Source organism: Lutjanus erythropterus, chromosome 20, assembly GCF_056507025.1.
Source record: "Lutjanus erythropterus isolate fLutEry1 chromosome 20, fLutEry1.hap2, whole genome shotgun sequence".
NCBI classification, from domain to species: Eukaryota; Metazoa; Chordata; class Actinopteri; order Lutjaniformes; family Lutjanidae; genus Lutjanus; species Lutjanus erythropterus.
Window position 1 is genome coordinate 29,383,849 of NC_139336.1, and position 66,152 is coordinate 29,450,000.

The 66,152-nt window shown below is 41.0% G+C and overlaps 1 protein-coding gene across 1 annotated transcript; it reads left to right on the plus strand.

Moving 5' to 3' along the window:
* The first annotated feature begins 31,932 nt into the window (after positions 1-31,932).
* prag1 (PEAK1 related, kinase-activating pseudokinase 1) lies at positions 31,933-59,953 on the plus strand. The gene is made up of 6 exons (XM_084745632.1): positions 31,933-32,228; positions 38,334-38,678; positions 38,766-40,483; positions 51,759-51,904; positions 54,584-55,350; positions 57,907-59,953. Exons 2-6 carry the CDS (start codon positions 38,394-38,396, stop codon positions 59,062-59,064), a joined length of 4,074 nt encoding a protein of 1,357 aa, XP_084601758.1. The 5' UTR covers positions 31,933-32,228; positions 38,334-38,393; the 3' UTR covers positions 59,065-59,953.
* The last annotated feature ends 6,199 nt before the right edge of the window (positions 59,954-66,152 follow it).

Below are 66,152 nucleotides of genomic sequence, written 5' to 3' on the forward strand. Positions count from 1 at the left end.
CTTCCTCACAAGGATGCTTTTCAGCTTGCTGATAATGTTCTGTGTGCTTGTATAAAGTGCACATGACTGTTAGTCCATTTTTTGCTCCTTATCGACCTTTAGTCTCTTTTGCATTTTAGCCACTGCAGCGTCTCTTTCCTCTCTTCAAAAAACCCCACCAAAATACAAACAAACAAAAAAAAACCCAAAGCATTCGAATACCAAACTAGACTTTTAGGCCTTTTCCACCAGCACTTTTGGCCACACCGAGCCAAACTGCACCGCCCCAAATTGCATTTCTATTATCACTTTCAGTGCACTGAGCCACGTCCAAGTTGAACCTACTCAGGAGAGGAGCCAAAGCCAGCCCTCCAAGCGGAAGTGTCTTGATACTTAGCTCATGTGTGTGCAGGAGAGCAGAGAGAAAGAAATTTTCGTGTTAAGCTACTGCTTGATTACCAAGGCAATGCTAGAAGCTTTGGAGCGTTTGAGTCAGCCTTAGCATTGTAAGTCAGCATAAAATCAGCGTAAATAAACATTTAATCTAAATAAAGAAACACATAAAGTTGTTTACTTCTTTGGCATTTCAATCTTAGATGCGTTTTTATGCTCTGTGCGATAATCACACACTTAACGTTTATTTGCAATCGATGGTTTATAGATTTTTCTTTCTCTCAACACACACAGAAACATAAAAAACATTGAGTGCATTTTTCATGTAGTGGTAACACACTGATTCTCTTGGTCTCAGTGTGCAAACTCAAAATACATCTTAATATTATTACCAGACCAAGATGTGTATTCACCACTGGTACACAACCAGAGAAACATACATGATGACACATGTTCCATTTTCATATGTGGAATAATAAAAAAAAATATTTATAAATCCTTTTTATTTGTGTGACATTAACAGTGGGATGTTCCCTTTGTGGCCATCACACATTTTTTGAGTTCCTTTCGCGTTCAGAGAGAATAAAAAAAAGAGGAAAGGGTTGTAACCTCGAGGACTGTCGGTTTCGTTCTCTGTCTCTTCTTTGATGGTGACATCGTCAGTGAGGAATGCACATCTAATCACCACCGTCGGGAGAAATTGTTCACGACAAAGTAGTCATTACACTTTCCACTTTCCCTTGCTGGAGATACTTTCCACTCAGAGACAGAGACGCAGTGAGAAAGTGAGAGTGTGTGTGTGTGTGTGTGTGTTTCTTTGTGTGCAGCAGGTGTTTTGTTCTCTCCTGAACTGAGGAACTGAACAAGACCGAGTCCACGGGGCTGAGACTCTGGATCAAGCAAGGCAGAGTCGAGTTTTCTACCTCTCAGTCTGGTTCTACACTTAGAGGCTTTTCCTTTTAATAATTCACCGATTAGTAAGGTGCTGCTCTTCCAGATTGGCTCAAAGGTCTTTCAGTTTATGGACTCACACATGTATTGGTAAAAAAAATTGCCAACAGCGACTCCTTCAGTCATTTCACAAACAAGGTACATATCAGTAAATGGTACATTTTCTTCTTTGTTTGTACCGTACTTGGATGATGATTACATCCAACTTGCATCAGTCTGGGTTCATTTTCTTTTCAGTTTACTGAAATGGGACTGTTTCTATCAAAGGAAACAAATCTGTATGAGCTGTTCTCACATTACAGACATACATTTGGGTGGATTTCTTATAGGGCATTTTTAGCTTGGTATGTTGCTGTGGTCTTGCTTTCATTTCATAATTATAATTTTACTCGCAGATATAAATTAGCCTTGTATAATACTGGTGAGAAAGACATGAAATATAAAAGTTTTCATCATTTCAAACACCGTTTGTTCTTATCTTACTTAGCTTTGCATTTGCATCTATACAAGTACACAAAAACAATGCTAGAGAATACAGATGGTTGCCTGTATACTGAATTATTTGCAGATATAAACTCTTCATGAGTTCTTCTTTAATGTTGCAGTAAGGTAATAAAATATCCAAATGTATTTTCTGGGAGCAGAGTTTCCTCTGCTGCTTCACTCTGGAAGACGAATAAAAACCCTGCATGAATTCATATGAAATTCATGAGAATTCAAATTCGCTGTTCACTGGGGTGGACACAAAAATATTCATCCCACACACAAACACACTCAGTCACTCTCTTGCTGTCTATTTTTCTCACCTGATAGTGATAACTGTGTAATCCTAACTAAAAAAAGAGCATCACACACACAAGTTAAGCTGTCAGCATCTGAATGCAAATGTCCAACATGTTAATCAACCATTAGGTTGCTCATACCTGCATCATCCACCACTGAACTCCTCTAAAGACAAGTGATTGTGCAATCACAGCTCAGCATGGCAGGCCTGTCTGGCTTTGAGCATCTAGATTTATTCATGGGGCTGTAATAAGAGCAATCCAGTAGGTGGTTTCTTTTGTTTTACCCTGCTCAAAACCAAAAATGCAAGCGGAACATTTACATGTTTGAGAACACATTTAACAGTCTGCTCTGAAGCTACAAACATTAGCCTTAGTTAGTTAGTGTGAGGCCAGGGGCATTTCTTTTGGTGGGGTTACAAATTACACTTAAAAATGCCCACAACTGTTTGCCTGCTTCATATCATATAACCATAAAGACTTTTAATACTGCTCATGTTATACAGCTGATAATATCTGCTATAGCAACAGTCGTCACCAGTAAGAAATCATGAATGTATTATTATGAACAGGATACCAGACTCAAAGATGGCGCCCAATTGTTCGCCTGGTTCATACGCTAAAGCTTTTTCTGGTTTATTTCTTAATATGTTAATTTATGAATATATGTTATAATGCACACTTTAGTACAGCTGAAAATTCTACTCATAAAAGTAGAAGTACACCCCAAAAATGACTTAATTACAGTAATTTGAGTGTTTGTAATTAGTTACTTCCACCCCTGCCCATTTTTTCCGCAAGGTTCATAGCTTTAGAAAATATATACACATATAAAATCTGGATGGATCAAAAATGCATTATAGAAAGAGTCATAATTGACCTTGTTTGCAGTTTGAGGTGTCCTGTTATGATGGTGTCCTCAGGGGAAAATGCTGCTGCAATACCACGAGTAGCCACTGAACAAAATTGTCAAGGCTGAGCAGCAATGCTCTGTCTGTAGTCACCAGCTGGAAATGAAAAGTCTCGTCTACTTCTGTCTGAAATTAAGGAGCCATTGTTTTGCATCACTGTAAAATGCATTTGCACAGGGGCCACAACGAAAAGCTTCATAGCGGGACAGCAGCAGCTGAGGACAGTCAATTCTGCAGCTCTCGAGTTCACAGACAAGGTTTCTGAGCTGAGCATTAATCAGCTTTATTACTTTGTAATACAGCAAAATGTTTATGACAGCTTATAAAGCAGCTCTAAGACTGAATATAGAGGCAATAAAAACACACTCAGCCGCATATGCATTAGATGCTGTATTTGGCTGTACTGTAAAAGGTCTACTGATGTCTGCAAAATGTAACCAAGAGAAGCCACACTTCATCCGGCAGCCCATTAAATTACAAATCTGCAAAATGAGGACAAGACTGTCAAATACAGCTTATAGATAACAGCAGAACGGCCCCAGAGGGTCAGAAATAATAACCTCTGCTTCAGATACACATCAGCGCTCCTGCTTACACTGTTTACAGCAGTTAATTATGAATAAAAGGTAATTGGCCAGTGGTGGCTTTCCAAAAGTTTTATGAACAGTAAGGTCATATTTTTCAGCTGAAGGTTCGCTGAGACTAAAACGCTGAGATTTATTGACATTAATTAACATAAGTTTGTTTTTGTTTTGCTATCAGGGCTGAGCATATTGGAGTTTGTAAATTAGGGATGCAAGTCACAGCATTTTCAGGACAGCTTCCACAACCAAAAAAGTTGGGACACCAGGTAAAACAAAAGACAGTGCAAATTCTTTACAACTTTTATTCAGTTGAATACAGAAGAAAGACAAGATATTTAATGCTCAAACTGATACTTTACTGTTGGTATGGCTCATTGACACTGGAGCAGATGACGTCTTTTTAAGGGACGTCTCTGCTTAGTTCAGTAAGACAGTTCCAGGACAAATTCTGCTCATGTTCCAACGGTATGACTTTGTTGTTGAAGCCTTCAGGTAGACTCTCCTGCATGTAGTCCAGACCTGTGGTGTGTAATGAAGCCGAATTTTCAACAACATAGAACAACTGAAGTTATATATTGAGAATGAGAAATAATTTTGCTTTCAAAAGTTCAAATATTAGTGTCGTCACTTCCCAAATGCTTACTGAGTGTTGTTAAAGGGAGAGTTCACCCAGAAATGAAAATTCAGTCAATATCTACTCTCCCTCATGCCGACTGAGGGTCACGTTTACTTTGTTAGCCCGCACAACACCGCTGGAGTTTCACAGGAAAACAGAGTTGCAGAATCTCCCAAACAATGTAAGTGAAAGGGGAACCGTTAAAACGTAAAAAACAACTTGGAAAAAAAAAGTCCTAAAGTCCCAACACGCCTTTTGCACACTGTCACACACAGTTCAAACAGTGTGCGTGTGCACGAGAACGTGGCTTCAAGCTAAGGATCTTCAGTTAAGATTCAGGCTAAAAATGGGTGTAAATAAAAACTTTGGGGGGCAGTTTGGCATGTTGGGGCTTTAGGAGACTTGGATTACACCAGACGAGCAGTATAGAGGCACTTTATGTTTTTATTGTCTTGTTTTTGTTTTTACATTTGAAAACTGGCCACCATTCACTTCCATTGTTTCGGAGATTCTGTAACTGTTTCCCAGAATTTTCATTTTTGGGCAAACTATTCCTTTTAAAATGAAAGGCGGTGTATCACAGTAGTCCCAACTATTTTGATATGTATATTTACAAAAAAAACAAAGTTTAGAAGCTTAAACATTAAATAAGTACTGTATTTAATTGAATATAGGTTGAATTCTGTTTTAATTATGTTTTACACAGCCTCCCGTCGTTTTTGGAATGAGGGTTGTAACTGAATTTATCTTTCAGCCTTGCTAAAAAATAAATAATAGAAACGTCAATATGTTTCCTCATCCATGACTTGTTAAAACAATTAAGGAGAGACTTTTTCCTCCCCTTCCAAACAACAGAGTCAGTCCCTTTGTCTCTGTATCATCTATTATTGCTGGAGGCCAGTGTAATTGCACAGAGCCCCATTTTCTGATTCAGCACTTCCACCGTGTTAGAAAAGCAATCAGGATTGTCCCACGGCGATCCGGTTTATTGCTCCGCTCGCTCCGTCTTATTTCAGTTGACATGAAGTGAAACACAGAACAACGTTCGGTTATGCTCTAAGGCCAAATCAGGGCGAAGTTTTTCTCCATCTTGTCGAGTCATTATGTTTGTGTGTGTGTGTGTGTGTGTGTGTGTGTGTGTGTGTGTGTGTGTGTGTGTGTGTGTGATTGAACTCTATCTGCAGGAGACATGCATAACAGGAAGATCTTGTCCGTTGTCTCCACATTTTTTTCTTCTTTTCTCCGCCTCTCAACTCTGTCCTCGCTCTCTCTCTTTTCCTCTGTGCTCTGCATTTTTCTTCTCTCATTTATTTGCTTCTTTATTTGCGTTGTCAACTTAAAATAACTTGGAAAGACGGAGTGTAGATGAAACAGCTCCACCCTGATCCCGTAGTTCAGTGTTTGGCTAAACAGAATTAATATGTTATAGTGTAAAAATATCAATACTGCATTCATTAAATAGCCATTAGAAATGTATTCAATCACATTTGTGAGATTTATTGGGCATGTCTGACACAGTTGGCTCATTTTATTGATTATGTCTGGAGCACTAAAGCAAACCAAGCTCCACAAATACAAATCTGACCTATTTGTATATGTTAACTCGAAACTAAAGCACAGATTGATTAACAAGGTTTCTATTAATACCTGACCCAAGTATACAGAAGGCCTGCAGGCAGATCAGCATAAAGACCAGAAAGTGAAAAGACAGAGAAAAGACAGAGCTGTCTGTCCATATGCTGCAGTCACTTTGTCCATACAGGCGGACATTTCCTGATAGCTTACGGATACAGATGAAACGGAGCAGTACCGCTGATAGTCCTGGGGGGGCAGTGTAGCCATTAGCCACAACCACAGGACGCAAAGTTCACATATCGTGATGTATTTCTTGGCTGCTCAGACCACCGCCGTCCACAACACTGCCTCTTTCTCACTAGCTGCATCATTACAACCTCCCCCAGCGTTGCCATGTTTGTTGTTGCCGGGAACTCTGTTTCTTTTGGGTAAACTCTACTACAGTGTTTCTCAGACGTTTTACACTGCGTACCACCTCGGAAAATATTGAGCTCTCCAAGTACCACATTACAGTTTTGCGCTGTTTGGTGTTAGCGGGTTTGAGTGAATGCTTCGCTAGCATTTTTAGCGGCTACTACCACTAGTGCTCTGTTCACTGTCGTCCATTTCATTTTCACAAAGTAATGTATTAGAGTTTTATTCATGTGACTTTTTGTCATGTTTGCTGGTTTTCTCCTTCACTCTCTGACATATCTGGCATATAACATGTTCTCAGTACACTATTACCTTTAATAAATTACAGATTTCTCTGGGTTTGACCATGGTCAGAAACATTTGGGATAATGTAAGTACATAACTCAACAAAATATATAACATGTGTCTAATGTTTTTAGACATTTTATTGTGAAAATGTTACATATTATAGCTTTAAAACCAGAGTCTTGTGTAATTCAATCTTTGTATCTTAAGACTCAACCCATGATACCTCTGTAGTTCACATTATCACATTCAAACAAGTATCACCATGTCTGTAAATTTCTGGTATTTATCTAAATTGCCCAACTTATGACTTCATCGTGTTTTGGCATCCTCAACACAGCAAATGAAAAGATTTTTGTCTCCCTGTAGTCAAGCCAAATTACACTGCCTCCAACTTAAACTGCCATTTGTTCCCGTGTCTAATTTTTGAATAACTCCCCAACCGAGTGTGAGGAGAGGAGAGGAACGAGAAAGACTGAAGACACCGAGAGGGGAGGGACACAAAGACTCGACTGTAGCCAGACATTTGCCTCTGAATGGACCACGGCCGAAACTCCGAACTGAGCACGCTCCGAAAAGAGTAACAGAGCAGGAAAAACCTGCACCTGTGGCTGTTCTGTCAACAATTGACAAGCGATCAGTGATCTTCGTTGTGATGGGGCTTACCAGGCACACACACACACACACACACACACAAACCAGACAGGAATTTCTGGTCTCCCCCCAGACAGGTGCTTATTAAGACAGCAAAGCCCTTCTTTTCTTCCTCTTCTTGTGCCCTACTTGGCCGAGGTCAGGAGGCTGAATTTGAGAGAAAAAAGCAAGACAGAGAAAGAGTTAGATGAAATTTTCTTCCAGACCACCCACCACCATCTTCAGGAGCTCCTTTTCCTCTTTTTTTTTTCCTCACATAACACATCAGAAAAGTTTGACAACTCGCCAAATTCTGCTTCATTTAACCCGTTTGCCAACAGTTTGTATTGTAAACGATGCACGGCTCTGTTGCGACAAATAAGCAATGAATGTAGTTTTCTGTTTAGTGGCTAAAAACAGATAAATGCGAGGCTTTGCAGAGTCCCAAAGTTTCCTGGGAAGCTGTTTTGGAATTCCCAAACAGATGGAAGGAAATCCATATAATTCATGAAGGCTTTCAAACCGGCTTAGAGGAGCTAAAAATGTTTTGTTTTGTTTCTTTCTGTCCTCTGTTCTCCTCTAGATGAAGCAGCTGCATTTTGCATCATGAATCCTTTTAAACTTTGTTTCTCACTATTACATTTCATGACCGCACTCTTAAAAACAAATGTTTTGTATCAACAAAACAAAAATGAACACGCCAGTTTGCATCAATCTCTCTGAGTTATGACAACTGACATTGTCATGAGCTGAAAATTAAAATGTCATGGTGAATGTTATCACCTCATCATTTTAGCCTGTTAGACACTCGTGTGTAATTTTGTCATAATTAGTGTATGGATTCTTGAGTTATGACCAAAACTGTGTTCAGTGAGGTCACCTTGATCTTTGACCTTTGACCACCAAAATTTAATCTTTGAGTTCAAGTGAACATTTGTGCCAAGTGTGAAGAAACTCCTTTGAGGCGATCTTGAGATGTCATGTTCACAAGACTGAGATGACCTGAAAACCTTTTCGTATATTAAAAAAAAAAAAGTTTTTCAAGGTTTTTCCAAAATTCTGAATCAAAGGCATCTTTTAACGTGCAAATATGAATGTGTTCAAGAGAATTTTAGCATAATTGGTCCAGCAGTATGTGAGATTAGCTGCGGACAATCAATTCATGCACTCACCTCTCAAAATTGATTGCATAATCTCCTCCCGGTTTACACCTGTTGTCAGCATATATATACTTTAATTAGACGATTACTCCTAAAATTAAGTTGTTCCAACTAGTTTTTCTCACATTCTTGAAAGGCATTTTAAAGTATGATGAATGTAATTACCAAAATTATGAACACAAGTTTTTTAGTTGACAACATTTTAGAGAATTCGTTATGTCAACACAACTCATCAAGATCATGTTTGCAACTTAAAAGGTTTGTCTAAACCAGTGAATGTTTTATATTGCAACCATGAATTTAATTAAGTGGTGGTAATAGAATTACTTTTTAGAGTGCAGGGCCCCGTTCTCAGTGATGATAATAACAACAATAACCGTTCTGCTGGACGCAGCAGTCTGAAGCCAACTCTGCTTTTAATATTCCTGCTATTGTTGTGGCTTTCCTCGCCCCCGTTGTTAGTCTGGAAGTTGTTTGATATGTGAGGCCAAAGCGCTCTGGGGTTTCTTGTGGCGGTTATTGATGGAGAATGGTATGTTCTTTATGAATCAAGGATCAGTGAGATTGTGTGGGAGCGAGGACGGCACTTCCTCTGTGGGGAGATGGGATGTTTCTGCTCGTTATTTATTCTGCTGGGGTTTGTGCAGTGATTGATCTGACATGACAGCGGCCAAAAAAACAAAACTATGTCAGATTTTACATATGTGTTACATTACATTGTGTGTGTGCGAGCCCTCCATGACTTGCATGCTTCAGAGGACGGTTTGTGTGTGTTTGTTACTCGATGCTGCTGCACTTACAGCACTCATTAAGCTCGGTTGGATGGTTACTGTAACTCATTAAATCTTAGTTTGGCATGGCCCAGTGCATGTGTATGCACCCAGAAAACCAAGGCATACGATTGGTGCCAACTGAGGAGATGAACAGGAGGTAGATCATACAATGCACTGAACTTTTCTTAGCTATGGGAATCTGTTTTTATTCCCGGACGTCACATACTGACATATTTGTTGTTTCAGCAATACTGATGCACAAGATACCCTTCAGTGTCTGTACTGGGGCTTTTCCTCTGAGTCGTATGGCGCTAATTTGCATTTCCATTGCAAATTTTAACAGGCAAAACTGTGCCTCTGGAGTGGAGCCAAAGCACGGGCTGTGGTGACGTCTCAGCCCGTGACAACCCCCCTTTCTCCCCTTCAAACGAGCCTCTACCCATGTCTATCAGCTCGTGTCTCTGGAGAGCAGAGAGGCAGAGATTTTCAAAATGTACTTTTGTAGCTTCTAACTGAATCTCTCTCAGCTGTATAGGAGTCGTGTCAAGTTACTGCTAATAAAAACGGAAAATTTCCTAATTTGGTTCTCCATAATTAAAGATTTTAGATAGTAAAATATTGGGAGAACTTTCATTGTGAAGAATCTGTATGAAATGAAGGGTTTATTATGCATTTTACAGCTGTTAAATACAGTTAAATACACATCTTCAAGTGCCACTGTGAAACAATCGCAGTTTGGTTAAGACCTAAGTAGTTTTGGTGCTTAACCATTTAGGAACAAAAACTACTTTCTTGGGTTCAGGAAAAGATCGTGGTTTGGGTTTAAAAGTATGTAATATGTTGCATATGTCATGTTACATAAGTAAAGTAAGTCACTTAATGTTATGCAACTTAAAACTTAAGATAACTCTGACTTTTGGTTTCTCATGGGAAACAAACCCCAGTTGTCTTGGTGAAAGTCCTGTGTTTGTTTGACTCATCCATCCACCCCACCTCCTTCATTTGCAGACTTTCTTGCTCTTTATTCTACATCACCTGGCACGAATGGAGTGAAGTTAATTGAAAGCCTGTTGCCAAAGTGAGTCTGTGTGAGATGCCGAGTGGTGCGACAAAGCATCTGTGTTTGACGACCTGGGAACGGGCAGGATATGGCACTGCACTTGAAGACATAGTTTGACATTTTTGAAGTTAGACTTACTCGCTTTTGTGTCAATAGTGAGATGAGAAAATCAATACCACTTTTATGTGTGTGTGCTAAATATGAATTTACAGAGAGCAGCCAATTAGCTAGCCTTACTTTGCACAAAGTTAACAAAATCTGCTTATCAGCATGACTAAACCTATCAGATTAACAGGTTATAGCTTGTTTGTTTGATTCATACTTAATTTAGGAATGACAAGTTGTGGGTTGTGATTTATGGGATTAGACTCCTGACTAGGTTATTCCCCCTGCTTCCAGTCTTCATGCTGAGTCAAGTTAGCTGGCTGTAGCATCTGTTGGTAGCGGGGGTTGGTGTCGGGGTGGGTCCGCGTCTGAGAACTTTCCAAAACTCAAAATCCGACTAAACACCCGCTTAATGCTGTGATTAACCAGCTGTGTGAAGGTCAAAAAGCAAGCCGGGGTTTAAACTTACCTCTCAGGCTCTCTGTTTTTGTAACTCTGGTGATAAAACTATGTCCAGCAAGTTTGCAGTCACATGCCATACCATGAATGTCTTCCAGGAGAGATTGTGCACCTTTATCCACATATTTAAACATTTATCACATCTGGCTCCGCTCTGTGGCAGCTGCATTTTCACCCCTGCTTTGACCTGACCCAAGATTTCCCAAAATGTCAAACTATTCCTTTATAGACAGTATGTTTTTTCCTCGTAGGCTATCGTCCAGGTGAAAAACTATATCCAGCGAGACAAAATACTTTATACCATTGTCTTCATACCACAGATTTGTTACTATTATTAATCATAATTATGATTAATAGTGGCAGTGGTGCTTGTGGTTGTTGTCATTATTCACAGTATATGAAACTGTAATTATTTTTATGCCCCATTCCAGTCTGGGTATCCTCCTACTGGAATTTAATCTCACTCATCATCTCAACACACGTAATTATTAATCACCGCATTTTAATTTAGCACCATAAACTCTGGCCTCCTTTCTGTGTCTGATAATAACTATGAGAGAGAGCAGGTGCTTTCATCATCCTAATGCACTGGCTGGTAATGCGATCTCCTGGGTGGACGGCTTGTAAGCGAGCGGGTTCCCCTGTCGTCTCTTCAAATCCCACAGGGCAGAAATTATGCTCATCTGAATTATTTAAAATGGACAGAAGTCTGAAGGATTTATCATCATTTTTTTTTTTTACCTTGGATTACCTGCTGGTCACATGTCTCTTTTTTTCCTCTCTCTCATTTTTCCTGCATCTCTGCAAAGAAACTTTCCTCCCAGAATTCATCTTCCCCATGCCAAACATGACTAAGATGCTGCATAAAACCACAAAACCGCTGTCAGCCACTCCACCTCCTGCTCTCTGCTGAAACACAACACAGCAGAGGTGAAAAGAATGCCTCTTATCTGCTGGAGGGATAAAAAACAAGTCGTGTCCAAGTGTGCGAGATTATCCGTGCATGTGTGTGGTCAACCATCAGCAGTATAATGGTGCTGAGTGCCAGATGTGCCCCTGTTACATTATAGATGATAGTGGCAAACATTAGGGCTGCATGGGGTTTCCACATCAATGTCCCCTTCTTTGTCCGTCTCTAAGATCTGCTGCTTCATAGTGACCGTTTTAATGTATTTTATATGTTAATTTATTGATGCTTTGTAATTTCTGTATGAAGTCTGGCTTACAACTTTCAGGAAGTTACTGCTAGGCGGCATGGTGTTCATTTGAGTCATCATCATTCATTTTTAGATTTCTTTTGCAAGCATATCTTACCCCTATTGAGTCAACTGACCTTTGTCATTTTTCTCCTCTTCTCTGCAGGGGATTTATTTAAGAATTTGATTCTTTCTTGCAGTTTAAGATGGAGGCAGTGCATTTAGCTTGTCCAGAGGGAGGCTAAAATGTTGTTTGCAGTCTGAAACACAATGTAGAAAATCCCAAAACATGATAGAGTCTTATGTGGTTTGAATATATGTGGATGTGCAACAAAATTGTTAGTCTTAAAAGTCTTAAAAAGTCACGTTGACGTCCCAAGTAAATAAAACATTTGTTTTTGCAGTTGAAAAATAATGTCATTGTAAATGTCAAATAATGTTTAGAATGTATTGTTTAGTGTTCTTAATCATTAAAAAGAAGGAAAAAAGGTTTTGGGGCAGACAGAAATAATCTTTTTTGTCTCTAGGCTTGCAGGCTGAGCCTCAGCAGGGAACAGTAATCTAACTTTCTCTGTTGCTTACAAGCCAGATCTAGACAGAAGCCCCTTTTTGTTCAAGGCAGGAATGCCATTATTCTGCCTCATCATTCTGTCAAAAATACAAACGCATAATGGGTTAGCATAGATGTTCCACCTATGAGCCAAATCGATGTCTGTATAAAAGGGTGAGATGACAGAATAGGACACAAGGTGATGGTCCTTTTTACGTCATTGTTGCAGAGAAGCAACAAATCCAGGAACACTTCAAAATCTTTCCTGTAAATTCATGAGATTGTTGGCTGTACCTGTGATTAGAAAAGAGCAAAAGTCAAAAATCTCACACCGGGGTGGCAATATAACAACAAAGTCAGTGTAATGAAGAGCCTTCTTTAAGGTAGGGTTGCTCGGTTTAGAAAGAGCTTTTGATTGACAGCAGCTTGCGGGCTGAGCCTCAGCAGGAAACAGTAAATAACATCCACTGTAGCTTACATGAACAGACAGACAGGGTGTTGCTAGGAATTAAAGAATGAAGCGTAAGAACCACACCAGGATCTAAACACACTTAAGTGATGTGCTGTTCAGCTAATCAGCTCACTTGCCTGCAAACTGATACTAGCAGTGCACTTTTGCCAAGTGAATGTTTTTTTTCTGGTTTGCTCAGCAAGCTAAGGTGCAAGACAAGACATGTGCTCATGTTTCTAAGCGAGAAAAGAAGGAGACAGCAGGACAGCTGATGTGTGTTGTTGTTCAGAGTCTGTGGCTCTTGTGTTGTGTGGCAGGCGGCTGTCTGACTGTGAGTCAGGGTGACTAACATGGGTTACAGTACTGTTTTATCCAAATATGGTTTAAAATTACGCAATATGATTGACTGTATGAAGGCAGCTACGTAGAAAGAGAAGTAACAGTGTTCAGGTATCTGATTTTTCCTCAAAGGGGAACACATGACAGGTGATTTACAGAGCCGATATGTGTTCTGCACCAGGCTGGATTAAAAAGACTAGATTAAAAAGATTCTCTCCTCTCCTATCCTCTCTTTTCCTAAATTGGTGGGGCAGGTGTTTGGGTGCAGCGGAGGTTAATGCATCATTCTTCCAGCTCCTCTGAGACCCGTGTCCACAGCCCTGTTTCATGCCATTAAAAAGTAATTGTGATTAATGCACTCTCTCACACACACCCTCTCTCTCAGACACACGCGCACACCGGTACCTTATCATGTCCATTTAATTAAACTATAGAGGAATATTTCTTTATAATACAGAATATGATCTCTGTCACTGATGACATATTTTACTGTGTGATAAATCATGTTTGTTTTTTTAATCAATTGTATTTCAAATGAGATTTTAAAAGATCCTCACATTATTCCTCACATTTTGCTCCGATTGTGTTAAGTTTTCCCTCCAGTTGATCAAAGACATTCAATCACTTCTCATAAGCATTTAAAATAGAACAAAGCTGCACCTTTGGGAAGTATAAACACCTGACAGAAGGATGATTACTTCCTGCATGTTGTCGGTCTGCAGCGCCTGGAGTATTTGTTTGTGTGGCTGAAAGCTTCCCACAACTGCCTCAGGTTGTTTTATGAAAAACACTGATTATATTTGATATCTCTGACTCATTGTTTGAATATAGAGAAGAGGACCAGATGCATCTTCAATGGAAATGTGCAGTTTTTGGAGACTGTAGTATATAATGCATGTATTTAGTTTAAAAAATATATTTAGAGCAGTGCATATACCATGTTGATGATGGTTATTATAATAATCATGGTAATTATCAAAATAATGATGATCATTACAGCAGTCCTGATATTACTGCCACAGCTGCACAGATGCGAGAAGATGCGATGGCTGATTTGAATGCAGATGAGACGGCTGACTGAGCGGGGAGGCTCGCAGACGCTCCTCTCTGTGTGAAACTTGGAAAATATAAAACAGGTTTACCGATCATGACAGGATTGCCAGAAGGAAACACAACTACTCTGCCGATTCTTTTCCACCGCTGCTTCATTAACAGTCTGTTCTGGTTTACGCTTTGAACATATTTGTTTTGATTTCAGCCCGGTCAAAAAATATTTTATGGCGCCACGCTCCTGCACTGTAATAACCCTCACATATTGATTTCCTGTGAATTTAGTTGATATTGATGCCACTGGGGTTGTGTTTCTGTCTCACAGGCTTTATTTTAAGATGCAGGAACTTTGATGTTATAGACCATTTTCTTTCAGCTAATGTTGCAAATATTCAGCTTTATTTTTATGCATACTGTATGTTTGTGTGTATATTTGAAAAGGCATTGCATTCTTTATTCTATTTCGTATTTTATGACTAATATATTTCCTAAATTTGACTCTTAAGAGCTTGCTAAATCTTTGTTTAAAAGGGGCTTTTGTTCGACAGTAGCTTGCAGGCCGAGCCCCAGCAGTGAAAGGGGGACATAAGCACCAATTTATGTTTTTGCCTGTAGGTGCTTAAGAAGCTCACCGGTCTTGTCAAGAACAACTAAAATTGGTCTTGACCAAAACCAGAGCGTATCAAGACCAAGACAACCAAACCTCTGAGGATGTGAGACCAAGTCAAAACCAAGTGCAACTGAGGAAGCGGTACTGCAGCGGGCAGCATTTATGTCGGAACTGACTTAAGCTAATGTTAAAACAGTTACATCTTACATTAGCTACATAGCTTTATGTAGCCTGTCTTATCACTGTTTGTCATGAGCAAAAACATAACTTAGCTAGCTAGCTTTGCCGTTACACTTACGCTTACCTTTTTTATGCTTTAAGAACTGATAAAAGTTCAATATGTTCCCATTGTAGAATTTACACACTGCTGTGTCTTTTCTGTTGGACACTGTTTTGCAGATGAAGTCTTTGTGGTTTAGGCTGCCAGATTTTATTATTTTAGGGGAGGGGTGACAAGTGTTGGCAGCAACAAAAAAATTTAATCAGAAAAGAGTCAAGTTATTGATTGTATTTGAAGCAGGAAGTTGTACATCAAATCACAGTGATGATGTCAATAAAAAAGTAAGACAATGCACAAATTATTAAGCAATATCTTGATTGTCTTGACCGGTCTTGAGATGAAATTCTGCGTCTTCTTTGTCTGAGACAAATGTAAAAATGCGTTCAATCCCAAGACGAGACAGAAACTCTCAAAAAGTACTAAACACTACATGAACACTACTCATCCTGCAAGCTGAGTCAATATTCCTCTGAGTAATTCATTCATAATTAATGAGAAGTGATAATTTATGACATTAAAAAAATGAGCACTGCTTACCTTTGAAAAGTTAGCTCACAGAGCTGTGATAAAATACTGTTACACCGTCTGACACTCAAACGATGTGCAGGACATTGTGTTCATGACAATAAATTTGAATAGAATTGAACAGAAACAGGGTCTCTTTGCTTTCATTCAAAAGGGGGGAAACGACACCACTAAATCCTGCATGTGGCCTGAATATATAAAGGCATTGACCCTATACACAACAAATAAATAGCATATACTGGTCTGCATATATATGCAGTATTTACATACACATTGGCCACATTCCCTGTGGTTGCCCAACCTTTTCAGTGAGCACCCAAATGCTCAGCGCCTATGGGAACATTAAACAAATTTCCTCTAACTTACAGGCAGACAGCAGCATATTTTATGACTAATATTTCCAAAATTTGACTGTTCAGATATTGCTAAATGTTTCCCAAGTAGCTAACTCCTCCTGGTTTCCTGGTTTCAACATTGATGTCACCGTTCTTAAAAGGAGGCTTATAAAGAAAGACGCAGGAGCCACATGCATGGTTGACTAAACCCAGGCTCTTTGTCTCTGGTTCTGGTTCAACACACAGATGTAAGTGAGTGAGGACTCAGTGGACTGACAGGTTCTCTGCAGCTCGACCCGACTTTGGCTAACCTGTGTGGAATTTCAAGGTTTAGTGATCGAGTTGCTTCTGAGAGGCTGACAAGATATGAAATCCTGCACATTCCTCAAACTGATATGGAATGGCTGAAGGTAATGTTTGAGTGTTAAAAGGATATGAACATTTCACATATTGAGAATTATTTCAGGATTGTATGACAGCGGTGCAGCGTCACAATATCCAAAACTCTCTCTGACACAGAGATGAAATGTATTTGTGACAAAGTGGATGTTTCCTTTCATGCAGCACAATCTGGTGTTTAAGTCAGTTTAGCATGGTTGGGGTAAAAACAGGTCATTGTGGTGCCAAACTTAGAACAACCGCCACCCAACTCGCTCTGATATAGACATAAAGTCGTGACGTAAACACGGCAGCCTCAAAATAAAATGAGAAGTAAAGCCGTCCAGATCTGCCGTTTTCATCTCTGTCCCCCAGACAGACAAAAGTTATTTCTGAAAACATGACTGGCTATTTTTTTTACAGGCTGAAAATATCACTGTCTTGTTTACTGATTCTCTGTCCCACTTCACAGCACACCCTCCTCTCTTGTTCTACTTCTCTATCCCACTCAGTCTGTGTGCGCACTTAAGACCACAGATTTAACAAGCAAAGATTAAGATGGAGGAGAATCACACCCAGTCGCTGACTTTATAAAACATGTTTTTTTCCACATCTGCTGTTATAATTACACAGCGATCTGCTGCTACTCCCACTGACTGTTCTCTTATTTTTTCATGGCCTCAATTCTAATCTCTTTGTTTTTTTTGCTCCTGCTACACCTTATTTCTTTTTTATATCCTCTAACCCTTAGTGAGCTACACCAAGCTGCTGCATTAAAGAATCTGACAGTTTCATATTTAAATTTCTTTGTCAGATTGTCAAATATGCTGTATTTGCATGCATCTGGTAAAATTGGACTTGTGCTAAACTTGGCAACCATCTAACCATAGTGGGTTGTTGCTGGAACAAGCTCGGAGAAAGAGCCAATAAAACAAGTTCCACTAGTTCTCAGTAATCATTTGCATGCTAAATTTTCTTTTCACGGTCTACAAAAATGCCTTTCTAGACGTCAGAGTTTAGTACTTGAAAGTCAAAACTTAAGGCGCTTTATAAATGGCCGGATGAATCACTTGTTACTTGGCTCATCTCCTCACCATTCTCCAAACCTGTTTGAAGTCTATTCAGTGTGTTCTTAACATCCTTCCTATCTCGCAAACAAAGCGAACAAAAGGGAAAATGAAATCTTGCGGGTGGAAGTGGATTTACCTTGGATGATTATTTGCACACAAACACCACAGAGGTATGACCCCTCCCCCACCGCCTCTCCGTTCAACAGGGCCTGGATGATGCAGGTGACCAAATAGTTCAACGTTTATAGAGGGCATGCAAGCGATGTCGCAGTATGAGGAAGTCACTGAGTGGCCAATAAAAAACTACTGAGTAGCGTCCAGCTTAAAACACAAAGACACATCTAAAATGGGAAGGAGCTGTTGTGTGATTGACTGTGCAAATAAATGAAAAGAGGATGCTATAAATCAGCTGGAATCCAGAACCACAATGTTGCCCCAGTTATATGCTCATAGTTACTCAAGTATAATTATTGTTTTTTATGGTTATATTTAGGCACTCACAGAACTTAAGGTTAAAGTCGAGGAAAGCTGGTGGTCTTGGTTTAATGTTAAAAAAAAGTCAAAAGTGACTTGAGGCACAAGACAGGATGTATTTACTTTGGTAATGTTTAAAAGAAATTACATTTTCCTCCAACCTTAACCTCCTGGTTAGGGCTTCTGTTGCCTAAAACTAACCACATGTGGGACTCAGGATGCAAAGCCCGGTGTCCGGTTTCAAAGTCCAGTATTTTGCACGCCCAACGTCCACCCCAACCACCTCCCTGCGACTTCCATGCAGCGCAAGATCACAGCTTTTCATTTAAAAACGATGCCACCAAAGATGATGTTTCTAGGAATTATGTTTAAGGGTATAAAGGACAGTGACTGGGTCCTTAAGCACACTGATCCTTCTGTAATAAAGCTTCAGTGCAGGCAAGATTTTGACATGCACCAGTTTTTATGTTGTGCAAAGTCACTCACTGTGCAAAGAAATCAGAAAGGATTTTATTTTAGCAAAAACAAGCTTTGAAAAATGCTCATCCTTGCTAAACAATCAGTGATAGCAGGAACTGATAAAAATGCGCACACTGCATGTTTTGCACACTGAAAAACAAGAATGCTGTTAGCTCTTTTCATTAACAGCTCTCAAGTCTTCAGTGTGTGACATGATATAAAGACTTGCTGACCTCCAGGAGGTCATCAGAGGGTAGAGAGACGAGGCAAACGGGAGGGGGAGGTGAAGTCTGGAGCGAACGTGCGTCTGGGAACCAAGTGTGATTCACACGCTACTCATCAGCATACAGCTCTGTTCCATACAGCGCCTCGGGCACTTCACTCTGAGGGGGCTTTGTGTGGAGTCCTCGGAGTGTTTGCGAGTGAGAGTTTAAAAGACCTCCCGTGAATCAACAACTGTATATTTCGTTTGTCTCCATCTGACTAATTAAGGGATCATCGCTCATTCATTCGCTCTTTTCAGACTCAAAACAGCCCGCAGAAAGACACAAGGCGCAGAGAAATCAGCCGGTCGATGCAGGAATCAATCATAACAAGACAATGCCGCGTGATTTCAGCTTTACTCTCAGGAGTTCCAGGCAGTGCACAATTAGAAAGTTGTTCACTTCGTGATGTTTCACTCTCCACGTGTCAGTAAGTGGATAAGTAACAAGGTGAAGAGGCTTGTTATTATCCACAAAAGAGCTAATTAGAGCTGCTGTGCCTCAGTGTCTTTGTTGAGGAGCTGAAAGTGACAACAGAGTGGTCACAAAGCTCACAACTGCGTGCCAACTGCATCATTCACACTTCCAGACCCTTTTGACAGCAGCAAGCTTGTAAATAACTCTCCTGAGGTCTCGTGTTAAAGAATTTATAAGGAACAAAAGCAATATGTTTCGCTTGTTGTGTGTTTTTCTGTCTTTTTTTTCTGTCTTGGACTTTTTGTTTCATCCCAAACTGATTGAAAATATTATCCTGTACCCTCGACCTTCATAACACAGAGGCTGCGGTGGGTAAAGCACAGCGCCGCAGGGACCAGCTCCAGTTCTGAGTCCGGCGCCTCGGTCAAAGGGTCAGCGCTCCGTCCCAGATACCGAGACACGCAACGTATAGAGTGCTGCAGGAATGAGTCCTCAAACAGGGAAATGAGTCAGCACATTTGCACCTCGGGTTCCTTTGTCGCAAAGTCGATGGATTTTTTTGAATGAGTTTTTCATTAGATGCCTGAAATAAGGTCTGTGGTTACGGTATAAGCTGCAAGAGATTTTCACATTTTGTTCTACGATGTAAAATATGTCAGTAATATCCCACTGGTGAATTGTGAAGCTTCACGCGATTGCTAACAAGTGGCCAAACGAGACTATAGGAGTTGTCATGTACATTAAATGTCATGCAGATCACTGACATGAGCTTTTTACTGCTTTTACGCTTCAAAAATCACAACAGCGGTATTCATTTGGGAAGATCAAAGGGATAGTTCACCCAAAAATGAAAATGTAGTCATTATCCACTCACCCTCATGACGATTGAGGGTGGGGTTAATTTTTTTTCAGTCCACAAAAAAAAAATGCTGAAGTTTCACACGAAATCAGTGTTGCAGAATCTCCCAAACAAAGGAAGTGGAAGAGTTAAAGAGTCCTCTGAACATCCAAAGACAGCCACGCTTCTGTCTCTTATGATAAAACCCAGAAAAAAAAGGCATTCTTGACCAGAACGGATAAATTAGAGAAAAATACGTCACCCCTGCAGCACTCTATTATTATCTAAGTTACAGACTGCAACTTTCGTTTTTCATTTATCATCATTCGGATACAGACAATTAGGTGGATTTGTTAGTAATGGGCCGTTTAATGGATAAATATGTATGAGAGACAGAGAGAGAGAGACGGAGCACATCCAGTCAGTCAACGTCAGTCACACTGAGTGGGAGGAATGTCACCGGCGGCTATCTGTAATCACAGCAGCGAGGATTGATCAATCTTCTGGGAAACCTGAGCAGCAGACGGGAGGAGACTGCAGGGTCACTCGATGCTATCATAATATTTCGAAATTAGAAGTAGCTCACTGAAGTCACATTTTGGCACATATCACACAGAAAACAATGGAGTATTATAGCTCAATATATGGATGATCTTTCTCCCTCTGAGGGAATATTTGTTTTTAATGAGCTGTGCTGTCAAGGTTATTTCCCATTTTAATGGTTTGTTCAGCTTTTATCTCAGCAGAAAATACCCGACTATCTTGTGACGTGTTTTTTTTTTCCCTTCTGTTTTCTCTTGTATTGTGTTTACAGTGTGTTGCATCACAATATTTTCAGTGGGTGTTTTGATTTAGGTCAGCTGGTCGTCTCTGTAAAGTCATTGTAATGAATCTGTAGAAACAAAATTGAGGAAGTGGCCGTTTCCTCACAGCTAATGCAGGGATTGATGACTTGGCCTTCGCCGAGGGAGTCTAACAAGTCTCGCCATGATATCAGGTGTTTGACTCACTTCAACACATAAAAAAGAAAAAGATGCAGTCAGCCCAGAAACACAGCCAAAAGCCAGCAAGTCTTTTTTTATTCATGTGAGATTTGATTATTTGAGACCGTAATTCACAAAATTCAATCAAAATGTTGAAAGTTCAAAATGATGCAAAGTTGTTAAGTGTAATTTGCATTTTGATGCGCATTGGGACCACACGCAGTATATTTTTGATTTTCAAGTACAACTGGTCTACATGGCTGCCTCATTTCACCGCTGTTTGGTTTGGCCTCGTCTCCTGCTGATGCATTCTGGGAAAGGCTCCAGCACGTCTGACACAAGAAAAAGCAGGTCAAGAAAATGAATGAAATATGTGGTTTGCGGCGACGAAAAGAGTGGAGAGAAAATGAATACGGATCATGTATTGCCTTAGAATATATCTGAGTTTATATACACTTTACATAAACCTCCACAATCACGTTTGTGTGCAACATTATAAATCACTTAATTTATCATCAATACAGTAACAAGCTGCTCTTACTTAAGAAAACAGGAAACAAACTGCCTTGACAAAGATAAGTAATTATAACTAACCATTGTGAGCATCTTAAACCAAAGCAATCATACAGTCAAAATAAATCCATTTTAAAGCCTTATAAAAAAGTTATTTTTTAAAAGATATTCTAGAAATATGGCTCTCATCCCGGGTGTAGCTAATGTTACACATTCTCACGTGAATGAGACATGGGTTTTGGTCAGATATACTTGATAACTGTTAGCTAACATTAGCCTGCAGAGCTTCACCTTCACTCCAGGAGCACAAAGTTTCGAGTCCAGTTTACTCAGATGAGCTTAATTTTATACCTCTTGAGTTGAATCAGCAGGATAGTGAGAAATTAGTACTCTAATGTATGTATGTAAGCAAACCTTTTGAGGAGGTATTTTGTTCTTCAAAGTATTTATTCCCGCATTTTTCCCCAGTTTTAACTTTTTCTTGTTAACACTTGTTAGTTTGTCAGTTATCTGCCTCTGCAGCTCCAGTGAGTCATCAGATCAACGGTCTTGTCAACTTTATTGCGAGGCATAAATCTGGAGAGAAGATCTGCTGCAGGGGCAAATTTGTTTCCTTAATATGCTTCCTCTTCTGTACGTCCTCACACCTAACCACATGCTAAATTTGATGCAGCACACAGATAGCAGTTAGGGCATCACAGACCAAAAAATAAAGTACGGTGTCTTTTGTATTTTGGCTTGGCTTGAATTAAACTCCGGAGATTTTATGATTTGGCACAAACTCTTACCAGTAATAAATTCCTGTAACCACAACTTACTGGCAAAGCTCATTGAAAGGCATGAAGGCAGACAAGTGTGATTAACCCCAATCAATCTGGCTACATAAATGTTAATTTAATTTTTAAGAGAGCAAGAAACCCCTCTGAGAATGGAGGACTTTGGCTGATTTGTTTAATTTATCTGATCCCTCCATGAACCCATGAACCCACACACTCTCAGTGCCCTGGCTCGCTCTGACCTGGGCATCTGCAGACAGCTAATGCATCTGGCAGATGGCTCTGTGTGTGTGTGTGTGTGTGTGTGTGTGTGTGTGTGTGTGTTGGCATGTGTGTGTGCATCTGTGAAAGCTATGCTAACATTCATTGGTTTGTGTTTATGTGTGTTAAGTATTCGAGCAGAGCAGCAGCAGCCCAATCCCAGGACAAACAGGTCACTGGTGTGCAATAGGTATTAGTATTAGCAGTTTGTGTGTGTGTGTGAGCCAGATGAACAGCCAATCACAACCTGAGCAGCTGGTAGGTCTCTGTATCGCTGCCTGACAGACAGACAGACATGTCGGCCTGATAACAAAAATCTATCTGCTTTGGCCCTGCAGACCATAATGAGATTTTACCTTCTGACTGGAAAAAATATGAAACGTGGTTAATGTTTCTGTTATCATCCCGTGTACATTTATCCAGTTAAAAATGTTACGCCATGACTGCAGAAAACACTCTGCTCTGGTCGGGCAGAAGGTGGGACACTTCAAATATCACTCCGGCCAAAAGTTTAAATACTTTTTTTTTTTGAAAGATATGTAGAATTTCCAACAGGAAGGACATATTTTCCCTGGCTGTAAATCACCATCTGTCCTCAGGACTTTATGTTATGTCAATCACTTTTAATTTTTTTCTGCAAATGCCCATAAGTCTCTGTTTTCATTTCTATATAGAAGAAGCAAATCAAAGGCCTAAATCAAAGTTATAGAAACGTCAAAATGCTGTGCTGTTGTTGCATCTGTGAACAAAACGCCACACAACAGTTGCTGATTTTCTACAAAGCTGATGATTTGAAGAAAAAAATTGCCTCAAAACCACTCTCATGTTTGTCTGTTTAGTATGGGAGAAGTCCGTCAAATCTTTCTGCCAGAAAGGGCCTTCGAACACTTGGTTAACAATCTATTTTTTAAACTTTAATACTGCAGATATAAATCTTAAATTGTATTTTATTTATTTGAGGACTGAAATAAAAATCTCCTGTGACCATCCTGTGGCTCCCGACCCAGTGTTGGGGAATGACCTTTGGAGAAAATAAACAGGACTTTTAACTTGAAACCCTATATTATAGCTTGATTAAATGGCATCAACAATATTTAGTCTTGCGCTATATTAACAGTTAAATATTAAATCAACTATGCTGGCTAATGTGGAGATGATTTAAACAGCCTGTCTTTTTTAGAGGTGAGGTAATAATGCATCACTTCATCTACTGTTTTTTTATTCATTGGGACAGCTTCTCCAGAATTATCTCTAAGTATAGCTGTGTAACACAGAAATCTTTGTTTTGAGAGAGCTCAGACCTTGAGATACACAGTATCTCGGTAATTTGGTCAAATTACGGCGAGATCACGTAAGAAATTCCCTCAACCTTCTATAAACAAATGATGCGGCCCGTGGATGGTGAAATGAAAACGCTCAGTGTTTTGTGTGTGTGTCATAATCGCAGGGTGAACCTGCAGAGACAGGTAGAGGAATGCAACGATGGAGGCAGCGGAGAAATCTCGTCATCGGAGGCAGACTGTGTGATAGAGAGTATACAGGGTGGGTTTCTGTATTGTTTGACTTTGTGAGCGCGAGGTGCGGCTCTGCCTTGCGTTATCTTTGCATTCCTGACTACAACAACTCCTCTACAAGACTGCCATGGCAACCCAGGAGGGAAAAGGCACTAAATCTGACACCCACCTCTCCCTTTGACACACACACACACACACACACACACACACACACACACACACATTTAATTCCCGGTGCCTGGCTCTCAGAGGCATACAGTTACACGAGGGGGTTACCTTTGAATGTTGAGGTTTTAAGAGGGACGACCTGCGGAGAAGAAAGTGAGTCCTGAGGGAGCTGGTGTACTTTAAGCCGCTCTCGCTCTTTGTAGTGTTTCCGACGAGCAGTAAACAGCCTGACTGCAAACAGAAGTTCACTCCTTCTTTCATCTTTCATTTCAAGCACCTGTTGAAAATGTTCAAATTTCACATGAACTTTAAGGGTTTCTTTTTTTTATTATTATTTTTGGCAGAGGAGAATCTGAGAGAAAGCATTGAGTTTCAAATGGGAAGTCTAATGTCTCCAGTGACTGACTAAAGAGTATTCTTCACATGCAGGCCAAATGCAAACAAAGACCTTTTGGTGTCGTGACAGGATATCTTTTATGGGGCCTCCTGTGGTAATGGGAAGTGACACACAGAGAAACAGACAGAAACCTGAGCAGCACAATACCTGGTTTGTCAATTAGCCCAAACAAACACAATGAGAGGACAAAACTCTGAACTTCTCCTTTTGGTTAAGAGCTCTTATAATGTGAAGAGGCTTCACATTTATCAATGACAACAATGCCCACAGACAGTTCACGTGAGAACAGATTTACAGAATAAAGCTCAGGGAAAATCTAAGTTTACGTAAACATGTAATCAGAAATTTGAAAATGTTGTTTTACATCAAATGTCTTTAATGGTAGACTGTAAATTTTGAAAAACCCCAAGACAAATGTATGATTTGATTACTGATAGCTACTATTGGCAAACACTAGCGTTAATTAACTTACTGTTAGTTAACACTACCATTAGCTACTGTTAGCCAACACTAGTGTCAGTTAGCCTACTGTTACCTATCACTACACTTGGCTACTGTTAGCTAACACTGCTGCTGTTAGCCAACATTAGTATTAGTTAGCCCACTGTTAGCTAACACTACCATTACCTATTGTTAGCCAACACTGCTACTGTTAGCAACTGTTAGCCAACAATGCTAGTGTTAGCCAACATTAGCGTTGGTCAGCCTACTGTTAGCTAACACTACCGCTAGCTATTGTTTGTCAACACTATCATTAGCTGCTGTTAGCCAACACTGGCGTTACTTAGCCTACTGATAGCTAACACTACCGTTAGCTACTGTCAGCCATCACTACTGTTAGGTACCATTAGCTAGTTAGTAAGTTAGCTACTACAGTACTACAGGTGGCAAAGTAAAACTTTGGACAGCAGTTAACAGTTACACTAAAGTTAGTAGCGTTTATCTTTATTTTGTATAGAAGCAATGAATTATGACATGTTCCTCTGTAATCGCTTTTTTCCAAAGTCAGGTCCTAACTGTGGTTACCAAACAGTTAAAGTATGATCTGCAAGTCAGGAAGTTTCTGTAATACAGCAATGAAAAATACTAAAACTATCCTTTAAATAAAACATAACATGTCTTACAGGTTCTGCTTCTGCTTCCGGTGTTTGCCATCTGGTTTGGGGATGAGTTCTCAGAATTAAATTTCAGCTCTTTAAAAAAGCAGAACAACAGAGGATGCCAGCTGGACAAATGAAGATGTCCGGTGAATAATGGGGAAGCTGGAGTCAGTAAAGGTTTACTAGAAGATTTGTCATTGCTGGTTTAAACGGGGCTATGACACACAGCCAAACACAAAAAATACCACAAGGAGACACAAAACTACTACAGAGAAACACAAAATGACCCCAGAGACACAAGACTACTACAGACAGACAAAAAGTACTACAAGGAGACACATAACCACCACAAAAAGACACAAAACAACCACAAAAACACACAAAATAACAAAGAGGATACACAAAATCCAAAATACAAAGAGACATGAAACTACCACAAGGAGACAAAAAAATGACTACAGAGGCCGAACATAAATGACCAGTCCTAGAGAGTGAAAAATGTAAATAGGGGCACCAAGAGAGAGCGGGAAGTTCAGGAAGGCAAATGAAACCGTTAAACTACATTTAGTTTTTAATGTCTTCTAGTTTTCAGAGAACACGTGACAGCAGAGGAAAAGATTTTAAGGGTGGATTTACAGGGAAAAAAAAAGTCTCTTACAAGTTTAACTGAATATAATGCAGAAAGTCAGTTTCAGTCAAACTCTGAGATATTCACTCTGAGGTTTTATTCATAGCAGAGACTCGTTCCCAGCACTCTGATATTACTCTTCTTATCATGACTGACAGTGGACTCGGAGGGAGAGATAGTGTTGGTCCTGTCTGACCCGAGTAATGCCTTCAATCGTCAGAAGTCTATTTCTCGCTACTTGGCATTAAAACCCGCTTCTTTCGCCGCTGAATTTAATTTGAGATGATTGTCCCTTTAATAATTCATTGACACTGAGGAGAAAGAGAGCAGGTAGAGCAGTCTGAATGCTGTGGGGACCCATCTTTCTCAGCAAAAATTGATCAATCTGTATTATGAAACATAAAATATTCAGTGTTTTCAGACTTATTCTGTGTTTGTGTGATAGCGGATAGCCGTGCAGGGGCGTCCGGGGAGATGCAAACAACATACATCATGCAGAGTTGTCAAGGCGCTGCTCGTATTTCAGCATCCTCACGTTGTATCTGCGGCCTGGGCAGTTTATGATTGGCCCTCCTCCAACAGCATCCTCATGTTGCAGTGTGCGGAGAGGCTGCCTCTCTCCTCTCCTCACACACAAACTCCCGGCGCTCTGCAGCACGTCGACAAACTGCTAATTCATCAGTGTGCATCGTGTGGCAGAGCCGGCCGGATTAACATTAAGTGGCTCTGATTCCCTTCATAATTTAAGGGAGCGTTATGAAAGATGAGCAACTCCAAATGTTTTATGGGACACACTGTACACAGCCTGACAACTTCAGCCTCGTGCCAGCACGAGCAAGCACTGCGCCAAGTGTACGTGGCGTGCAAAACATGCAGCGTAATGGCATCTTTAATTTATCTGTAATAATTTATAGGTATTACACAGTATGGTAGGAGGTTTGTGTGGGAATCAGGGAAGACTCAAGCCAAATAAAATTATATTTTCCCACAGTATTCTTATTTTGTTGCTTGATCGTGCTTGTGATTTTCCTCCACTCTTAGAAATAGGAGTTCCAGAGTGGTTCATCCTGAAGGGGTTCGTCAAGGGTTCCATTAAAAACCCTTTTTCATCCAAAGAATCTCTTTACAAGGAGACTGAGATCCCCCTGAAATAAAAGACCTCTTGGTAGAAATCTGTGGACGGGTTCTAGATAAAACCATTGGAGGAAAAAAGGGTTCACAGTAGATCCTCCTGAGTTGGTTCTGGATAAAATGCTTGGAATCTAAGAGACTTTGCGGTGGAACTTCCTGGATGGGTTCTATATGAAACCCAAAAGCTTCACAGTAGAACCCTTTGGTTATGTTCTAGATAAAACCCTTGGATTATAAAAGGGTTCATGATAGACTTCCCTGGGTGGGTTCTAGACAAAAACCTTGGAACATGAAAAGGTTTGCGATAGAGCAGCCTGGGCGGGTTCTTGTTTGCTCCTTTAGAAGGTGGAAGGATTCTGGATAGAACCCACAGAGAGGGGTCTGGGGGGAACCATTGCTCCATAGCGGGTTGTGGTTGAAACCTTTCACAGATGGTTCTGAGTATAACCATTTATGTTGGGTTCTAGGTGGTGCCTGAATGGTGGCGGTTCTGTGTTGATGGAAAAGGCCTACGAAAGGGTTCCAAGTAAAACTTTTACAAAAGGTTCTACCAGGCAAGGGGGACAATCTGAAGAATCCTTTATGGTTCTAGTTATCACTTTTATTCCTAAGAGTGTATGTGATTTCTGCTGGAGGAGTTATGTGGGAAAAAGTCTTGCAATACTGCAGCATCCATAAGAAATCCTCTCCCCCCCGCCCTGCGTGCTCCTCTAATTTAGATGCTCCCACAACATCTCAGCACTAAAATTTGCCTCGTGATGGAAGATTTATCTCAGTGTATCTTGGGAAATGGTTTTATATGACGGCCCTGCCTGTGAGTTTGCAGAGTAACACCGCGTGTAGTTAGCAAAAAGATTCTTAGCACAAATACACACCGATACTAGAACAGGAGACGCCGCTTTCTGCATGACTTTAATGAAATCATAATGTGCAAACTGCATCAATGTCTGAGCAAACGTGCAAAGTCTAAACAGCAGAAGCTTCCCAAACGTCCTCCCATGTTTTTTATGCAAAGCCCAAGCTATTTGAATTACCCCATTAGCAGAATTATTACATGCTCTCTGCTGCCAAAAATAGATGCATTGGAACAAACTCTTAATCCTCTTGAGAGGATTGTGACTCTTTCCAATTTCAACAGGTGGTCTTGTAAAAGATATCACTTTGCCTGGATCCAGTCTCTGCTGCGCCACTTATGCTGATTGTCTCAGCTCCTCTATAAATCCTCGCGTGAGGTGCAGGAAACTGTCGGCTTCTGTGTCCAATCAATTCGTATGCATGGATGTCTGCTTTCACAGGAAGGAAGTGGACCAGAGCAATGGGATCCTCTGAGTGGAGAGAAGAAGGGCTACATGATTTTTTTTGGAGGGGGGTTCAGATCTAGTTTTTTCTGCTGTTTTTTCAGGGAATCTGCAATTATGCATCCCTCCAGGGCCTGTACTTTTAGTACTTAGGCACATTTCCACCAGTGTGATGAGAAAAAAGACCCTGTAAGTCATTTTAATGAGACGCCTTCTGGAAATAATGACTTAGCATTACCATATAATGAGCTAGTGTCTCAAAATAATGAAAAACATGAATTTGAGAAGATAGTTTTTCATTATTTTGAGATGCTAGCTCATTTTTGTGATGCTAACTCATTATTTTGAGATGATAACTCAATATTTTGAGATGTTTTTTCTTCATTTTGAAATACTAACTAATTATCTTATTATTTTTGCAATGCTGATTCTTTATTATGCAATGCTAACTCATTATTTTGAGACTCTAAGTCATGATTTTGACATAAGTAAGCCATTATTTTTGAGATATTTCCCGAAAGTTTTTCATTATAATAACTTACAGGATCTTTTTTTCCTTTTTCCATCACACTGACATATATGGACTGCCATGTTTTGGACTTCTTATGACAAACTAACCAAATGGAAATCTTTGAAAAGAGCATGACAGACGGAAAATGTAGCAGACTCAGAAGGTGTCTCAGCTGCATCTGTTTAAATGAGTTAAAAAGCCAACAGATAATTCCTTGTTCCACTCTTATTATTTCTCAGTAAGACATAAGAGGAGGTGCTCAGTTAAAAGGTTAATCTCTACGGATGACTGCCTCCATCCAACACAACGGCTGTGTTTGTCACTCTGTGAGCTTTGCCTCTCCTTTTGCCGGCTGTAATGGAAACCAGCGGGGGTCCAGCCTGGCTCAGTAACAGCAGCCAGTGTTTTTCTATCACTCTGTCACCCCAGCCATGATGAACAGAAGCAGGAGCAGCCCAGGGGGTAGCAGGAGGGAAAGGGGCAGCCAAACATACACCTTCCTCACATCAAAGGGCTTCTGATTAAGATTAAAGGGACAGTTTGCCCCAAAAATCAAAAATAAAAGTACTTTGCTCTTACCTGTGTAGTGCTATTTATCCACCTGGGTCATTGTGGTGAGAGTTGCTGAGTTTTTGGAGCTGTAGAGATGACTGCTTTCTCTCAAATATAATGGAACTAAATGGCACTTTTATGGTGCCCCAAGCGCCATAGAAATATATACGAAAAACTCAACAGAACTCCATCTCCAGAAATCATTAAGACCTTGATGTGAGCCGTTTAATCAAAGAGCTATTTCGTTTCCTCTGAACGACACCCTTCAACCGAATCACAGCGCAGAAGGAAGCGTGCATCTACTCATGGACGAGAGGCTCATGTTGTGACCATGTTTGTCACCACAGAAAAATGTGTCATTAACCGCCCAGCCAAACTTGAAAGATTAAAAAAAAATCACCAAATATATAAAATTAGGTTTCACAGTCGTGCAAAATAAGCAGCTTTCTCTGCTCTGACCCACTGGGGACGAGTCCGCTCTGCTGTCTCAGTGTCAAATACCACTACGACCTGATAACGACCTGATGATGCTCCATCCAGCAGCTTTACTGGACTTGTGCAGACATGTTTGAGCCACCAGAACCAGAATCCAGTTCCTGACCTCAGTGACTTATCTGAGAATCAACTCGTTCCTCTCAATCTGCAGCAGAATGATAATGTTTTTCTTTCTGTCAGGAAGTGAGCAGTAACTGAATGGCTGATTTGGAGTGAAAGAGTCAAGTGAAAGGTTACTTCGGTTTGCTTGTTGCACTGCTAACACTAAATGCTAATGCATTCTAGTTTATATTGTGTTAAGGTACAATGGCTGCACTGCACCATGGAGCCATGATTTCAGTACAGCATAGTTCTCAGTCTTTTCCCATGTTTTCAGCAACTATTTTTTAACATGTATAATGTGTTTAGAAACAAATCTCTAATATTCCTTTGCACAGACTTCTATTGCATCCACCTCAGCTGAGCTATAACCTCTCTTCCATGACTAGATGCACACTTCCTGCGTGGTGATATGGTTTGTGGGTGTAGTTCTGTAGAAAGACGAAAAATAGTTCCTACCTGAAACTGCTCACAGTAAGGTTTGTGGATTATCTTGAGTAACCGGGTCATTATTTCTTGAAAGCGACATTGCTGTTCAGTTTTTTAAATGTATTTCTTCTGTGCTTTGAGAGCCTCTATGAAAGCCCTGTCTCCTCATGGTATGGCTGGACTAAACTCCTCCCAATTTTGATTCTTAAACTTCGTTTTTCCACTGCAAGTACTCCCTCATTGTAGGTGGAGCTACTGTCATAGTGATGCTGTGTACGGGTGCTTTGGTCTTGAGAAGCTACAGTCTTCATTCAGTGACAAACTGTAGCCTACACTGTACATTTACTGCCAGACTGACAGCTTCACTGCTCACCTTTTCCTCTGCTCCGCTGCATTCACACGCTCCACCACTTGTTCTTTTGAAGGGACGGTGTTCTTTATACGCCTGCAGTTCATCAACAGACCACAGCGTGGTTTTGTGGGCTGCTATTTTTAAGTGAATAAAAAAAAACTGTGGCTGCAATTGATGGTAACTTGTCTATTTTTGCATCACATCCTGTGTTGTGCAACCAATCAGCAGTTCAGGTCTGCAGTGTTTACAAGTTCTGTGTTAGCATCGGCTCAGGTTGCTGGGAGCCGCGACTTAGATGATACCAGATAGTACCAGATGTTATCTGTAGCTGAAAGTTTTATATGGAAATGGAAACCTTTATAGTCAAGAGATAGCAGACATCTCTACAGCTAATATCTCTAAAACCTGGCAATGCACACAAAAATAATCTAGATGATTAAATAGCACTGCAAGAGGGAAACATGTATTTTGAACAGTCCCTTTAAGTGCTTGCAGAATTGACCTGCACAGCCCAGTGTTTTTATTTGTTTTTTTTTTTTAACCAAAACAGTAACTTCCACATTTAAGGGGATTTCCTGTATTTGCCAAACAACAATGTGTAATTTTCTGCAAATCAAATAACACACTGAAAGCTGGGTTCTCTGTATTATCTTAAATCCTTATAACAGCTCGAGAGACAAAAGCCTTAATGAGAGTGTGTGTGAGTGTGGCTACTGGCCAGACTGCATGGTTGGTTTAGGAGCTCCTCCCACCTCCTTGTGTTCTCCCCACGCTGCTGCTGCTGCAGAGGACTCCTGCTCCGCCTCACCAACACCACTACTCCACCTCTGCACAGTGCAACAGCAACAGCAGCAGCAGCAGCAGCAGGAGAAACAGGAGCAGCATGTCAGGCGGCTGGAGCCGAAACCAGCCTGCAGCAGCACCACGCAGCCTCCTCCTGCCTCATTAACCTGTCGCGCGTTGGATACGTAAAGAAAACACGGATAATTTTTTTCCCCCCTGCTGGAATCAGAGGAGCAGTTTCGATACAGCTGTGGTGTTTAATTTTTCTTGAGTGTGTTTTTTGGAGAGCTTTCGTGTTGCCAGGGAAGAGAAAGTCCGAGCAGGTAAGCAGACAGTACATAACCTTGGCTACTTCAAGCGTGGTTACATTGTAGCGTTTACACACCTATTTGTTTGGATTAATGATACTAATGTAACTTATTAATGCAGGTGATGAAAACACGCCAATTGTGCCGGTTTCCTCACCGCACGAGGACATAAAGGATTGTTTTTTTTTGTTTGTTTGTTTGTTTGTTTGTTTGTTTTTTGCTAAAATAACCCACCCGTAAGGCAAACTTGGGATTGTGCGTTTAGCCAAAATTTCATTTATCACGCCTAAAAAAACAGCGTAAACGGGAACACGTGGGGTGTGTAGCCTATGCCGAATTTATCTTAGGAACAAGCGCTTGCAAAATATTTAAATGAACCGTGTTGAGGTGGAAGTTTTGAGATATTTGTCAGAAGTTCACAAGTTTTTGGCGGAAATCCCTACCGAGTATCGCAAAAAAACAGGTTGTCCCCCTCCTCCTCCTCCTCTGAATGAATGACTGGGCTGTGTGTGACTGAGGCAGCAGGCGTGACAAATGTTGCTCGTAAAAGAATTTGTATTCAAAGTGGGTGACTGACTACACACTGACCTGATTATCAGACCGTTAATATGGACTACAGGTAATTATTTTGATTATGCATGAATACTTTAAAAGCATCTCATTAATTTAAGTGTATGATCTTTTCTGATTTTTTTTTTTTTTTTTGGCATAACGGTAAAGCAATCCCCCAAAAAGCAGTCAGTGGGATAATATGATGAATTATGTTACAGTAATCCTAGAATAAAAACCATCAAATGATCTGTAGTTCTGTAGTTCTCATGCATGTGCTGGTGTGTTCAGGGCAGTGGTTCTCAAAGGTGGGTTCAGGGACCTCCAAGGATCCTTGAGGGGGCTCCAAGGGGTCCTATTTATTTTTGGCTGTAATTCCATCACAAGTAACACAATAACAGAATGTATATGACTGTTTGTTCATGTGTTTCACACACTAGTGTTTCATCTGTATTAATTTAGCAGTGATACATCAACTACCACCACTTTAATATGTGAAAACATTGTAATTTAGCCTGAATTTTATCTATAACTAAACCAGAGCTGCATTGATAATTGCTTAGTCGATTATTAATTGATTATTAAATTAAACACCAACTATTTTGATAATAGAGTAACTGTCAAAAACATCAAAATTCTCAGATTTTAGCATCTTAAATGTGAATATTTTCTGGTTTCTTACCTCCTCTCTGACAGTAAACTGAATATCTTTGGGTTGTGAGTAGAATAAGATATGTGAGGATGTTATCTTAAGCTTTTGGAAGCACTGATTGACATTTTTCACCATTTTCTGACATTTTAAAGCAAACAGCTATTAATCAGTTAAACGAGAAAACAATCATTAGTTGCAGCCGTAAACTAAAGTGATGATTATATAACAACATGTCAACTTTAAGCCCAACTAAGACTCAAACAGCGAGCATACGAGACAAAACTACTCTAATAAAAACATGTAAAAACAAACATCTTAGTCAGATGAGGGTCCGTGGTCTAGTTTGTGTCAGTTTAGGGGTCCTTGAAGTGAAAACATTTGAGAATCACTGGTTCAGTGGGTTGTTCCGCTGCTGCTGCAGAAGCACTCAGACACAAAGTGCAGTTTTACCAGCTGTTGAGTGTTGATAAGCCCTCTAACCTTTACCTTAATGACTCCTCCTGGTCACCGTATCTGTAGGCTATTTAAACCGTTGCCATCCTGTCTCTATTGCAGCCTGACAGCCTGTTAGCTCAAAGCAAATGCCTGGTTTTGTGTTTCAAGGGAAAACCGGCACACAGTTTTAGCTTTTAAGACTTAAGGATATGATGCTTAGAGCGCCTCAGAGGAGGGTTTTTTTAATGCCTCGGCATGTGAGTGTGTTTTTTGAGACATCTAGTGGCCGGGCGTCTGAGTGTGATGTGCAGAGGTCAAGGGGACATGTGGATGGTGACTTCAAGGCCCATGATGTTTTTATTAGGTGGCTCAAAACCTGTAAACCCCACATCAGACCAACATCCACCCTCAAGTCATGTTTTCATTGCACTCTGGGACTGTAGCCTGTAGCCTTCAGTCAAAAAATCAATTAGTTATAAACAATTAAATCAATTGCCAACTGGTTTAATGACCAATTCATTGTTTTGGGTAATTCTTTAAAGAAAAATGTCCAAAGTCTCTGATTTCTCTGAATACATTTGTGATAAACATTTTTCACCATTTTCTGATATTTTATGGACCAGACAACTTATTGATTAATTGAGAAAATGATTGACAGATGAATGGATAATGAAAACAATCATTAGTTGCACCCTACTAGGACCGCAGTTATTGTTTTCATCATAGATTTATCTGTCATTTTCTCAATATATTTTCAGTTTACTGTCATAGAGGAGTCAAGAAACTAAAAAAATGTCATATTTGAGAGGCTTTTTTCTATAGAAATGACTCAAAACAAGTTGCTGACTCATCTAATAGTTGACAACTTATTGATTAATCAGCTAATAGTTGCAACTCTTTTGCACTCATTTTATTTTTCTAGACCCTGATTTCTCACATGCTCATGAGATATTTTTCATAGTCTCTGTTTTGTATTGCAGGCAGGGCTCGAATTTTTGTCATAGGCTGAACTTCCTGGCAGTTATGCCCCGTCTGTGTGTTTTTACAAGTGAGAAATATTGGACCTTGAGCTTGAGGAGGTGTGGGGAATGTGGACAGCGGGGTCTAACTCTGTTCAAACAAAGCAAACAAGAGCTAGAATAAACCTCAACTGAGGTGCAGTTTGAGATACGTTTCTGTTTTCTCTTGGAAATCCAGTTTTCAGGTGAACCTCACACCACTTCTGTTGTTTTCTGTGATTCCCTGCTGGGAAAGTGCAACAACAGAGACTGAAGTGTCCCCTGTCAGTTTGGTGTTAACTTACTAAACATACCGTGACAGTGCTCTGTCTGCCTATGCTTTCTTATTGCCCAACTGTCCCATAAAACCCCCTAGACAGACGTGTTTTTGACTGGCAGGCCTCGTAGCCTTAATGATGTGTGTCTCCAGTCAGTCATCGCTTCATATGACTCATGCACAATGCTATAAGATGTTAGGCAAGGCTCCGTTTCCTCTGTTGTCGCAGGAACGGTTAAACAAACAGTGAGCCTGTGGGTGCTTTCCTGCCCAAACTGAGTCAGACAGAACAAAGAAAAATGTAAACATGCATTATCTCTATTAACAGGAACACTCTTCATTCCTATAGGATTAGTGGAATGCAATGTTGTAATACTGGAGCCACGAATTAGCAACAGTCGAAACAAGTCTCAAGCATTCCTTATCTTTTATTCTGCTATGTTTTTTAATCAATAATCAAGTGGAGGGTTTAGACTTGGTTGCACCACTGAAGACCAGAGCAAAACTAGGTTTAAAATGAGTAAATCCAGAATTAAATTAAGCAGTCATTAGGCTCTGTTGTACAATTAAAAACTAATCTCAATTTAGGAAATCCAAATTTAGTGATGTTATCAGAAACTAATGAGTTTAATCAATGTGGAGATACATTATATTGTTTGTTAGTTAGCTAAAAAAAAGTTGAATTGTTTGCTAGCTATCTAATGCTTAAAAAAAGTTATACTGTTTGCTAGCAAGCTAAAAAGTTGACAAAGGATTACATTGTTAGCGATCTAATGATTAAAGAAAACGTATTGTTTGCTAGCTAGCTAAAAAGTTGGTTAGCCTAATTAGCCTACTCATGATGGCTCAGCTCAGCAGAGAATTAATTTTCTCAACCCGTCTCAAAAATGTAGCCATTTTAAAATGTTTAAGTTTAAAGTTCATACTGGATCGACGTTTAAAGCAGAGTTTAAATTTTGGGGGGGAACAGAATTATATTTAATTTAGGTTTAGAGTAAAAACTAAACTGAGGTTTAAAGTGAGGGTTAAATGTAATATTACTTAATTTTAAGCTCATTTAAAAGTTTGGTGCAACATAACGTGGTAACGTAACAGTGATATTTAGGCTACCTGAGGGTGTTTTTATTGTCTTAGAGAAGTCATTTTTCATCCTCCTGCCTCCTCTGTTTCTACTTCTGGATAATGAGCCTAGACAGCGGGCTAATGTTGCCGTGTGTCATTGCAGCACCTTGTTGAGAGGCAATTAAAGCTGTGTAAAGGACATAAAGAGGGACACCCAGATGCAAGGAAACAAATGATGGTGTTGATCCTCTCACTGTCAGTCCAGTTAAACAGGACACATAGAGAGGAGAGGAAGGAGGTGTGTGTGTGTGTGTGTGTGTGTGTGTGGGTCAGTTTGTTTGCGAGAGAAGGAGGACACATGTGGAGTGGGAGGTTTGTGAAAGGGGGGGAAGGGAGGTTGTTGTGGGTGTGAGATTCACCCTGGTGAGACTTGCGCCTTTAGACATTCCTGACATTCCGACCTCCGGGATGCTTGAGGCTCCTCCGTCTTCTTCTAGCATGTCGGGGGCTGCAGAGGACTCCGGAGGGCTTTTATGTTGCAAGGCTCACACCGGCAGGCCCTTTGGTTGAACAGAAACCACATACCCTCTAATTTAAGGAGGCCATGGGAACAAGTAGCACAGCAGACAGCAGGTCTTCTTAAGTTACATCCGCGGATGACAGTTAAATCCTCACGGAGGTCTTCCATGAGCTTAAACACACTTGTCAGCCCGCACTCTCTCATCACTTTCTTAACACTTGTGAGTGGGTGTTGGGACTTCTGACTTACTTTCTCTCTTTTTCTGCCCAAAATTTCAGGCACCTGGATTCAGAAATCATAGATCTCAGGCAAAAAAAATATGACTTTCTCTCTCTAATGTCCAATACTTTAATTCAGAGTATTGTTTGCAGGATTATTACAATTATTTTCAAAATGGCAACAAGATCCAGGAAGTCTTGCTTAATATTAAGTTATGCAGACACTCATACATAAAACAGGCCTGCGCACAAAGAATAAATTTATAATACTATTTCACCAGAGGACAGATTGCCTTAGTTTTTCCGTGGTTGACTGCATAACTTAATATTAAGCAAAACTTCTTGGATCTTGCTGTCGTTTTGTAGTTTTACCTGCCTCACTAAAGAACACCAAACTTTAATCATTATTTTTGTTATCATTTAATCTGTTGAGTGTGTGATGTGATGTCCTCAAGTATTTTTTTTGTCCATAGTCCAAAGATGTTCAGTTCACTGTCTTAGAGGAGTAAAGAAAAGAGAAAATATTCACACTTCTGAAGCTGAAATCAGAGAATTTTGGCTTTTAAAAAAAATTAATTATCAAAGTATTTGGTGATTAATTTAATAGTTGACGAATAATAGATTTATCCAATAAAATGTCAATGTTGATCATAGTGTTAGCTTTAATTATATACCTTTCAACATGGAAAGGTTTCATCTTGCACACTAAAAATGGTTGAACGTGGTTGATAAATATGATAAAATTACATCATCTTCTCAGTCTTTCGTTCTCTCAATTCAGCTGAAGTCTAACCAAGTAATTTTACAAGTTTCTAATCATTAATTTTCCACCTTTTTAAATGAAACGTGACCCATGTACTGTCTGACATCTAAAAGGAATGCCAACTCCAAATACTTTATTAATATGTTTATGAATTTCATGCCAATGAAGTACAATAGCCTGGCAATTCCAGAAAATATGGAAGTAATTGGCATAATTTATCACACATTATCTCCAACATCCACAACCACTTTCCTGATGTTGTTTCTGCATGGATGTAATAAAAAACCTTTGAATATTTTTCCAACAAAAGTCTTGGCATGTAGTTGAACTGGTGGAATTCCATTGTGCTTCTGCATCCTGCCTCCGAAATCGAAATTTCCCTCGTTCTCCCACTTCTTTTTTTTATATGCAGCGTCTGCTCAGACTTGGACTGGAGAATGCCATTATACAATCTGAGGGATCTTATGTAATACAAGCACTTTTACTTGTCCATAAAGACACATGGTATTATGATTATCACGCAACCTTTGGGCAAGAAGTGGTTACATGCACATCATGCCAACAATGTACCTCATTCTTCTTTCTCTCTCCTCTACATGTCCCGCCTTGTGATCATTTTGTGACGTTGCAACCATCTGCGGTCCAGCCATGACAGTTCATCCTGTGTCTGCGAGATCACTCAACAGCCACTTCTGACCACACCTAAATGAGCAAACCGAAGATGTCAGCGTGCAGTGACTTTGCAGAACACGTGTGGAAACCCGGCTCTTGTAAGAACTGCTTCCACCCGCTTAGTGCGCATCACAAGACTGTTGGCAGCCTGAGCGGCAGCGTGCCAGTTGCTTGTTTGAAGAGCAGCCCGGGAGGTGATGAAGAAACTGGAGTAACATCGCCTTCGCCCTACAGCAAGCCAACCATCGCTGTCAAACCCACTATGATGAGCCTCGACACCAACGAGTCTGTGACGGATGTCAACATGAACATAGAGCAGGTGAGTCTCTTAAAAGTCTTTGAGTTTATTGCTATCCAGAATGATTTATATGTTCTTTAATGGGTGCTAATGTTTTTTGTGTGACAGGAGAACACAAAGAGCCCAGTTGAGCGTTTGGGCCTGAAGAAGCTCTTGGACTTGTCGTCTCTTTACATTGACAGCAATGGCTGCAACAAGGCCCACAGAGAGGCGGTTCTCCAGAGTCCTGAAACCAAGATGGACTTCAACAACGGCTTCTCTCTGACGTCCTTATCCCCCAACATCCTGCCTAAAGACTCCATGATCATCAGCAATATCTTCGTTACGCAGGAGGAGGGTCGAGGTTCTCAGAGTTTGAAGAAGAACGCCAATGGAGATGCTTGCAGGCAGCAGAATACAACCCCCACTAGAACCAAGAGCACTTACAATGGAATTGGTGTGACTACCAGGGCGAACTGTCAGGAGTCCCATCAGGCATCAGTGGATATACCCTTTTCTGTGGATATTGTCCCTTCCAGTCCTCCCACAGTTCATAGTAATGGTACAACAAAGACACCCAGCACTTCCTCCACCACGGTCTTAAGTGTGGACACCACCAGTCCAAGCCCCCCTCCCACTCAATCCCTCCAGTCTCCTCCCGTCCTGTCCAAACAGACCAGCCTGTCGGACTCCTCTTGTTCTTATCGTAGCAGCACAGATTCACTTCCTGGGCCAGAGGGGTCGGGAGGAAGACCAGTCAGGTCAGGGAGCCCCCAAAGCTCACCAGGCATGGGTAGCTCACATTCAGCTCCCAACTCTCCCAACGGACAGCCAGACTCTGAACCCATTTATGCAGAGAGCACCAAGAAAAAGCGCAGGCCGCAAGGCAATGGGGTGCAGTCCCATCCAGACTCCCCAAACCAGACTAAGAACTCGTCCTCTGAGCTGGAGCTTTCAGGAGACACTCAACGGGCCACTATCACAGTAATGGCCACCCACACAGAGGAGAACAACAGGACTTTCTACCTGAGCAGTCCAGATTCAGCCATCAGCACCCAATGCCACTTCAGCCCCACAGCACGTAAAGACCCCACCAGTCCAGCCTTCCGCTGGCCCAGCCCCAGCCACAGTGCACCCTCTTTGGCCACAGAAGCCCCAACCCTCCACCCCAAGCCTCAGTCTAGCCCACCCATTCCCCCAAAAAGGACCAGCCGTTCCCCAAAACTGGGCACCTCTAGTCTTTCACCGTCCATGTCCTCCCCAGTCCCTCTTCCTGATCTCCCCAAACTGGGCACCTCCAGCCTTTCATCATCCATCTCATCTCCTGTCCCTCTCCCTGAACTCCCCATGCTTTTCCTCGTCTCTGCCAGAGAGGGCCACTTCAAGGTCCACACTGAGAACCACAGCGTCGTGGCATCCGAACGCTGGCACAAGCCCCACCACCACAACTCTGGCTGGAACTGTCGCATCGAGGAAGAAGAAGAGGAGGAAGAGCGGAAAGACGGGGAGAAGAAGAAACTGGCCGCCAACCCGGCGGGGACAACCTCTCGTTTGACAGGCCTGGTCAATGGTGCCGCTGTCTGGAAGGAGGCCAGCGACTGCAAGGCCCACAGCAGCGGCCCCCCTCCGACGACAGAGCCAGGCACGGCCCCCCCGGCTGCCGCCAACAATGGTGCCTGTCAGGGGGAGACTGAGGGCACCGGTGCAGAGGAGGAGGGCAAGCAGAACGGGAGCATGCCGGCCAGGCAACCGTTGCATAGCGGCTCATCAGAGCTGCTGGCAGCTGGGAAGGGAGCTGCCAACAATGAACCCAATCCGCCACCTCCCCCACCTAAGAAACTTCACAGGTAAGAAGAACAAAGAACTTCTTGTTTGGCATTTTCAATTATTAACCCTTAAATAGCAGAGAACACCAGCGCTGTATCTGGGTAGGACTACATCTGATAGATGTCATTAGTTATTGATTAATCTTTTAAAGTTGTCAGTGAAGTGTCTGAATTGGTAACAAAATGCCAGTTAGAAGTGTGAGGCCATGACATTGCTACTCAGTGTGACACAAATCATCAAGATATTCAGTTTACAACATGAAGCAATCCAAAGTGAGCAGCTGTACATGATGCTGTAGATGATGGGCTTAGATGATTAAGACATCATCATTCAACTTCATAAGTGAGTTTTTGGAAGGTTTTATGGCTGCAACTACTGATTATTTTCATTGTCCATTAATCTGTTGATTATTTTCTTGATAAACTGATAAGTTGGTTGGACCATAAATTGTCAGAAAATGGTGAAAAATGTTAATAGGTGTCTTCCAGAGCCCAAGATTATGCTCTCAGATGTCTTTTTTGTCCACAACTCGAAAATACTCATTTTACTTTCCTAGAGGAGTAAAGAAACCAGAAAATATTCACATTTAAGGACCTAAAATTAGACAAATTTGCTTTTTTCTTTCTTAAAAAAACTACTCAAACCGATTAATCCATTATAAAAATAGTTAGCGATTAATTTAATAATTGACAACTAATTGATTAACTGATTAATTGTTGCAGCTCTAGTAGGGTTTGTTTTCCTGATTAACCAAATATATTTTATGCTGGTTCTGTAATTTCATCTAATGCAGCTGAGAAGGTTCAGTGGTGCAAAAAGTTACACATCTGTTCACATGGAATTTTCAACAAATTACCTGTTAGATTTGTCATGACAGCAGAAAATTAACTTTGATGCGACAGTAGTATTAAAAACTCAAACATACTCAATGCCATGGCAAAAATAAAAATAAGTCCTCGGCTCACAGAATATGATCATTTCCTCATTTCCTTCTAAAAAAAACAAGCTGCACACGGTGCTGGTACAGAAAAAGTCACTGATGGCTGTCTGGTTTTGCTGCAAGACAAATTTTCAGGAACAAAAATGAAGACTGAACTGAACTGAGGTCTTGAACAAGCACTTAGATCTTTTTTTTTAATAGCTTTGGTACTGGTGATACCATCATTAACAGATACTGTATTGAAGGGAGGATTGAAGTATGGATATTTTTGCCAGGACAAGTTAGTGTTTAGTTGTTTGGTGCAGCTGAGAAGAATCAGAAGTGCAAAATATTTGATCTGTTCTCATATAATTACCTATTATACATTTCTCATAATACTCTATGCTAAAACAGGGCAAAATCCAGTAAATACACCAGCTATTTTGAGGGAGGATTTGTGTTAAATATCGTTTACAATAAGGCACCTGTGTGAAAGACAAAAAGCACACTATACACATGCTGTAAGATGAATACTATGCATTTATCAAACTTGAACTGCCCATTATAGCACACATTTGCGTGCCTATCCTTCACTCGCCTACCTGAGACTTGCATTAGAATTAATGGGACTGTAATTCTGCTGTGAGACTGTGGTTTCATTATATTCCATAATTTAGCACTTACAACATGCACTTACTCTAAATGCATAATGTGTTTTGCTCTCTGATGGGACGGCATGTATATATTAAAGTGTTGGTGCTGCATGTGGCGTTGCCTGTGACTGTGCGTGTGTGCACATGCATGCATCCTGCTGCAGTCGTCTGTGTGAATCTTGCTGTGCCTTCTCCTTTCACAGCATCATTATTCAGCCTTGAATCAGCCTCCATTCTAGCGCCTTGTGATCATTCAAACTGTTCCGGCATATTCCTCAATGCATGCCTTGTTCTATTCATGCTGGTAATGTGACTTTTTCAATTCTAATTAACACACAAAATGGGTCTGTTAAATAGCCCCCTGCTGTGTCACGTTGCTATAAATTTGTTTTGGCTGCAGCACAATAGACAGAACTGTAAAGAACAAAAAAACAGGCCTTGTTCCATTGATATGGTCATGGAGGGACAACGCTGTCATTTGCATCGTTGGGCAAAGTAAATGTCATGTTTGCACTGTTAGTTTGTGCTTTAAATTCTTGATGTGTACGTGCTGAAATGCACATCCTATTACTTTTAAAAGGGATGGTTATTTGATGTGGGGTTGCATGCAATACTCACTGACAGTAAGTGTATTACTCAGAGTAGACGGCGGTTGATTTTCCTGACTGAAAACCATAGTTATATACTATATATACTCCACAGGCAAATCAGTAATTTTACCTTGCAGGAAACGGGAGTTGCTAGTCTGTCGCTGCCTCAATCTCATTTAAAGTAAAACTGTGACAAAATTTTAAATATTGCACAGACTTAAAGTAATAATAAATAACCTATTCACAGCAGTACATTGCTTAGCTTCCATGCTTGTGCTCCTCTCTGCTTGTCCAAACTGGGGACCTGCCAGCTGCCATCCACTGTAGCAAATACTCTGACCGATAAGTACCTCATTCAGCCCCACTTCAAACAGTGCGAAGTATCCCTTTAAGGCTTATTAACAGTGTTTAATTCCATCACTTCCAGGATATGCAGAATGATTAATGCCCACCTTTATTGTGACCTACTCTGTGCTCTCCTAGCCTACATAGCCCTTTATTAGCAGTAACACTCGAACACATGCTTTAACCTGAGTCTGCATCAGGCTAAGAATACACGCCGCTGTCTGAGTCAGCTACCCAAAGCAGAAACAGAAAAGAGACCTTGTGCTGCAGTTATTAGAGCATCAAATGATCCCCTCAAAATAAACTTTGCATTGTCTGGCTCGGAGGGCATGCTGAGGTGCAACTTCCTCAAAAGAAACAGATGTTCTGCCATCTTGAGCTGCTGGAGTCAGCAGAAGCTGAGTGGGAATGTTTCACTGTCCAGAACACAGATTGCTGATCACATTTCAAGGGCCGTTATGTTTGCGGTAATTCTAGTAAGGACACATCTCTCCTGTTATGACATTGCCGACATTCTGCGCCGATAAAAATACACCTTGTCGAGACACATGTGGGAACACGCCTCGAGCCAACCAGCCACAGTTGTGCCTTTCTGGTGCTCCAAGTTTATCAGCGGGTTTAGTGTGTTTTTAATCAACAAGTGTCCCTGGTTACCAGGCACACACTGGAAACTCTGTCACAGAGTGCTGCAGGGAATCACAACCTAAATCTTGTCTGCAAAACAATCAAAATCATGTTCATGCGGGATGGTGGTTTGCTGGTTTATGGTGTTTTACCATTATAAGAGTAGCATAGCCCTTTTAAGGATAAGGGCGGTGTGTAAGGTGTTTGCAGTTTGCAAGTTAGGAAGAGTAACAGTGCTGATAGTAGAGCAGAAACATAGCAAACTTAGCAGTTGTGTGTCAGGCAGTAAATGGTCACAATGTCTCAGTTAATAAATGCTGCACCTTCTCAAGACAAAGGAAAATTTTTATTTCATAACTGCTGGAAAAGTGAAAGAGGTCAGCCCCTGAGCAGGAAAGGCTAGCAACAACCTTATCTTTGTGTCGACAATGTCAGCTGCAGTGCGATTGTATCTCAATGTAATCAGCATCTTTTTTTGGAGACTTATTGTGGATAAATCTGTCACTGAATGCCTGCTGTGATCGTTAAACCACTTTGCTGTCTTGAAAATGGTTGTTGTTGTCGTTAGCTGTCCACTGACTATCCCATGACGCCTTGGGGTGAATCTGTCTGCCTGTCAGACGTTTTGTTCCTGACCTGTTAACCAATCAGAGGCTGTGCTCCTGACTTGTCATGTGTTATCAGGGCTCAATAAGAAGGATTGCCCACTTCCCTGGGGCAAGTAAAATGCCTTGTCGGGCTAGTAAATCTAGCTGCTCACTTGCCTGGGAAAAAAAAGCATTGGTAATGGTTAAAGTAATTATTCAAGATGGCAGAAAATGCTCTTTCCAGCCCTTTAAATATCGAGATTTCCTGCATTTAAAGATATGACCTTGGACTTGAGATGGACATTTTCCACTATTTTCTGACCTTTTATAGATGTTGCAGCCCATAATAAATAAAACAGTTTGTACATGCTGACCCATAGATGTATTAATACATCCATGCACTGACAACAAATGCAGAAGGCAGCCATGAGATTGACCCTTCAAAATAAATAAAATAAATAAATAAAATTTGCCATGATGACAGTAATGAGCTCATCCCTATGGTAGGCATCATGTGGCTGCTGTATAGCCCTAATCAAAACTTCATGAAAAGATTTGTTTTCCGACCAAAAGGGGAATTTTGTGTGTGGAATGAATGTAAAATATTCACAATACAAAGAGACACGTGCACATGCACCCCGTGAAGCAGCATTTTGATCTGCTGAATCATTTAAAAGCCACAGATGGTTCGAAAGAATCCACCTCCCTGAGCGTTTCACAGTGAAAAGCGCCAAGTTTTTTTTTTTTCTGTTTTATGCCTCGTAGCAGGTCAGCCTACGTGTCACGTGGTGGGTCAGCCTCAGAGGTGTGTTTGTGCATGTGCCTATGTCACACACAGGTTTGTGAGTAAGCACCCTTTGACGAGGAAGGCGTGTCAACTGGTCACCGAGGTTTGCCAAAGGGAGGGGCTTCAGTGAACAGATTGTTGCCCCCGGCAACTCCCAAACTGTCCCCAGTCTGGCGCTGGGTTGCCACCAATAGAAGCAGAATTTATAGATCAGCCATGTGGATTTAAGTCCACTGAGTTAGACTTTGGTTTGAGTTGCCTTTTGCTCTGTAAACTATCGTTCCAAGACGTGCCGCCCCTCCCTCCCTCCACAGATCCATCCTGATCCCTTCTGTGCAGCAGAACAGATAGCATCTTGTTGCCGCCTGAAGTGAACCACTAGGTCAATGAGTGAATGCTATATATGAGATATGGCCGCTTTAATTTTGTGCATCTAATGGCTGCTGAGAGAGACTTTAAATACACATATGACTCGTGTGGAGCCAGGGTTGTGTTACTACACATGGCGGGGCTTTAGAGAGCCACCGGTCTGATCCAGGGGCATTCTGCGCCCGCCAGCCCGAGAAGGACCTCTGCCTCTCCAGCATGAGGTAGGCACCTGACGGCATCTTTTTCTCGTAGACTCCAGACTTGACAAAATATTTAACATTAGACTTGTGAGGGGAAGTGGTGATGCTGTTGTTCATGCAGGAAAGTGGTCGCAGAGTTTGAGCGTGTTTCAGGAAGATCGTAAAAAAAAAACGGAGCAGAGGTAAGCACAGGCCTCGGCTTATTTTCACACCTCTGTCAGGAGCTTAGTAGTTAAAATTCAGATGTGGCACGTGACAGACAGCATGTGGTCAACTTTTTGCTCATCTTATTTGATCCCTCTTTGCTCTTCGTCTAATCTCTTCTAATCCTTTTCTTCATAGATTATTCTTTTATTTGAGCTCATCCTGTTGGTAAGATTAAAATACTGCTAAGATGAAGAGAATGAGAAGTGAATTTGATTAAGAACAGTGTGTTACTTTATGGGATGTAGTGCAAACAAATGAAAGTGGGTTGTAATGAATAAGGGACAGAGATATAGCTGTCAGAAGAAGATAACAAGGCAAGACTGGAGCAGTTTGTGGAAGATAACAAGGATTGGTGTCAAACATTAATGGATCTTTGTTTCAGAGATGTGGCTGTAAAGCCATGGTAACTATCCTGTGATCATGGGGAAAAACAATGCATGCTATTCTTTTCTGCACAATATAATATGCAGAGGTTGCGTAAGAACACATGCACAAGATAGTGTGATCCAGTATAACATTAAAGCAATAAAAACTACCTTTTGTGAGTTTACATAATATGTAGGGAACACAGAATCTAATATCCTTTCACTTATCAAAACGTAAAAAGATATTTTGGATTATTTGATCTTGGGTTGTACGAGATACTGTATATTATCTACAGTAGATGCTGGTTGACACAGCCACAGTTTGGAGAAGCAGAGAGGAGCACCAGGAAGCTAAACAATGTACTCTGTGGACAGGATGAGCAGCAAAACATATTTTAGACACTTAAAATGGTTCTGTTAAAAAAAAAAATCAATATCCATTTAAGTGTATGTTTATATTTAGAATATTTTTACCACTTTAGTTGCCGTCAACATTGGTGTTTTAAAAGGTTAGTTTGGACTCACCAAAGTCGCACAGTAACACAAACTAATGCACAGTTTGGTGCAACTGTAGCTCAGCAACTCCTGTGTTCTGCGAGGTAAAATTACTGATTTCACCTGTGGAGTTTGGTTGCTTTGGAAAAAGCAAGATATTTGGCTTGTATAACGGCGCTTTCCTGACAGAAGACATTGTCTGATGGCAGTTAGTTAAGTGGTGGAAATATTATAAAAATAGCTTGCACTTAAAGTGGTGATGATTTTTTTAGATGGAGCTTTTTTGAAGTGGCTAAAATACCTTTTTGTTGCTGAGCCTGTCCACAGCAGTACATTACTTAGCTGACGTTCTTGTGTATATGTGATGCAACCCACATCAGATAATCCAAACTATCCCTTTAACATTGTAAGCTTTATATTATAAAGGCCGTGTTTGCAGGGGATTGCATTACATCGTCCAGGTGTTCATGATCCCACCTACACCCGAGCACAATCTGAGTCATCCTCCTTTTCTGCCCAACTCCACCTCTTTTTAACAAAACCCTGAATTATGTGTCAACGTTGATGTGTTGGGTGTAATCCGGTTACAGTATCTGATTTCATCACTCTGTATTTTGTATAACCAGCTTGATTTTTACAAAAAAAGAAACTGCCTGTACAGATGTTGGCCTGGAAAGCGACTTTGTGCTTGTCCTTGTGGGTTTGTAACAAACGTACATACAGTACTCTGTCTCTCAGAGGTCATCATTTTATATATTTACGACAGAGACGGCCTTAAATAAGAGTCAGGAAGTGGACCCAGTTGTGTGAACCTGAGCCACCACCACCACCACAACAACAACAACAACACTGCAGCTCAGCCTGGGTCTCATCTTACACTGTCACACTGCTATCTGTAGCTAGTTAGCTCTGTAACCCCAATCTGATCCCTTTTTAAAAACTCCCTCAGCGCCTCTCACACAGCTTTATTAATACCACACACATGTCGGGGTAGCGTGTGTGTCAACAGATCCGGTGGTGTGTTACTTACTGTAGCGTGATTGTTTACATTCTATATCTGGGTTGCTGTCGTTGCGGGGCTGATTGCAGAACACAAATCACAAATCATCATCATCATGATGAGCTCGAGCTCACGTAGACGTTTTCTCATGTAGGAAGCAAGTAAATCTTTTCTGAGGAAGTTAGCAATTAAGATGTGTATTAATAGATGTTTAGACTAAACCTGGGGATTCTGAGTAGATAAAATCAAAATGAAAGCTGCTTTTTTTGTGTTAAGACTAGAACTGCAACAATTAGTCAATTAATCTATCAGCCAAACTAAATAAAATTAATTATCAACAATTTTGATAATTGTTTCAGTCTTTTTTTTTTTAACAAATGTGAGGATGCTTGATGCTTTATTTGTCATTTATGATACTAAATGAAGAGTCTTTGGGTTGGCTTTGACGAATCGATCTGCAGATATTTCGGTAGTCAATTAATTAATTTTTCCAGCAAAATGCCAAACCACCAAATTTGATGGTGCAGGCCTCTCAAGCATTAGGATTTCTGCTCTTTGCCGTTGTCTGACGTTACAATAAAGTGAATACTTTGGGGTTTTGAACTGTTGTTTTGACCAGTGGTTTTCATAATGGGGTCTAGGGTCCAACAGGGGTCCTTTAGTGGATTGTAAGAGGCCCCCAGTAAAGGGGGAATAGAATATTTTAACTTTTAGGACATTTTGTGGAGGTTTAAACAACAAGAGAAGAAATAGGGTCAGCCGTTTTAATTGATTGTACTTTATAGTGATGCTACTTTAATCATTAATTAACAACAAACACTTTTTTATCAAACCTGAAAAAAGAAAAATTCAGAGATTCCTTAAGACAGTACTCTAGTTTGAGGGCGGTTTGCAGTAGTTTCCACTGGGGCTGAACAATTAATCAAGATATAACTGAAATTGCAATATGGCTAAGTGCAATATCCAAATTGCAGAAGCTGAAATTTTGTGATGAAGATAAAATACATGACAAAAAAGCAATATATTAGTTAGAACTGTAGTGCTGCAGAGATGTGATGCAAAAATGATCATTCCCACTAATTGTGTATTGTAACATAATCGCAATATCTGTCCAAAAAAAATGCAATATGATTTTTTTTTTACCATATCAGGGAGCCCTGGTTTCTATTTAAAAGGTGCATCGTACCTGTAACCTGTTTGGCCAACATTAGTGCGTAAATGAGGGCTGTCTAAGGTTAAGTAGTTACTGCATCACATACTGTAGTTACTAGTTTTAAATGAGAGAAGAGATGTGAGGTTGTCTGGAAGCTTTTATAAATAAATTACATGGGAGAGGTATTTCTTCTTGACTGTAAGTAAGTTAGTTGCAGCCCTTAAATGCTTGTACATTCTTCTGGTCTTAATCAGAGTCGAGGTCCTTTTTGCATGCCCTTGTTCAGTAGGCTCATTCATCCATGTGCATCCTCCCGCAGGACATTAGCAATGACGTTCTCTCTCCAAGGAAAATCTCATGTTTTGGATACAAATCTGAGAGATCTGGAGTGAGACCTGCACAGGCGCACACATGCGCACGCACTCGTAATCCTCCCTGCACCCATTACCATTTCTCCTCTGCCTCAGCATTTCCACTGCCTTTCATCACTGCTCTTTTGTCTGTAAAACGATAGCGGATCCTTTTTGCGAACTGCCCACAGAAAATACCTAACCCTTTGTCTCCCCCCTGTGCTCCTGTCCTTTTCTCCTCCTCGTCTGTTTGTTCTGCTGATTTATGGTGGAATTGAAGTCAGGGGCCGGCAGATAAATGGATAGAGGAGTCATTTTGTGATGGAGGAGAGGGAAGGGATATGAAGGGATAGGTTTGGACGCTGCGTCCCTGAGCCATTAGCGGCTATAATGAGACAAGTGAATGGCTGTCACTCAGCCTAATTGGTCACCTTGATTAGGAAGTCTGCTCATGCACGGTTTTCATTGGTATTATAAGTGGCCATCATGGTCGTCAGGCAGGCTGAACAAGAGAAATGCAAAGCTCCTGTCTGCTAAATAAAAAGAAATCTGACTGTATTCATCTTACAAATGAAAAGTTGAATGCATAAGCAACGAAAAACACCCATGCTCAAGCCAATATACTCAAGGACTTTGCTGCTACAGCTTTTTAAAGCATTTCCGTGGTATTTCATGCCTTTATTTATAGCCTAAAGTACAGAGATGACAGGAAACGAGAAGAGAGAAATAGGAAATGACATGCAGCAAAGGTCCCCAGCTGGACACAAACTGAGAACTTTGCAGTTGCAGCCTTAACCCCCGAGGCCACGAAGGTTCTCTGCCGCTACAGATTTACTTGGTTTTGTATGACCTATAAGCAGTGGCTAATGTTAACAAACTGTAGATAGAACAAGACTGGACATCCTTTTCCCTTTGTCCTTTCATGTTCAATAAAGAAGGGAAAAAAATTTAAACAAGAAGGGAACACATGGTACCTCAGCAGGACATGTGTTTTTTGTTTCCTGCCTGTGGTCACAGTTCCCTCGCACTCAGTCAGGTGTATTTAAAAGAACTTAACAAATTTAGTATTGCGCTCCCATAACACTGTAAGAGTATGGTCAGTTTAAAAAGACATGATCAAAATATATCTTAATTTTTTTCCCCACACATTCTTCTTCCTTGTCAAAATCTGGTGCCTTTATTATGTAGCCCGACTGCTGACCTTTTGGTGTGTTAAGCTAGTAGAAGCTAACGTAGCCTCCAGAGAGTTTTGATGACTGAGTGCCGATTTAGGGAGCCAGCATATGACTGGGGTCCATAGAGGAAAACCCACGAAACTGTCGTAGGATTTGAGATTGGTCTCTTAACGGCGTTTAACATTAAATTCCTTGAGCACCGAATTCATTTGTGTGCAGATAAGGCGTATCACTTAAGATCACCTAACTCAATTTCCCTCCAGGGATCAATTAAGTACATCTGATTCTAATCTGTTCCCTAAGGTCTGACAAAGTAGGCCTAAGAGCTGAAACCTGAAACATCCTCCTCAACCATACGTCATCTTTCCGTGGTTACTTTTCCATCTCATTTCCACCTGAAACTGCTGAGTTGTCCGCCAAAACGTAGAACTAGCACTGAGGACAGAACGAAACTGCCATTTCTAACCTGGTGGACGCTTGTTAGGGGGAACAGTTTGATGCTGTAGCTGAATAGTGTATTAAAAGTGAAAGGAAACAATTAAAATATAATACATGCATTTCATGTCAAGGTCGGGGACAATACAGAATGTTTCTGTGGGCCGCTATTGGCCCACGGGGCGCACTTTGAAACCCCCTGTAGCCCCAAGCAGAGATGAGGACTGGGAGGTCAGGTAACCTCACTTCTTGCTCCACACCCCCAGATGGTTTTTCATTTTCACACCCGCAATCCTCAGCCCCAACTTCAGTGACATCACCTGAGACATTTTATTGGACTTTCACGCGGCTCCCTCTGAATTATTATTTCACATAATAAAGTAATGCTTCCCAAGACCTTTAAACAGACTTTGAGCTGTAAAACTGGTTCAGTTTCCCTTTAAAGTCAATGGACACGTAGGGAAATCAAATGTGCCATTATCCTGTAATTGCCACAGTGGTTGGTGCTCATCAGAAGTTACAGTCTCACTTTAAAGGTCAGATATGTCTACTAATATAGTACTTGATGTAGTTAACTGTCACCAAGAAGGAGAGTCTGTATCAGAAAAAGGCCAAACAGCCACATATGATAGACTCATAAGCTCTTTTTCTTTTTAGTGAGGCTGATTTGTGCAGTCATAAATTAATGCTGATTTCAGAAGTGTCTCTCTCTAACAAGGAAGTGAAACTACTCCTGACGGTACTTGTTCGTCATTTAAAATAAAACAACGCTCCCTTTCACAAGGGCTTGTTAGTAATACATATTGCAGATAAGAAGACGCCAAGGGGAAGTGAAGTGGTTTCACATTTATGATCTGGTGCACAAAATCAAAACATTTCTGCAGAAATCCTACAGACTAACTACCAGGGGACACTGCACTCGGTTGATTTTTTTTGTAGAGAAGTTTTGATAGAAAATATACAACAAAAAAATGTGTTTTTTTAAATATTTTGTCCAATCATATTCACTTACCAGGTCTCTGTTTGTTTTCTCCATTACAGAGTGTCCAGTAAGATGAGTGGCAGCAACATGGAGCTGGACCGCTGCAGCCAACAAGGGTCAGTAGAGAGCCCTACTTCTTCTCTACGGGGCCTGGGCAGCGTCAGTCTACCCACCGCCTCCACTGACAACCTGACTGCCGACACTGGTAAGAACTACTCACGCTCATATTTTGACCAGGTTTAAGAAGATTTATTTAAATATCTGAGTGGTTCGGGGTCATTTGGTCCAATGGAAACATGCACAGATACAGTAAAGCAAATAAACCAAAGAAATTACACTTTATTTAGCAAGTTAGGTATTTTTTCCAAAGCGTTTACAAACATGTGGATGCCTCAGTTGGCTGCATGTTGCTGTTCAGATCCTGTTTCATTATATTTAACTACAACCACAATTCCTAAAAAGCTGGGACGCTGTGCAAAAACTTTTCAACCCTATAGTCAACTCAATACAGTAAAGAAAAGATATTAAATGTTCAAACTGATAATGAGTGATAATGCAGAATGCTCCAAATGTTCCAAGAAGGTTAAGACAGGAAGTTTACAAAACTCCACAAACATTTGGGAACTGAGGACACTAATTGTTGCCATTTCTCCTTCTTGCTTAATATACAACTTCAAGTGCTCAACAGTCTGAGGTCTCTTGTTTTTGTATTTTATATTTAATAATGCACCACATATTTTCAGTGTAGACAGGTCTGGTCTGGAGGCAGGCCAGTCTAGTAGCCACACTCTTTTACTACAAAGCCACACTGTTGTGTCTTGGCATTGTCTTGCTGAAATAAGCAGGGACATCTCTGAAGAAGACGTTGTCTGGATGGCAGCCCATGCTGCTCCAAAGTCGAAAAGTATTTTCTAATCATTGCATTCTGTTTTTATTGTAGCTTCACACAGCGTGTCAACTATTTATGAATTGGGGTTGTTCAAAGATGAACTTTGTCCAGAGTGAAAATGTGCAACAACAGTGAAAAGAGGAAAGGGAGTACTGCACAGTTTTACAGCAGCAATCTGTCAGCTTATCTCCTCTCTTCCTCTTTCTTCAAGTGCACGTCGACAGTTTGTTTTGACTGAGAGCTCATTTTCATGACAAGGCTTCTACATTCATCAAACTTGAGATGTGGCTCAGAATGAGTGGCATGTGTCCATGGTTAAGGAATTATTGTCATCCTTCGCATATCGACTTTAAACCTCCGTGGCGCTCAGACGCTTGTAATTGCTGTAACTTCCTGGCCAATGTTGTTTGAAGAGATAATTATGGACTTTGATAACGAGGGAAAAAGGGCTTGGCTACATCCTACAGAGTACTTTTTTCTTTACGGTCTTCCCCCCTCTGTGAAAGCAGTTATTGAAGACTGCACCACACAATTATCTCAGTATCTGTCTCCTCTGGTGTAATGTCAAGCTCCAGCTTTAAGTCTTTAATTGACAAATGGATCATAATTGGATGGAAGATGTTTTGAGTGTCAGCTTGAACCCTGGATTGTGGAAATTTCCAGCTCTTTTGAGGAAACGAGGTATGTGTTTGAACTAAGGCTGAGCAGTAGGCAGTGACAGAAGGACTGTAGTAAATAAATCACGTTCACAGCTGTCACACAGGAATATGTGAGTCCAGGAAATAGGAAATTAACGTACAGAGAACCAAAAGATGTGTTGCATAAATCCAGTTAAAAGGTGTTTGTGTCTATCTGACACCTGATACCTGTTATTTTCTACTGAAGGAATAGTTTGTGAAATATGTTTAATCATTTTCTTAGGTGGGAAGATCAAGACCACTTTCTCATTTGTCTGTTCAGTATGAAGCTACAGCCCACAGGCAGGTAGCTTAGGTTAGCATAAAGTCTGGAAAAAGGCAGTCTTGTTAAACCAGACTGTCAGAGATCTTGCCGCCTACCAAACATCATGGGATTTTTAAATGCAAGGTAGTCGCTTGAACAGTGGCAAGAACGGTTTCTAACAAACCTGTGCCCCTTAATTATTTTTTCAAAGACATGCCAGAAACATCAGAAACAATGCTCTGTCCACATTCTCCTCAGTAGTTAGCACGCAGTGTCCCCACCCCTACACAAAGGGCCACCCTGAAGACTTTGGATTGGCGCTGTGATGGAGGTTTTTTTTTTTAAAAACACTAATTGTTTCCACCCAGTTTTAGCAATGAAAGCTGGGAGATTGTGCTGAAGCTCACTATATATATTACATATCATTTGATTAAGCTGTACAAAACAATGGTAGTATTAAGAAGGTAACAAATACCTTTGGACAGTGCCAGACTAGCTGTTTCCTTCTGTCTGTCTGTCCATGCCTTTATGTTATGCTATGATACTGTATCCAGCTGCTGGTTGTAGCTTCAAATTTGGTATACAGACTCATAAGTGGTATCAGTCATCTAACGAAATAGTGTTTGTGTCAGACAAGGTTTGTTGTTTTTGTGTTCTTGTCAACTTTTCTGGGAATGCATTGTAAAGTTCTGGACCGGCAACTAGGTTATTGTTGTCTCAGTAGACCGCAAATAACCAACACAACATTGAGTGAGTGCAAAATTGACACAACAGACAAATATTGGCCACTGCCGTCGATGACTGTCATCTTATTTGCAGATGGGCCGATGGCAGTCAACAACGCAAATATTGGCCTATACCAATGTTTGACCAATAACACAGTTTTTGTTTCTTTTAGTACAATTGTTTTGTAACACTTACAACAAAAATTTTGTTCCTTATGTAATAAGTACTCAACTGAGACCTTGATCATACCATAACTCTTATTTTCATTGTCAGTCATCAACTGGCACATTTCCTGATGTGATTTTTTTTTTCTCTTTTTTTAATCAGGCTCTCGGGATGCTTCACGGATGTCTTGTTCCTCTCCATTTACCAGAAGTCCAGCGGCCTCAGCTCCAGGCTCTCCTCACCCGCCCTCTTTCAACAACTTAACTAACCAGCCACCTCCACTCCCGGAGAAAAAATTGGTCAACCGCACCGTGTCGGCTCCTGATAGCTCAAACGGAAAACCGTTCGTCCGAGCCTACCCACGCCTCCCCTTCACTGGCTCGGAGACCAACGTGTGTCGACCCGCTGATGTTAACTCCCGGTCCAGTTTACCGTCCAGCCCTGTTGACCCGCGACCCATTTTCTCTTCTAATGAGTCTCTGGAGCGCTGCCATGCCCTACTAGGACGATCCTCAAGGTCCCGGACGCTGGATGAACCACTGAAGACTCATGGGCGACTGGGTGTCCACTGCAGAAGCAGCGTCACCTGCTCCTCTTCCCCCCAGCTCAGTGCGCCCTTCTCAGGCTCAGAACCTGGTCTGGCACCAAATCTGGGCTCCAGCCTGCAACTGCAGACCCTCCTGAGTAACATAGACAGCAGGGAGGGAGTTTACTCAAAACTGGGAGGGCTGTACGCCGAGTCTCTGCGGCGCTTGGCTCTAAAATGTGAGGATCACTTCACTCGTTCCCAGAAGAACCCACTAAGGTTTGAGGAGAGCAACTGGTCTCTGTTCAGGCTGACCTCTAACAAGCCGAGCTGCAACGCTGGAGATGCTGTGTACTACTCTGCAGCCTGTGCCTCAGACCCCAGCAACTCCTACGCTGTAAAGGTAAGAAATACTCATACTCTACATAGCAGGGCCTAATTTGACAAGTATTTTATATGGTGAATTTGTTAAATATGTATATATATATCTCCTTGGATGCAGCCAAACAAACTAATTTTGTTCAAATTAAAATATTGGTCAAAAACAATAGTTAATAGTGTTCCACACAACAGCAGGGTTATCTTGCTGAGAGTTGGAGTTGAGCAGTTGCCTGCAGCTCTTCATCTAACAGCCAACTGTGGCTGCTCCTGCTCGTACCAATACTCCCTGCAATATTTTAACCTGACTGATTGACGCAAAAAAAAAAAAACTTTTGTAGACATATTAGTGACAAATACATTAACACTAAACGCCACAATGTCATTTCTACACTTCTAATTTGAAGCAGCAGCAATGAGAAATGTTAATTTTGAATTAGAAGTGACATAATACAGCTCTGTTACAGTGTTAGGAGAGTAAACCGTAAACAGTGAGGATTATATCAGTAGCTGAGTTTACACTGACTGTAATTCCACAAATAATCAGAATAACTGCATTAGAATGAATTTTCAGTTGGGTTGAGAGGGGTGGTGTAAACCTTTGACAGTCCAATCATTAGAAAAATAATAGCTATGTAAACGCTTCTTCTGAAAATTATATTCTTATTTATGCTTTGGGGCATATAAACACATGTTTTATGGGATCACTTATTTAGCGTCCATGTAAACAGCTATGTTGGAATTTCTAATCAGAATGATTTCAACTGGATTGAGGAAATATTGTCCACGTAAACAAAGCCACTGCAATCAAATTAAAACCAGATAACCCCCATGCATCATTTCCTGCAAATTCCCTGCACGTAGGTACTTAATTGGAATTCCATGCATGACTGGCGGACCCCGCCACTAACAAGGAAAACTAATGTATAAAGAGGTAATTATGTAAATGTAAATACACTGGATGGCAATTACTAAAAAAAATGCATACTATAAATAGTACTGAAAACAGGATATAACTTCATGAAAATCTTAAGGATTATAACTTTAATTCTCACGAGAAACAGAATTATGTCCATATTTTTGCATCATCATCACTTCCTACGTTTTAAATCCTGAATTAATTTTTACAGGGATTAAGTTGTCTTTTGGGGTTGCTGCTATTTGAACCTTATCATTTCATGGATGGCCTTGACATTGAACACAGGGTACAGGAGACAGTAAGTAAAGTATTGTAAACAAGAGTTGGTTCTGTGTTTGGCTGTTGGCTGCTGAAAAGGAGGCATGTTTTTCTAACATACAGATAGTGTTTTTTCCTCTACTCAGAGGATGTTGTCAAGAGAGCAGCTCGCAGCTCACTCTTTATTGCTGTTTTAAGGAATAATTTGCACAGTGGGTGTTGTAAACTGATCTCTTAAGCAGGGATTTGACAGTTTGAGGATAGAAGGAGGAGATTAAAAGAGGGCGGTGGTCTTTGTTTGTTCTTAGACTACAGATGGGATGGCCCTGCCGCAGCACAAACCCTTCAGGGCATGTAGTGTAAACAGCCAGGAAGCAGGGTGTGGATTCAGTCTCGCTGACCTTTGTCTCAAAGTCATTAGTGCTGTACAAAGCAGCGGCTGTTTGTACAGTATGTGTTGTGCCACGCCGTGGGTGCCCACAGTCTTGCTTAATATCTCTCTAGGCCCAATTAATCTTTGCATTCCAGGCAGGATTTACGGTCTGACAAACCCCTGTTGTCAAGGCCACACACAAAAACACACACACGCACAACCCAACACACACCATGTAGTATGAGATCATCAGCACAGTAACTTTATGGACTGATATTCAGACGTAGTACTGAACCCTGTGCAAGTAGATTTTGGTCCCGTTAATCACAAAGAAGAGATTATATTTGTAAATCTGATCCCAACACATAATAAGAACATACTGAAATTTTATCCGCGACTAGCGATTATTTTCAATGTTGATTAATCTGTTGATTATTTTTTTTTAATCAATTAGGTGTTTGGTCCATAAAATGGTGGAAAATACAACAACAAAGAATTCAAAGACCAAAGAATTTTGGTTTTCTTGAAAGAATTACTCAAACCAATTAATCTATTATTAAAATAATTGGGGATAAATTTAATAACTGATTAATCATTGCAGCTCTATGAGAGACATTTATATGTTTGTTTCAGAATTCTGATGTGGGATTTTATTCAGAGAAGTTGGTCATTATCTTGCAACCTGTGGGAAAATTCAGACACTGAGGGATTGTAGTGGCTAACTTAAACACAAGTTCAGTCCTGGCATCAACTGGCCTTGTAATAGCTTACAAACACTTCCTAAAAAAGCTTTCAGTTGAGGATTAGCTTTAAATCTGCATCAGAGACATTGGTTTCACTTGAATGAGAGCAGGGACTGAATTGGCGCTGACCTTGAAACCTCACTAACAAGAATTCCTTTCTTATGTTTCTTGGCTCCACTCCCTTCCCGTCTCTCTGTCCGGAATTCTTCTCCCCCCTCCCTCGATCCCTTTCTTCTCCTTCCCTTCATCCTGTCCTCCCCTCTGTCCTTTGTGTTTGTACCTCTCCAGATCTGCAAGAGTCCATCCATGGAAGCCAAACAGGGCCATCTCTATGGTCTGTCGGTGCAGCAGAGCATGCCTCCCCACTTCAACCTCCAGCAGGACTGTGGACACTTTCTCGCTTGCGTCCCGCAGAGCATGCTGCCTTCTGACGAGGTCTCCTTGCCCACCACGCCTGCCTCGTCGTTGCCTCAGCCCTCCACCACGTCCGCGTCTAACCAGCAGACGGACCGCGAGCGAGTGGTGGTCATCACCTCTGAGATCCCGCAGCAGACGGCAGCTGACTTCGTTCGGGAGTGGGAGGCGTTCCATAAGACTCAGCCGGAGGTCTACGAGCGCCGCGTATGTTTCCTCCTACTGCAGCTCTGCAATGGCCTGGAGCACTTGAAGGAGCATGGGGTCACACACCGCGACCTCTGCCTCGAGAACCTGCTGCTGGTGCCTCATCACCGCAGGCCCTCCCAGTCCCCCCAGCAGACCAACACTGACAGCAGTAACAGTCCCAGTGGTGCAGACACTCAGCGTCACCTTCCGCGGCTCCTCATCAGCAACTTTGCTAAATCCAAGCGTCGCTCCTCAGAGGACGCTGCCTCGACCACTGTTGATCCTCGCATCAAACGTGACCACGCCAGATTGGCGCCTGAGATCGTCTCAGCGGCCCAGTACCGTAAGTTTGATGAGTTCCAGACAGGCATCTTGATCTATGAACTCCTCCACCAGCCCAACCCATTTGAGGTGAGTCCAGCTCTGAGGGAACAGGACTACCGCTGTGAGGACTTACCTCAGATCCCCTCCGTCTCGCTTTACTCCGCCGGCCTCCAGAGGCTCGCCCAGCTGCTGCTCCAGCCCGACCCCATCAAACGCATCCACATCCAGGAGGCCAAGCGCATACTGCAGAGCTTGCTGTGGGGCCCCAGGAGGGACCTGATGGAGCAGCAGTGGGAGAGACATGGACAGGGTGGAGGCTTTGTCGGCGGAGCCAGACACGAGGGCCTCCTCAACTGGCTGGACGTGAAACGGGCCCTGCTGATGATGAAGTTCGCCGAGCGCTCGCTAGAGCCTGAGAGGAACGCGGAGCTGGAGGACTGGTTGTGCTGTCAGTACTTTTCCTCGGCTCACCCTCTGTCTCTCTGCCACACTGCTGAACTGCTCTACTCGCTAAAGTGACAGCTCACCTTAGGGTTAAAGAGAGAGTTTGGATTATTTGAGGTGGGGCTGTATGAGGCACTTACTGATACTTGGTGTATTAGCTACAGTGGATGCCGGCCAGCACTACCCCAGTGAGGAGGAGCAGAGAGGAGTACCAGCATGGAAGCTAAACAATGCACAGCTGTAGGCAGGGTCAGCAACAGAAGGTATTTAAGCCACTTACAAAATGTTAACCGCAAACCAAACAAATCAGTATCAGTGTATGTGAGCACTATATTCTGCCAGACAGCCTTTTCTGACCAAAAAAAAGACATTATATAAACCAAATATCACTCTGTTCAAACCAACCAAACTCCATAGGAAGATTTGTTACTTTAACCGAACAGTTTACCTTACAGCACATGGGAGTTGCTGGTCCATCACTGCCTGTATCAGTTAGTTAACTTGTGTTATTATTTGACTTTGGTGAATCCAAAGCAACCTTTTACAACACTGACAACAATTACACAAGCAAACTAACAGATCGAGGCAGCGGTAGATCAGCATATCCTCTGTTCGGTCAGGAAAAATTAATGATTTCTCCTATGGGGTTTGGTTGGTTTTGAGAGAGCGATACTTAGTTCATGTAATGGCGAATTCCTATCAGCAAATGTCTGATGGCAAAGTAAAGTTGTGTAAATATTCTAAAATCTACCTTACATTCTACTTTTTTAAGTAGCTAAAATACCTTTCTCCAGTTTCTCTGAACTGCAGGGCTGTAGCAAATACACACTGACTATCGGTTAGTACTTCATAAAACCCCACTACAAATAATTCAGACTATCCCTTTTAAAAATGTGTGTGAGTGGAGCCGAAGTATCGTGTGAATGTGTGTGTATGAGAAAGACCAATAAAGTTAATGTCTAGACACTATGGATGGGTCCAGACAGTGTGATCCTCTGGAGATACTGTGAACCTACCCACCTGTTTGCGCTACTGCTGCATGCACGCGAGCCACGCATCAACCTAGCCGTCCACTGTCAGTATCCTGCAACAGACTGTCAACCCTAGAAAAGAAGAAACCTGTGAAAATTCAGCTGTTTTTAGATGTTCTTGTAACAGTCACAGACATGCAGAAAAAAAAAAAAATCACTAAAACGTTCACTCACAGACTAGAATCACTTTGTGCCAGTGATGCTGATAAATTCATTGGTTAAAAAAAAAAGGAAGAATATTCATGATCCTATAATACACTTACCAAAGTTCCATGTTTGACACTGTATTGTGTGTATTTATTAAATATCAATTAAGACGTTTTACCCACTGAAAACAGGCTAATAATTCTGGCAGCCAGCTTTGCAAAGTAATGTCGTGTCTACGTAAATGTGCAGCTAACCTTTCATTTGACTGATATCTTAATCAAAGTATGAGGTCACGAGCAGACTTACACTGTTGCACCTTTTTCTGTCATGTTTATCCGTGGGCACATAGTGCTGTACTGTATACTGTGTAAACAACACAAATTCAACTTTTCTTTAACCAAACAAAGTCGCAGAGTGATGCCACCATATTCACATGGTGGTCATTTTCCTCTGACATCACGCTCAGGAAAAGGTCAAATGCTCGTATCAAAAGGATGATGTCGTACTGCTCTGTACCACGTTGCATAAATGTAGAAAATCTGACAAATAATTACTGTGTCACAACTTGCTGATTAAATTAGCAACTGAAAAGACATGGATAGTCAAAATTTGGAGGGACATCAGGCCAAACTTCAGGCTAAAACAATGTTAGCATTAACCTCTTTTTAGTTAACATGTTTGAATACACTTCAAATAAGAAATATGATAAGAAAGCAAATAATAAATTGATTTTTCTGTTGATACCTACTGGTTAATGCTAACATTAGCTGTTGTCTAACAGTAGCTAATAGGTCACCTGATCGATCAGCATCTAAAAAGACAATGGATATTGAAACTCTGGCGGGGCACTGGACCATATTTCAAAATAAAACAACATAACCTGTTTGCTACTGTCAGACAACAGCTAATGTTAGCATTAACCACTTCTTCGCTAACATCACTGTTTGATTATACGATACAAATAGAAAATACAATTGGAAAGGATTAATTTACGCCTTTCCTGTTGTATGATACTATCAAAAGTTAATGTTAGCTAAGAAGTGGTTAATGCTAACATTAGCTGTTGTAGCTAATAGGTAATCAGATATGTTGTTTTATCATGAAATATGGCCCGGTGTCCCTCTAGACTTTCACTATCTGTTGTCTTGTCAGTTGCTGATCAATGTAGCGTCAGTGACACTGTCAGATTTCGTACGTTTATACAACTTAAAACAGAGTTTGACCTTCCCACCCTGAGTGCAACATCAGAGAAAAACTGTCCGTCATGTAAATATGGTGAATTCCTCAGTGAATCAGGGCAGGCTTCTTCAAGTCTGTGCTATGTCACAATCTTTGATAGACAGCATTGCATAATCGAGACTTAGCATAGATTAATCATAAGCCATACTGTCTCACACAACTCGGTAGCGATTGGATTAAAGAAACAATTGGCGACGTTGGCGATTGCTTCTACTGAACGGATGCCCAGTTTTTCCTCACGCTTACTTTTAGTACATATTTAAATGTTTTTTGACATTTGTCGCAGTGCCTTTTGTTCTTTGTATATGTTACAGTGACTCAGAAGCCAAATGTAAATATTACTTGATCATTCGTCATGTGTGAAACTGGCCTTTCACAGAATGTTCTAGAAACAATTTTGTACAGTAAATTTGTAGATGAGCCCAAGCAGGTCTTTAAAAGCCATGAATATGAGCAGCAGTTAAAAAAAATATTTATGATATAATTTGTTATCCTGTAGTAGTCACTGGAATTTCTCTGTTTATTTTCATATGTGGGTTATCAAGTTATTATTATTTTTTATTTTTTTTGCCTCCTGTGCCCCATGTAGGCTGCAGAGAAAAACTCCAAGTTATTTCTTAATAAAGTCCAGAGTAGCAAGAATTTAACAGCCTGCATGCAGGTTTTCTGTCCATGACTGACTGATGTTTCTAATGTTGAAGAGAAAAACAAAAAACAAACGGTCAGAACTCACAACTAATACATTATTGATTTGAATTATTTTGTGTGTGCCTCACCTATTTGCATCTATCAATAAACTGTGCATATATTTTCTCACAGTATTATCTGGACTTTGAGTGTTTTCTTCGTAGCAGCTCGTTTGACGAGGAGGAAAATTAAACTTCGACTTAAAACTGACAAAAAAAAAAAGGAAATAAGGAAAAACATTTCTTATAAATTATTAATGATTAATTGATTGTTTGTGTTTTCAACTGTTCGTTGAGGAAAATGGACAAAACTTGCAATGCTAGTTTGTAAAAGTGACGGTGACATCAGCAGTTAAAAGTAACTAATACTCTGAGTAGTTTTTCTGATGAATACCTTGTACTTTTACTTAAGCATATTTCTAGCACCAGTACTTTTACTTGTAATTGAGTAATATTTTAGCAGTATAAGAGTACTTGTACTTGAGTACAGATTTTCAGTACTCTTTCCACCACTGATTTTGAGTCATTATTTTGAGCTACATAGAAGTAAGTCATTATTTTGACATACAAAGTCATTATTTTAAGAATCTAAGTCATTATTTTGATAAAGTTTCTCATTATAATCACTTTCAGGTTCTTTTTTCCCATCACATTGGCAGAAATGGGCTTCCATAATAACCCTGATGAATCCCTGCAGAACAATTCAACTTTCAGACATGTATTTCTTGCATTTGGTATAAGATTTTAATCTTAGTCACAGTTTTAAAATTTGTTTAAATAACGCTTGTACTAGAGATTTGACAGTACGGAAATAACAAAATGTTTGGAGTTTGTCTGACAAAGGAGGTGTAGGGTGTTCTTTTTATATACAGACCTGCATACAAAGTAACCTAGTCTTTGTTATGTTTCTTGTCTTACTCTATTTTCAGTCTTATAATTGCTCTAAAGTACATTATGTAAGACTGTGTGGCATCTATTGTAACTGCAGAATGAAAAACCTTAACCCTGTAACAACCAGTGAAGTCTGAATGCCACTTTTGCTCAGTCTTTCTGCTGTTAAATTGTTTTTTCCCGCATAATAGAATAGAAAAAAAGATGCATGCATAAACTCCAGTAGTTATTTGCGCAGGGATTAAAGCAATTTTAAAGTAAAAGAAATATAAACAGGCACAAAACTAACGGACAGACCAGAAAGAAGGGGAAGAGGCAGCTGAGACACAGAGTGCATTTCACGGATCAACACAACAGGTTGTACGTGTGGTGGAATCTCAATTTGAGTTTGGAGCCTCAGGCCAAAACAGACCCCAGACTTTTCCTCCAACCCAATCCCTCCCTGAGCGCTGCCCCCCCAACTCCCCCCCACGTAGCTTTCTGCTTCACATCGCTCCTTCAAAACCACTGGCTGCTCCCTTGTCATAGGTGGAACTATGTTGCTATGGTGTTTTGACCAATGGAATGGCATTTCCAGGAACGCAGTCTGTCTCTGTCTGCCTCTCTCTTTCAAACACACACACACACACACACAGACACTCACCGAGTGAAGCAGCCTGTTGAGCAGGAATCCAAATAACCCCCCGTTAACAACATGGCTCCCTCCTTTGTTGTCCAGTGAACGCCGGCCAGGAGGTTGCATACTTTGTTTGGGCAAATACGCGTCCCAGAAAACCGTCTTCAGAGCAGCACCTGAGGAGACAGAAACAAAGACACCACCCTCAAAACCTCCCAAGACTCAAGTATGAATATGATTTACTGCATATGCAATTAATCTGAAACACAGACGACAGTTGAAGTAAAAAAGAAAAACACTCTAAAAGCTAACTTATCAGCTACTGCTGCTGTGCCATTTCCTTGCTTGCTGGTATTCAGGGATGAGTAGCCAAACATAGACAATGAGCTGTGCATCCGGCCATAATTACTTTAAATTACACTGCCATTATGTCTGTTACAAATATTTCACATAATCGCACTTAGTCAAAGTACACTGAGTAAGATTTAAGGGGATCTGTTAGCAGAATATGTTTTCATTATTGTATAATAACCTTAAAATGTGATTTCGTTAACTTACTCCATATGTGTTCCTGGACAGGTCACGTTTACGACGTGGTTTTGATCCGTCCGCCACATGGCTTCATGCCCCACCAGCTGCATGTCAGGAATGGAGCCTTTTGCCAGCTTGATTATGATGACTTGCTCTGATTTCGATTTGGTCATTTTCCCTTGACTTTTGTTCGTCTACCATTACATGGGTAAGTATTACCTTTCAAGGCAGACTGAGTCCCGAGGTACGTGAGAATCCATCTTCCCAGGCTTCAAGTTTTCCATTTGTGTCCACACCAAAAGTGGTGCAGATTATCAGCGTCCCAGGAGAGACTACCGGCAGTTACGGCGTGGTTTCAGGTGTGACGACAGCTAGAAGCGTCTCATCTCGAACAAACAATGGCGGCTCCTGAGGAGGTTAGCATAGATACAGCAGCATCAGTTATATCAGAAATGCAGAGTATTTCTTCATAGAAAGAAGAGCAACGGACGGCACTGAAGGCTTTTCTCGACTGAAAAGATGCTTTCACTCTTCACCCAACCAGCTTCTGCAAGAGTTTGATTTACCGACTGGCTCCGCTCGTAGTGCCGTGACACGCCAGATGCTCTGTTACACAGACCTGAAGATGATCTGGTGAATCCAGCTGTCTCACAAGGTAACTCTCCTACTAAGTCATATGGTTTGTTGATCTGATTGGTTGAAGTTATTCCATGTTAGATGTGATAGATGTTTCATCCAATCACCTGCCACGTGTTTTTTGAAAGTGCCTGCCCTTTTCCAAACAGTTTCTAAGGAAAACTTCCGCACATTGTATATTTAGAATTTCGAAAGGTGACCATGTTCTCTATGCCGTTCCTGTGCCTGACTTCCTGCCGACTTGATCTACTCTGTTGAGCTTGACAGGGCCTCTGTCAAAAATAGACTTAATGCATATTCTGCATGGAGCAGAGCGGAGAGCCGCTTCTCAGATGCACTGCTGTGCTTCTGGTGGAACCACAAGCCATGTGTAGAATGGCTAAGATCAGCTCTGGTGGCCACTACAGAGCCGGAACGCAACACAGCCGTGCCTGACAGAATCAAGCCGTTAGAACGAGCCATTTATATCTAATAAAAAAAACTCATGGAAACGTGGGATGGTTCACTAGATAGAACCAGAAATTTTGTATGGGATCGGCTCAAGAACCAGAGCTAATCAGTAGAAAAAGTCCCACCGTGAGCTTCAGAATAACTCCTCAGAAACTTACGGATGAAGTCACTGAGGCTCCATCCACTATTTATTATTCTGACTGTGAGTGAGGTATAATGTTTGCAATCTGCAAGTTCACTAGATGCAACTAAATCTTACTCACTGGTCGTTTATACAAATAACAGCTTCAATAGCATACAATAAAAAAAAGCACAACATACATTTACATGCACGTCAACATTTCTTTGAAGACTGCAAGCAAGACAGCATGCAAGTATGTATATTTAAATGACTGTGGATGGTGCACAAAACTGGCACATGACAGATTTTGCCCATACTTATATATTCACCCCATTAACAGTCTGAATATTTCATACTCAGTGTTGGCTGGCTCAGCAGCCCTTAGGAAAGCTATCTAGGAAAGTTCCCAGGCCAAATTTCCATTCACATTGTTATGGCACAGCCAGAAGTTGATTTGACAGTAGCCCAGAGTGCTTCTGCTCCGTCAGTTCAACATACTGAAGCTGCCCATTAGCGTGTGCTCGCTTAACACTGTGGGGAAGGATTTCCCAGTGAAGGTGAATGGAGATGTGGGGCAGGTGGGATGTCCCCTCTCTGTGCCCTTGCTATTGTGGTTCCACAATTTGACCTCGTCGCCTGTGGTTCCTGCTCACTGCCGTTTGCAATTTGCCCACTCAACTAAAGCACTTACTACTGCTGTAAGAGCTGGAACAGCAGATTTAGTCCCCGACACATACATCCAACTCTGAAGCCAGCGATCGCCTCTAAGCCTTTTTCAACGGAGGACATTTCAACATATCACAGTAGGAAAAACA

Bases quoted from the DNA above. Each gene is read 5' to 3' on its own strand.
- prag1 (XM_084745632.1), top strand. From the start codon at position 38,394: ATGAGCAAACCGAAGATGTCAGCGTGCAGTGACTTTGCAGAACACGTG. The intron at 40,484-51,758 runs GTAAGAAGAACA...TCTCCATTACAG, and splicing joins CCACCTAAGAAACTTCACAG to AGTGTCCAGTAAGATGAGTG. The intron at 55,351-57,906 runs GTAAGAAATACT...GTACCTCTCCAG, and splicing joins GCAACTCCTACGCTGTAAAG to ATCTGCAAGAGTCCATCCAT.